We start from the raw sequence: 72,089 nt of genomic DNA, 5'->3' as shown, positions 1-72,089 counted from the left end.
ATTGTCTCCCGCCTGTCTGTTGGTGGTGACCGCCGCGCTGTTTGTTTGTACCGCCGTGGCGGTCAGAGTGTTAAAGTGGCTGTCTATGTTGGCGGTTTCCGCCACTGTTGTAATTGCAAATTTTTTACCGCCGGCCTGTTGGCGGTCTTACTGCCGCTTTTACACCGACCGCCAGGGTTGTAATGACCACCTTAGTGTGGAGTAAAAGATTTCCAGCACAAAATCAGATATGTGGAGAATGATGTGTGAAAGGGCACTTTGCTAAAGTTTGTAGAATAGGCAAAATTGTGGATCGGATGGTGAGGGATCCTCCCAGGGGTATGATTCAGTGTTAGGGGTTACAGGTAATGAAACCTTTAACAGAACAGTTGTTATCCACATAAATAAATATTCAGGGAATAAGCCAGTTTGCAACATAAATCTGAGGAGAGAGAGGGGCAGTTGAGACACTCATAGTGGTGGATTCTTCATCACTGTATACCGTAACTGATAAAAAAAAATTGTGGGAAGTAAATTTCACTAAAGGACTAGAGACAATGTTAACACCCTTAGATGTAGCACCTGAAAGTTTCACTGAAGAATCAATTCCTATGGTTGGTTACAGAGAATTGCAATTTGAATTCAAGGGAAGAAAGGCTATGGACAAACTATACGTTGCAGAGGAGGGGACGTCTGTATTAGGATGGATTGATTAAGGTAACTTGACATAATTTTGGACCCCAACAGTGAAAAACAAGTTTTAGTTATGAATGATAGTGAGCGATACGGAAATCAATTTAAAAAAGAATATCCTGAAGTATTTTCAGGGAGGATGGATACTTTAGAAGAATATTCTCAGAAAATCATTCTGAAGAAAAATGCCCAACCAAAAGGACACAAATCGGGGGAGATTCTGTGGATATTAATGGACGAAGTAAATAAGGAACTAGACACCCTACTTAAAGGTGTTATTATTGAAGAAGTGGAGTCATTGGAGTGGATAGCACCCATAGTAGTAGCACATAAAGCTGAAGGCAAGATCGCCTTGTGTGTGGTTTTAAAGGACTTAAATAGTGAAGGTGTGATTGAGAAATTCACATTACCTAAAAATACTGAATGCTTACCTTAACTAAGGGGATGATATGGTTTTCATGTATTGATTTATTGTCAGCATACCACCAGGTAAAACTACATGAAGACAGTAAAATTTTCATCACCTTTATGACTCCACAAGGATTTTACTGGTATGTCAGAATGCCATTTGGACTAGCATCGGCAGCTGCCATGTTCCAAAAACTAATGCATAAATTGTTTAAAAACATGCAAGGCTTTTTTGTATTCTTCCAGGACGATATACTGATAATGGGAGACTTAAATTCTCAACATGAAGTCAGGGTAAGAGAAGTATTAAAGAAATTGAGGGACTGTGGGTTAACAGCTGAATATTCAAAGGGTAAGTTTGCAATGTGTTCCTTGGATTTCTTGAGGCATGAAGTAACAGCAGAACAAATAAAATCAAAGAAGGAGGTATTAAAAGCTGTAAAAAATGCTTCAGTACCTAAAGTTAAAAAAATAACCAAGATCTTTTCTAGGATTAGTTGAATTCTATGTGAAATTCGTAGCAAATTTTTCAGAGGAAACATTCAATTTGAGACAATTGCAGAAAAATAGCTGTAAGTATGCATGGAATGAAAATTTACAAAATGAATTTGAAAATGTAAAATGTGAGATTTGTGAAGCCAAACACTTGTATGGATTTGATTGAAAACTTGCATGCATAATAACCACTGATGCAAGTAATACAGGGTTAGGAGCTGTACTGATTCAAAGAGATAAAGATGGAAAAGAACATACAGTGGCATATGCTCCCAGGGCATTATCTCCAGCAGAAGAACACTATTCTGTAATTGAAAAAGAGATCCGTACCATAGTCTTGGGATTAGAACACTTTAGAATTTTTTATTTGGGGCTTCCATGTTGAAGTGAGATGTGACCACAAACTCCTAATAAAGATATTATCTACCGAGGGTTTATTGAAGGCTACTCCCAGAATAGCAAGGGTGTCGATTAGGCTGTTTGATTATATATAACATAGTGTACTTACCAGGAGCTAAAAACAGAGTGGCATACTTTTTAAGAAGGCTACCATTGCCACTAGAAGAAAATCCTGATTTGAGAGAAGAACTCAATGTAGTCTGGACTGAAGAGAAAATGAGGAGTGTGGCCATTAGCAATGAGGAATTGAACATATGCAAAGGAATCTCTCCACTTTGAAACTGATAATGTAGAAAATCTGTCACAGGGTGATGGGGAAGAAAATTCAACAGGAAATTATTTGGGAACATTTGTGCACACTAAGGCCCTCATTACGACCCTGGCGGTATAGAACCGCCAGGGCCGCGGGACGCGGTGGCACCGCCGACAGGCCGGCGGTGCCCCGCGGGGCATTCTGACCGCGGCGGCTTAGCCGCGGTCAGTAAAGGGAAACCGGCGGTCTCCCGCCGGTTTCCCGCTGCCCCCAGGAATCCTCCAAGCCGGCGCAGCTTGCTGCGCCGGCTTGGGGATTCCGACTCCCCCTCCCGCCATCCAGTTCCTGGCGGTTCTCCCGCCGGGAACCGGATGGCGGGAGGGGGAGTCTCGGGGCCCCTGGGGGCCCCTGCAGTGCCCATGCCAATGGCATGGGCACTGCAGGGGCCCCCGTAAGAGGGCCCCTACAAGTATTTCACTGTCTGCTTGGCAGACAGTGAAATACGCGACGGGTGCAAATGCACCCGTCGCACCTTCCCACTCCGCCGGCTCGATTACGAGCCGGCATCCTCGTGGGAAGGTCGTTTTCCCCTGGGCTGGCGGGCGGCCTTTTGGCGGCCGCCCGCCAGCCCAGGGGAAAACTTGAAATACCCGCCGCGGTCTTTTGACCGCGGCGCGGTATTTTGGATGGCGGAATTCTGGCGGGCGGCCTCCGCCGCCCGCCAGAATCAGAATGAGGGCCTAAATCTGGAAGAGCAATCAAACGTCTTATGTATATGCAAGACTACTACTGCCTGAAGCAAATGTGAATTCAATAGATGTAAATGTTTAGTCACTATAGTGTTATTAGTTCAGTATTTTTCTTTACTGTAATACATGAAAATGGTGTCATGTTAAGGGAGGAGATGTGTTGTGTTTTACCTTATGCCAATTGCAGCAGAGCAGCACAGCAGTCCTTCTTCTTAGACTTCCACATGTTTAGATGTGTACTGAAGAGTTGGGACAAAGTGTCCGCTGTTTTAGATGCGTACTGAAGAGTTGGGACTGAGGGTCCACCATTTTATCTTAATGCCAGCTTTGAAGTAACAGTTTCCAGATGGTTCCGCACCCAAAGGTCTTTAGAATTTCCTTCCTACTGTCCTACCTGCCCTAGCCCCAGCTTGTCTGGGGGCACAAAAGAGTGGTGAGGTAGAGCCTTTGTGATGTGCCAGTGTGGTAGGTGACAGCTCCACCCTCCTCTAAAATCCATCCTCCTACCAAGTTAGAGTGGCCCATCATGCCAACACCTATTTACCCTTTGTCTCACATTGTCTGGGAACAATACAAAAAGACAAAGGGGGTCATTCTGACCCCGGCGGGCGGCAAGCGCCGCCCGCCTGGCCGGAACCGCCATTTGACCGCCCCGCGGTCAAAAGACCGCTGGAGGCATTCCGACCTTCCTGCTGGGCCGGCGGGCGCTAACAATGTTAGCGCCCGCCAGCCCAGCGGGAAGGGGGCCTGCAACATTGAAGCCGGCTCCGAATGGAGCCAGCGGTGTTGCAGGTGTGCGACGGGTGCAGTTGCACCCATCGCGCTTTTCACTGTCTGCTAGGCAGACAGTGAAAAGCAGGCTGGGGCCCTGTTAGGGGGCCCCTGCACTGCCCATGCCATTGGCATGGGCAGTGCAGGGGCCCCCAGGGGCCCCAGGACAACCGTTCCCACCAGCCTCTTCCTGACAGGCTGGCGGGAAGGGGGTCAGAATCCCCTGGGCAGCGCTGCTTGCAGCGCTGCCCTGGCGGATTTGCCCAGCCGGGGGAAATCCGGCGGGAAACTGCCGGACCCGGTTTTCTGACCGCGGCTTTACCGCCGTGGTCAGAATGGGCAGGAAAGCACCGCCAGCCTGTTGGCGGTGCTTCCTCCATTCGCGGCCCTGGCGGTCTTTGACCGTCAGGGTCGGAATGACCCCCTAACTGCCAGTTACATCTAATCATGTGAACCAGGATACAGGCTGCAAGCACCATATGGATGGGACAAGAAAATGGCAACTTCCTAAAAGTGGTGTTTTCAGAACTGTGATTTCAAATTCAACTTTATCATTAAGGAGTGTTTAAAATAACAATTCTTTAAAGACCAAACCTCATATTTCTACTTGCTCCCCACTAAAAGTTATCCCTTATTAAAGATAATAGGTAACCCAGTGTTATCTGATGGGAGAGGCACACCTGGCAGTAGTAAAAACAACACTTAACAGATTTTCACTACCAGGACATGTAAAAGTTAAAAGTATATGTCCAACTTTCCAAGTATACCGCACGCTGCCCTATGGGCTATTTATGCCTCGGCTTTGTAATATATATTACAAAGGGGGGTTTAGGCCTGGCAAAAGGTTTATTTTGCATGGTCAAAATGGTAGTTTAAAATAAAACACATAGGCTGTGTTGGCTGGGCTGAGACATGTTTGACAGGCCACTTAAGTGGGTGACAATTAGTGTTGCAGAGGTACTAGTAACATTTAATTTACATGCTCTGAGGACATCTAGTGTAACTTTACTAGAGACTTACAAGTAAATTAAGTGTGGCACTTGGGTGCAAACCAATATTACTACATTTTAGAGAGTGAGAATACACATCAGCACTGGTCAGTAGTGGTATACAGGTGCATGTGTCCTAAGGCCACCAAAAACAAAATCAGCAAAGAATAGAGGTATAAAGCAATGACCACCCCGAGGCTAACAGGTCTAACAGTTGGATTGCTTGTAAAAGCCACAGCCTTGATGGATGGATGAATCACCAAGCTGGAACAGGCAGCGAGAGACAGGGATGTAACACAGTCCAATGCAGCCTCTGGGGGACAAGGGAGGCCTCCAATGCTTCAGGGTGCCACATGCAGCCTAAAGCCCAGGAATATTCATGAGATATTTGTGAGTCGGGCCCCTTACCACATTCTGCAGAGAACCACTTCATTTTGTGTTAAACTACTGGGCAGAGACTACTCATCAAGGTCACTGAAAATTTTGAACATAAGTGTGAGATGCTGGAAAACTGATCTTGCATAGGAACTATTACAATTTTGGACATAGTGCAGAGGTCTGAAACTCTATATAAGGAAAACAAAGATGAAAGGCCATTATCATTTAGATTGCAGAACTTCTAGAAGAAATTCAACATGATGTCATCAATGATGTCATTTGAGATGCCATCACTGATGCCATAAATGTTGTCATAGAACATATCATGCATGATGTAATATGTGAGGTCATAAGCAATGCATGACAGGGGCACCAGTTATAGTTAGCTCTGCTAAATTATAAGTGGTGAATTCTGTGATTTTTTTTTTAGTTTAACCCCTTTAATGCGGGCGGCGGCCACTGGCCGACACCCGCACTACCTCCCTGGTGCGGGTCACGACCAGTGGCCAACACCAGAGAGGGGGTTCGAAAATCCTCGGGTGCGTTGCAACCGAGGATTGTCTTTTTTTTTTTTTTTAGCCCTGGGAGACACGGAAGAGCTTCTGTGTCTCCTCTCCACCCCCCACCCGCCCCTTTGTGATGTCAGCGCGCCACGAGGTGCGCTGACGTCACAGTGTTGTTTTCCCCATCGGAGCAGGAAGCGGCCGTAGGCACGTTCGGGAAGGCCTCCTATGAAAGGGGAGACTCTCCCCTTTCATACGAGGCCTTCCTGAACGCGTTTCCTGGCCCTCTATCGCTGCACAGCCACTAGACACCAGGGATTTCACTTGGGGGGGTCGGCCCCCCTAGGAAAACGCCCCCCCCGGGCCAGATTTTTTAATTTAAATGCTGTGGTCCCCAGGGGCTAATTCTTTTTTTTTCTTTTTTTAAACGAAATTGACAGGGGGTCGCCTGTGGGCAGGGCGACCCCCTGTGGGTCCATATTTTTACATTTCAATGTTGGGGCCCCCTGGGGGGCGCGATCGCGTGCGATCGCGCAAACCCCAGGAGCTAATTTAAAAAAAACAAAAAAAACGAAATTGACTGGGGGTCGTCTGTAGGCAGTTTTTTTAGGAGTTGTATGGTTCCCCTGGTCGCCATTTTGGCAACTACAAAAAAAAATACTGATCTCTCTCTCTATATCCATGTAGATAGATATATCTATATAGAGATCTATATATATATATATATATATAGATATATATATATCACTTTTGTCAGTGCATGTGTGGTTTCCCTGGGGGCTGCAATCGGCCTCCAGGAAAACCAGACCCACATATAAAAGTGATCTATATATACATCTTATATATATATATATATATATATATATATATATATATATATATCATATATATGTATATATATTTGCCACCAGTTGTCTTGCAGTTGCAGCTTGCGTCTTCAACGCAGTGCACATACTTCAACTGACGCATTTCAACTGTAGCTTTTAGGCAGCAATAAAGAAGTCAAGTAAGTCTTGTGATTATGTTTCTGCTACAAAAGGATCAGACTTTTGTCTAGTGGCAGTTTAAGTGCCATAAAGAAGCGCAGAAGTTTTATATGACTATTGCAAAGAGCAAATCTGTATTTTATGTAAATAGCTGAGCACATTAGTAAAGTCAGCCACTACCTGCGCTATAATACAAATGAAATGTATGGCCGAGGTGGGGGGTGGCTATGGAGAGATGAAGAGCACGTTTGCTGGGTGGCAATGAGGGAATCCGAGAAGGAGGACATGGGAGTGGGAGCACCAATAATGATTGTTGGACTGGGCGCAGGAGGTGCTAAAGATTGTGATGAATGGTATGTGACAAGGTGTTTGAGTGTCTTGAAAGAACGTGCTGATTGAGGGAAGAAGCGCAGGTAAGATGGCCTCTACTGTTGCAGACACACCATCAATTTTGTGACTGTCTATGTAGGCTAGTGTTTTAGAGCAACAGTTTAGCCAACAGCAGAGATGGCATCTTGATGGATGACTGCTGTTGATGTCACTCTGGTTATAGAGGACATCTCTGACATAGGATCAGAGACTGAGACAGCAGTTACTGAGACAGCTTCTGAGGGATAGGACAATGGCGCAGACTCTGGGAGGTACCATTTTTATCGGGAGACTTGGGGGAACGCTGGGTGGAAGGAAATTTGTGGCTCCTCTCAAATTCCAGAACTTTCTGTCACCGAAATGTGAGGAAAAAAGTGTTTTTTTGGCCACATTTTGAGGTTTTGCAAAGGATTCTGGGTAACAGAACCTGATCAGAGCCCCACAAGTCACCCCATCTTGGATTCCCCTAGGTGTCTAGTTTTCAAAATCGTGCAGGTTTGCTAGGTTTCCCTAGGTGCTAGCTGAGCTAGAGGGCAAAATCCACAGCTAGGCACTTTGCAAAAAACAGCTATGTTTTCTTTGTGAAAATGTGATATGTCCATGTTGTGTTTTGGGGCATTTCCTGTCGCGGGCACTAGGCCTACCCCCACAAGTGAGGTATCATTTTTATCGGGAGACTTGCGGAAACACTGGGCGGAAGGAAATTTGTGGCTCCTCTCAGATTCCAGAACTTTCTGTCACCGAAATGTGAGGAAAAAGTGTTTTTTCTTTCCACATTTTGAGGTTTGCAAAGGATTCTGGGTAACAGAACCTGATCAGAGCCCCACAAGTCACCACATCATGGGTTCCCCTACATGTCTAGTTTTCAAAACTGTGCAGGCTTGCTAGGTTTGCCTAGGTGCCAGCTGAGCTAGAGGACAAAATCCTCAGCTAGGCACTTTGCAAAAAACAGCTATGTTTTCTTTGTGAAAATGTGATATGTCCACGTTGTGTTTTGGGGCATTTCCTGTCGCGGGCACAAGGCCTACCCCCACAAGTGAGGTATCATTTTTATCGGGAGACTTGGGGGAACGCTGGGTGGAAGGAAATTTGTGGCTCCTCTCAGATTCCAGAACTTTCTGTCACCGAAATGTGAGGAAAAAGTGTTTTTTCTTTCCACATTTTGAGGTTTGCAAAGGATTCTGGGTAACAGAACCTGATCAGAGCCCCACAAGTCACCACATCATGGATTCCCCTACATGTCTAGTTTTCAAAACTGTGCAGGCTTGCTAGGTTTCCCTAGGTGCCAGCTGAGCTAGAGGACAAAATCCTCAGCTAGGCACTTTGCAAAAAACAGCTATGTTTTCTTTGTGAAAATGTGATATGTCCACGTTGTGTTTTGGGGCATTTCCTGTCGCGGGCACAAGGCCTACCCCCACAAGTGAGGTATCATTTTTATCGGGAGACTTGGGGGAACGCTGGGTGGAAGGAAATTTGTTGCTCCTCTCAGATTCCAGAACTTTCTGTCACCGAAATGTGAGGAAAAAGTGTTTTTTCTTGGCCACATTTTGAGGTTTGCAAAGGATTCTGGGTAACAGAACCTGATCAGAGCCCCACACGTCAGCCCATCCTGGATTCCCCTAGGTATCTAGTTTTCAAAAATGTGCAGGTTTGATAGGTTTCCCTAGGTGCCGGCTGAGCTAGAGGCCAAAATCCACTGCTAGGCACTGTGCAAAAAACACATCAGATTTCAATGTAAAAATGTTATGTGTCCATACTGCCTTTCCTGTCACGAGCATTAGGCCTACCCACGCAGGTGAGGTACCATTTGTATCGGGAGACTTGGGGGAACACAGAATAGCATAACAAGTGTTATTGCCCCTTGTCTTTCTCTACATTTTTTCCTTCCAAATGTAAGACAGTGTGTAAAAAAGACGTCTATTTGAGAAAATGGCCTGTAATTCACATGCTAGTATGGGCCCCCCGGAATTCAGAGATGGGCAAATAACCACTGCTGCTCAATACCTTATCTTATGCCCATTTTGGAAATATAAAGGTTTTCTTGATACCTATTTTTCACTCTTTATATTTCAGCAAATTAATTGCTGAATGCCCGGTATAGAATGAAAACCCATTGCAAGGTGCAGCTCATTTATTGGCTCTGGGTACCTACGGAACTTGATGAACCCACAAGCCCTATATGTCCCTGCAACCAGAAGAGTCCAGCACACGTAACGGTATATTGCTTTAAAAAATCTGACATTGCAGGAAAAAGTTACAGAGTAAAACACTGAGAAAAATTGCTGTTTTTTTCAGCTCGATTTCAATAAAAAAAATTCAGCTGTTATTTTCTGTAGGAAAACCTTGTAGGATCTACACAAATGACCCCTTGCTGAATTCAAAATGTTGTCTACTTTTCAGAAACACTTAGCTTTCCGGGATCCAGTGTTGGTTTCACACCCATTCCTGTCATGAACTGGAAGGAGGATGAAAGCACCAAAAATAGTAAAAATGAAGTATGTCCCAGTAAAATGCCAAAATTGTGTTGAAAAATGTGGTTTTCTTATTCAACTCTGCCTGTTCCTGAAAGCTGGGAAGATGGTGATTTAGCACCGCAAACCCTTTGTTGATGCCATTTTCAGGGTAAAAACCACAAGCCTTCTTCGGTAGCCCTTTTTCCCATTTAAAAAAATAAATAAAAATTTTTAGGTGTATTTTGGCTAATTTTTTGGTCTCCTCCAGGGGAACCCAGAAACTCTGAGATGTTGGAAAAAAAGGACGCAAATTTGGCGTGGATAGCTTATGTTGACAAAAAGTTATGAAGGCCTAAGCGCAATCTACCCCAAATAGCCAAAAAAGGGCTCAGCATGGGGGGTTGGGGGGGGGGGGGGGGGAAGGCACAGCATGCTAAGAGGTTAAAACATTTTTTTTTTATAAACAAAAACAGATCTTTTTTATCAAGCCTAACTACAACGTTACTGTAACTGTTGTTTTTTCAGTGTATTTCTAGGGTTTTTTAGCATAAGGTAATATTTTATTACCACACGTAAAGCCAACACCCGCAGCACACATTTTAATGGGGTGGGGCCACATGGCCCTTCTCCCAGAATCTTATTAAACCCTAGGAAATCCATGTCCCAGGACCATTTCTTTTTTAAAGATGAGGGGGCCACATTTCCACACCATCCTCATGACTCAAGACCAAATGCTCTACCTCCCAAGCTGCACCCACATCACACAGCACCTCAGGAAGCTTCACTGGCTCCCCATTCATAGGCACAGTCAAGTCAAACTTTTCATGCACATACAAAGCCCGACACAACTCAGGACCAGAATACCTGAACAACTGCATCCACTTTCATCAACCCACCAGACACCTATGCTCTGCCTGACTCTCAATAACACACAGTTCCCGCGTCTGCAAAATTAAAACTGGAGGTCACTCATTCTTTTACACTGCACCCAAAACATGTAACAACCTCCCTCTACACATCAGAGCCTCCAACTCACTTCTTAAGATCCACAAGAAGCTGAAGACTTAGCTCTTCATAAAAACGCCTTGGGGGACCACAAAACTACTCACATGCCCAAGCACCTACATACCCTCTTGTGTGAATAGTGCACTATTCTAATTTATATAACATACCATTAAAAGACCCGGGGTACCACATCCCCCAGAACCATGTTTTTTCAAAGGTCAGCGTGCTACATCGCCCCCACTGCCTGAGCCTCATTGGGCCCTTGGGTCCTCATCCCCCAGAGCAATATGTATTATAAAAAGGGAGGAGGGCCATGTGGTCTCTTCCTTGAGTCTTAGTGCTTAGGGACCCCATTCCCCAGGACCATTTTTATTTTTATTTTAAAGGTGAAGGGGAGCCCCTTCCTCAAGCTTTTTATGGCCCTTAGGAACCCATCCCCAGGGACGTATATGAAAAGGGGAGGGGTGCACATCCCCCAAGCCTATTATGGCCCTGGGGACCCCATCCCTCAAGACCATGTATTTTGTAAAGAAGTGGGGCTGCATTATCCTTCTTCCCAAGCATCTTTAGACCCTGGGGCACCCCACACCCCTAGAATTTTTTTTTCTAAAGGGGATGGTGGTGTGCCCAATATAGGACCCGTGGGACCCCAGCCCCTGGGTGAAATTCATTATAAAGGGGGAGGGGTGCGTCCGGCCCTCTTCCCTGAGCCTTGAAAAGTGCCTTGGGACCCCATCCACCAAGGGCACGCAGCTTTCTAAAAAGGGAGATGAGGGCTAAGGGGCCCCCATCCCTGAGACATTATTAGCCCAGAAAACCCCATCCCCCTGGCCGACTCACTAGCTGTGACCCAGGGAGCCCACCCCCAGGACACAGCAGTTTCCCTGCCTACACTGGGGCAAAAGGGGAAACCGGTATTTGCTCCCACCTGGCAGGAGTATTTTTAATCTCCTGCCACACAGGAGCAAACACGAAGTCTGCTCCCAGCCGGCGGGAGCTTTGAAAATTTGTGTGAACATACATTGCTCTGGAGGGAACAGCTGTTTATGCACGTCCCTCCAGGTGGAAGCAAATACAAAGTTTGAGATATTGCTCCAGAGGAAACAGCTGTTTTTGCAACTCTCTCTAGGTGGGAGCATTCTCAATGCTCCTGCCTGCTAGAAGCAGACCTTGCATTTGCTTGGTGGGGTTTTAATAATGCTCCTGCCAGATGGAAGAAAACACAAGTTTCCCTGCCCATGCCGGTGTGGGCAGGGAGACCATTGTATCCCGGGGCTGGGCTCCACAGGACAAAGCTAGTGAGCCAGCCATGTGAAATGGGGTCCCTGCGCCGTAGAAGGCTAAAAGAGGGGGGTCAAATACCCCCACCCCATTTTAAATAATTTTTTGCCCCAGGGGTGGGCTCTTGGGCTCCTCAGGGCCTATGATAGCTCATAGAGGGGGTCCATGTGGTCCCCCTCCCCTTGCTGAATTATTTTGGCCTCTAGGGTGGGCTCCCAAGGCTTGTGATTGCTTGGGAAGGGAGCCATGCACCCCCAACCCCTTAATGAATGCAGCCTCAGGGGTAGGCTCCTTGGGGCCTGTATTGGTTTGGGGAGGGAGGCCACATGGTCTCCTTCCCTTATTGAATATGGCCCCACAGGGGGCTCACCAGGGCCTATAACTGTATGCGGCCCCAGCCACCATTCTGTTTTTTTAGTTTTCCCCAATCCTGCAGGAGTCTTTTGGGTTTGTGGCAGAAATTACAGATTTATTTTTTGTTTTGGTCCCATGGGGGATCCCTCTTGGTGCCCCCTATGGGGCCTTAGGGGGCAGGGTATTCCTACCCTGCCCCTTTATAGTTGTCATTTACTCATGCAGGACAAGGGACTAAGAGCCTGATGTAGATGTTGGCGGTAACGGTCCCACCATCATATTTCTGACAGGAAACCCGCCCACCGCCGTGACTGTCCTCCTGCTGTACTTAGGTGTCAGTGGGAGCATAGGCAAAAGACCCCTGATGGTCTGTCATCACCGCCAAGAAACTTTGCCCACATCGATGGTGCCATAGGTTAAAGCAGCTGGCGGTGGGACCACAGCCCCTTTCACTGCTGAGCCTTCTCAGTGTGTGCAGTCTGGGACGCAGGGGCAGAGGAGCCTGCAGCAAAGATGATGCTGCCCCTGGGCAGGGAGCAAGAGGGAGGGTGGAGATTTGAATAGGGGAGCAGATAAAGACAAAGGTGTCACAGTCTGTATAAGGGTCTTCATTGGAGGCTTCGAGAAGGATGTGGAGTCACTTGTGGCCTCGGTGCCAGTCCCCTCATTCTCAATGCCACCGGGTCTCTCAGTGTCTGTGGTGTCCACACCCAATCCTCAGTGGCCAGCTTAATCCCTGATGATGTGACCGCTGTCACCTTTGCCTTGCCCAGTTGATGCTGAAGAAAAAGATACAACAGTTTTAGGGTATCTGTGAGACTACAACTGGACATCAATGAACATCACACAACATTTGAAACAAGTTCAGTAATTCCCCATCTCAGCTCCCATATTGTGTATGCCTATGTCACTTATACACTTATAGTTCAGTCCATAGCAAAGGGTTTCAGCAGCACGAGTAAGGACATAGGCATGTCTAACAACCCACTGCAGTACAGAGCTAAAATTGATTCACTTCTCCCAAGGGGTAAGATTTTTTGATGGAAAGTGACTGCTCAAGATGGGACACCACAACATCTATGTGATGTTACCTTCCATATGCAAAGGTCCTCTTCAGTATTACAGTGCTCTCTGTCATCACTTCTTCTCTGGGCAGGACTAAGGACAACAAAATATTGTCTGTAGACACATTCCTGTCTGTTGCAAACAATATAGTTTGGCATACAAATTCACATTGGCAAACACAGACTGGCTTACATGCACATTTGTGAAGGACCCAGGTCCAACTGCTACTGTCCACATTAACTTACTAGGAGTTTGCTGGACAAACTGATTTCAATCATGTGTCAGATAAGCAATGACGTCACTGTACAAGAATACCAATACTTTTGGTGCAGATGCACATTCTCATATTGTCATAGCACCAACTTACCAATGTCAAGTTTGATATATCAGCTGCATCATAATTATGCAGCATACCACAGTTAGCAGTAATGAAGCCTACATTCACTACACACATTTGTGACGTATCATCCCACCTGATCCAATCATGACATGGGACATGTTTTGTGAAACTGTCCCTCATGTCATTGTGAAAATGCTAACAATCCCTTTGTTTGCATGCAGCCATGTGTCTGTCAACAACAGTCCTTCCCTTGTGAGGAGGAATCTTGATGTACCCTTCAATACAATGCAATACCACACAGCATTAGACAGTTTCTGATCAACTTACATCTCCAGAAATCCTCATGGGCTTTGGATGTGTGCCAACCTCAGTGTTGAGGGCATGCTACATAGCTGGAAAGTAAAGAGGTCAAAACACAACAATATCTGTAGACAATGGCTTACTGCCTTGTTGCTGCTGTTGGGCCCTCAACTGCTCATCAAGCTCCAGGTAGGTCACGTCAAGAATGCAGGTCATTAGTGGGGGTCAGGGTGCAGTACACTGCCTGGATTGCTGGGAGGACTTACCGACTTGGCTCTCAGCTGGCTTCCTTGTTATCTAATGCAGATCCTCCCACCTCTTCCAACAGTGCAGGCTATGCTGCTTGGGACACCCAGGGTCCGTGCATTCTTTGCACTGGTCTTCCAGATTTCCTGCTTCTGATGCGGGTTGACTTGTATAGATGACATAAAACAAGAAAAGAAAATTCAGTGTTACTGTTTGTCAGTACTACTGTGACATTACATTTTGTATATTCACACATACATTCACCAAGCAGTTACTAGTTTTTTTTAACCAGCAAATTGTTGCAGGTATAGCGGAAATACTGATTTGCAGTGATCTCACGTACACCATCAATACATGCTAGCTTCTCATGTTACCTAACCAGGTCTACAACATCATCTTGTCTAAAGCTATGCAACCTATCCTGTTGTGAGAGCCACCCCAGATTACTCACAATCATTGTGAGCTAGTAAAACACAAACCACCTGTACAATCCTTGTACATAATCATACTCACACCGACATTGGCTCCCTGCCTAAACTCCCAAGGGTAAGAACCCATGGTCTGCATCACATACAGTGACTAAGATGGATAGCTAGATAGATATTAGATATTTGTAGAGCGCATGGCTACCCGGAGGCCTTCCTGCACTAATGCGGGACCATTAAACAGATAAAGCTGACAAACTATAAAGGAAAAAGAAAGGTCTTGAGCTTTTTACAAAACTGAAGTTCTGAGTTTGCTGATTGAAGCGCCAGTGGTAAAGAATTCCATAGGGGACCCGGTTTGAAGGCAAAAGACCTGCCTCCCCATCTTACTTTATTAAACCAAAGTGTATTGATCAAAGAAGCGGAGGAGGATCTAAGTGATCTCTGGGGGATGTAGGGAGTTATAATATGCGTAAGAAAGGCTGGACCCCTATTGTGGAGTGCATGATGCCCGTAACAGGCGGCTTTCAAGTTAATGCACTGTTCAATTGGGAGCCAGTGCAGGGAACCCAGAGCAGATTTAGCCGAGTGGTGTCTCGGGGTGCCCGTTAGAAGGCAGGCAGCAGCATTCTGCACCACCTGTAGTCTCTTTAGCACATAGGAAGGAGAACTGAAGAACAATCTTCCCATAGTCCAGACGAGACAGTATCAGAGCCTGGACATCTTGGCCAAAGCTATGCAACCTATCCTGTTGTGAGAGCCTCCCCAGATTACTTACAATCATTGTGAGCTACTAAAGGACAAACCACCTGTACTATCCTTGTACATAATCATACTCACATCAACATTGGCTCCCTGCCTAAACTCCCAAGGGTAAGAACCCATGGTCTGCATCACATACAGTGACTGAGATGGATAGCTAGATAGATATTAGATATTTGTAGAGCGCATGACTACCCGGAGGCCTTCCTGCACTAATGCAGGACCATTAAACAGATAAAGCTGACAAACTATAAAGGAAAAAGAAAGGTCTTGAGCTTTTTACAAAACTGAAGTTCTGAGTTTGCTGATTGAAGCGCCAGTGGTAAAGAATTCCATAGGGGACCCGGTTTGAAGGCAAAAGACCTGCCTCCCCATCTTACTTTATTAAACCAAAGTGTATTGATCAAAGAAGCGGAGGAGGATCTAAGTGATCTCTGGGGTATGTAGGGAGTTATAATATGCGTAAGAAAGGCCGGACCCCTATTGTGGAGTGCATGATGCACGTAACAGGCGGCTTTAAAGTTAATGCGCTGTTCAATTGGGAGCCAGTGAAGGGAACCCAGAGCAGATTTAGCCGAGTGGTGTCTCGGGTGCCCGTTAGAAAGCGGGCAGCAGCATTCTGCACCACTTGTAGTCTCTTTAGCACATAGGAAAGAGAACTGAAGAACAAACATTCCCATAGTCCAGGGGAGACAGTATCAGAGCCTGGACAATGAGCCTTTTGGTTACAAAGGGAAGAAATGTGAAAATCTTCCTACATGTCCTCAGTAAGTAAAAACAAGTAGCCGCCAATTTCTTCGAGTGGCATTCCATTGTGAGGCGAGAGGTCAGCCAAAAACCCAGACTCTTTATATTATCTTTGGGCAAGGGAAGGTCACTTAGTCCAACTGAGACTAAGGCAGGGGGCTTCATACATGAAAAATTTCCTACCAACATAACCTTAGTTTTTTCCTCATTTAGCTTGAGTTTGCTGTTCGCAATCCATTTAGGAACATCGGATAGGCATGAAGAGAGAGTGGCAAAATCTGAGTTGGTCCCAGTAGAAAAGGAAAAAAAGCAATTGAGTGTCATCAGCATAAGACACAAGAGACAATCCATGGGGTTCCACGATCTTTGCCAGAGGGGCCATATAAATATTGAAGAGCGTGGGGCTTAATGAAGAAGCCTGTGGAACCCCACAGATCAGCGGGAAAATGTCAGAATAATAGGATTGATTCAAGACTTGAAAAGTTCTTTGACTCAAATATGAAAAGCCAATTGAGGCAGGTACCTTCAATTCCTATTTGAGAGGCTCTGCAAAATAGAACTTTATGATCTTCCATGTCAAAAGCGGCACTTAGATCCAATAAAATGATTGATGCATATCCGCCAGCATCCACACGTCGTCTAGTGTCTTCAAAGCTGTGTCAAGATTGTATCTTTTTAGTAGAGGCTTAACTACCACATGTTTCCAATGTTGTGGGACATGCCCATGTAACAATGAGTCATTCAGAATGTTCATTAGCACCCATGACATACTTTCGGATCCTAGAGCTACAATAGGAGAGGAAGGGTCCAGAGGAGACCCCGATTTTATGACGCAAGATAATAGTCTGCTAGATCTTTAGTCAGAGACTGGAAAACTGAGAGTGAGGCACAAGGGGGCTGATCGTCAGGATGAAGGACAAACTCATCCTCAGTGCAAGAGTTACTAGGAAGAGTTGCTTGGATGTCAGCAATTTTCTTTTGAAGAAAACAGGCTAATTCATCACTATGTGCCTGGGAGCCCTCTACTGTGTTATTGACCGGGGAAAGCTTAGTCATTTCCTCAAAGATAGAGAAAATCTCTCTAAGAGAGTGTGAGGAGCGTTCGATCCTGGAGGTATAATAGGAGGCTTGTGCCGCCTTAATTAACAAGTGGAAAGAATAAGTCATATTCCTATAATCTCTTTTGAGGCCAGGGTCGTATGATTTCCTCCACTTTCTCTCCATCCGCTTACATTCTTTTTTTAGATCCAGCAAATAGGGAGTAAACCAAGATGAGTTCTTTTTCTGAAAGATCTTAACCATAGTTTTAGTGGGTAGAAGAAGGATTTCAGAATCCATTTGTCAAAGCCCTCAGCTGTGTAGTGTTGGGGAAGAGAAGAGGAGACACACTGTGTCATTAATGTGTCCATCCAATCGTTCTTCTTCACCACTGATGTATTGTTAATTTAGCACAAGGCTGATGATTTACAGGAATTTGGGTGGGGAGTGTGATTGCAATAAAAAAATGGTCCGACCAAACCAAAGGAAGAGGGGCCTGGGCTAATAGTTAAGGGAGATTACTAAAAGCTAGGTCGATTGTATGACCATGAAGATGAGTGGGGCCAGATGTCAGTTGTGTTAAATCCAAGGCTGCTAAATCTGTGAATAGGGCTTTGGCAGGAGCGTTGTGAGGTTCCTCTACCTGAATATTAAAATCACCTAAAATGGTACAATTTGAATATTTACAAGCAAACTCTGTCACACAATCAGGCAGTGCCTGCAAAAAACTACCATGGGGGCCCGGAGGACAGTAAATTAAGATACCAGAGAAGGTGAAGGTGGCATCAATTGTCAAAAAGAAGGCAAGGCTTTCACAGTCTGGAACACAGAGGGGGTGGGAACAACAATGAATAGAATTTTTATAAATTATTCCAATCCCTCCTCCTCTTCTCTGATGTCTACCTAGGTGCTGTAAGGAGTAGTTTGAGGGAAGGGACATAATTATATCAGGAGTGGAGTCCTCAGAGAGCCACGTTTCTGTCAAAAACAGAGACTCTGAGTTATAGTCATTTAACAATGAATGTATATAAAGTTTGTGTGCAGGTAAGGAACGACAGTTAAGCAGCAATAGTCTGTTCTTTCTCCAGTCTTATATTCACAGGGAATATAGACTGAGGAATCAATTGACAAGAATCACCAATTGAAGGAAAATGGGATAGAAGGGGATAGGGGTTAGGCCGGTATTGACCGGGAATCACTGTGTTGTTATTGAGGGCCATAAGAGATTGCCTGGAGTAGCTTAATCTCTCAGGAGCTAAGCTTATAGCCTTTCCTGGCCCTGTGCCCGGACAGGCACGGACGGACGCAGACGGGCTTGCCGCAGGCGCACCCGCTGCGTGCGTCCGCTTCATGGGCTCTTTTAGGGGCCCAGGAAGCAGGAAACAACAACTAGACTGCACACAAATATGGCGGTTCTAGTTGGAACAATGAACTGGTTAGAAAATGCCCACCAGAATGAACAGGCAGTAAACAATGAACACGCCGAAGAATAGAATTCCCTGAAGGCCGAGGTGTGTCTGAACACGGGCACCGGGTCCTCTGGGAGATATGCGTGTTCTAACATATTTAAAAACTAAATTTTATGATGTGCAGAACTTTTAAAAATATGAATATTTTAAAAGCAAATGCAAGGGGGCTATCTAAAAAAAGCAGAGCTTTACCTACTAAGGATGCCAAGCAGCTATGCCTGTTAATCAGGGCAAGATAGAAGGGCTACTATTTGTCAGTGAGAGGAGGGATTTGTGGGTTGTTTGAACAAGTGTGTTTTTGAATGGGACGGACAGGGATGGACGATTGTGAGCCAGTGTCATCTGAACTTGACACACCAAAACTAACTTTACCTATATGTGACTCCATGACACGTCTAAACTATACAGAGCAACCTAAAACACATTACGTGCTGGAATCCCATGTGACAGTGCAGCATCAGACAACTCAAGGCCCTCTACATTTTAACTCAACATCAATCCAACATTGGCTGTATGTAGTCAGTCATACGCTGGGTAGTGGCCTGCTGTTTGTGTGATGAAATGGTATTTGTATGTTACATGGACACACATTACAGCTTCGACCTTCAAGCACAGACATTTTAGACATTGGTCAAGAACACTCTGTCCCAGTCACATCATTCTTCCGACTCCATTCACAACACTACCCACATTACCAAAAATGAACCAAATAGTACTACCTCTATTGATGGTATTAAAAAAAATTGAAATATAAATGTGCAAATAATACAGTTCATATGTATTATTTGCACATAATGACAAAAAATATAAGTAGGAATTTTTTAATTTTTTGAAGTCCAAATATTTGATGTCAATGTGTGTACACGTATTACCCAATGACATTTCTACTGTTATCAAGAAGTCAAATGTGTTTAGACATTAAAAGTATGGTGTGACCATTTCATCTGATCTTTCTTTTCCAGACATACAGACGTCTGAGCCCAGCCATGGGGATGAGGCAACCGCCTCAGGTGTTTCGGCCCTTTCCAGATCTTGCTACCATGGTGGAAAGGGATGTCATCAAGCAATATTGTCTAAATAGGCAACCTATCCTAGATTTGTGTCAGCAGTTGGAACCTGATCCCCTGCCTCGCAATATGAATCCAACAGCCATAACACCAATGGTAAAACTCATTGCAGCGCTGCATTTTGTAGCCACTGGCACCTTTCAGTACACTGTGGCGGTATCTGGGGGCATGTCCCAGCCACCTTTCAATGGTGTGCTACTGTTCAGTGCAAGCCACTCACCTGAATTCCAGGTGTTCTGATGGGTAATGACAATTCCCCAATCCCGGTGAGAACTAATGTGACCGTGATGAAGAGTAAATTGCTCCCTCGCAAGTCCTCTAAGGGTAGGGGGTTTTGGGAAGAGAAACCATGCAAATACCAGCTTCTGCTTCGTGGACTGCAGAACTGGGCTGCTGGACTGCGTGTCGTGTTGGGAGTCAGGACTTCTGATTTGTCAAAATGTCAGGTTCTTTGTTTTTTTAGGATTCTGGGCTGCAAAATAATTACTTCATTAATACATTGAAATTGCATACACTATTGGACATTGCATAATATCAGTTATTGTTGTCACATTGTGCATGCTTTTCTATAAGACTGAACAAATCTCTTCCTCTTTTTACAATACTTTCAGAGTCTCTGAAGCAATGTCCAAACAACCAACTTGACTAAAGTTTTTGTGTTCTGGCGTAATCTATTGCCAATAATAGTTCTGATAAACTTGCTCTGTTTCCAATTTCCTAATTCTCAGTGGACCTCTTGTTACAGGAAATACGTCTCTCCTCAGTGTCTGTATCTTGGATTCCCACCCAAACCATGAATCACACTAATTCTCATTGTCATAAATTATTTAAAAGACAGAGTTCTGTTTCATTTAAGTGATTAACATTTCTTTACCTTGAAATTAAGTTACTCCATTGAAAATTTCAGAAGAACCCAAACTTTTTTTTTCACCTTTCTTGTTTTCTCTCTTTTATAGGAAATATGGGATTGTCAGCCGAATGACAAAAGATGAGAGTCGGGACTCTGCAGGAGGCCGACCGGAGGGCGAGGATCGCTGGAACTCGACGCTGTCTCGAGGATGAAAAATGCTGGAACTTGATCACCACTGAATGATTGATGAATGAGTCATTGCATCAGATACTTCCACAGTGTCCTGTACTGGTGATGTGGCCTCAAATGTTGCTACTGCCATGATGCAGACCACTGGTGTTAGTGATCTAGGATTCCTATTGTGAGGACGGGTGTATGCATGCAGAGCCCATGCAAGAGATGATCCATGGGGAACTACACACAATCTGACAATACACATGGCATTATGTTAGAAGGAGAGCTACAACCATGCTGCTAGTAGTTTGAATGACATAACATATTTTGTTTAGTCAAAATAGCTATATCTGTGTTGCTAAGGCTGTTGCAGCATTCTAAACGTCTGACTTAAAGGCAAGACTCCATTAGTGATTATAGAGACATACATAGATCTAATTTATCATTCTGTACTCTGCCTTCAAGCCTTCAAGTTGGAAGATTTGCAAGACCTTCAACTACCAGGAAAAGACTTGTAATCATGGGGAGAGGAGGACCACCACCCATCCTCTGGACTGCAGGTGATGAGGCCAGAGAACGACCTCTTCCTAATCTCCTCCTCTGTACGCAGATTTTTAGCTTCAGCATTCACTCTGTCAACTATTCTGACCCACATTTGCCTTTTCTGGCAAATGGTAGCACTTTGGACTTGTGTTCCAAACAATTGTGGCTCTACTCTAATGATTTCATCCACCATGACAGACAATTCTTCCTCTGTGAACTGAGGAATTCTCCCTTCTGCCATTGTGAATTTTGGCTAAACAAACCTAGTGTTCAAACAACGAAGGGTACTGAATTAAGGTCAATTTAACAAAAAACTCAGAGAGAGAGGAAAACAGAAAAAACCTGTCTCCTGTGTGGTGAATTCTGGTGCCTGTCCGGAATGCTGCAGTGTGATGGAAAAAGATCATGGTCTGAAATAGAGTGTGTTTTATAGTATGTTTTTCAGGTGTTCACAATTGTCCAATTTACAACAGGTGTGGGCTACTAGCATCCATCCAATGGCCACAGCCATAGTACTGTACTGAATGAGTCCCGCAACGGACTCCCGCCATCATGGGCCAACCATTGACACACTGCAAGCTCAACTGTGTGATCTAAATAGGCATGTGAGATGCCCCCATCAAGATGGATGACGGAGTGGTAATCAATGGTAATCATTGGGATTGGAGTCTGCAGGGTCACATATCGGATGCAGCTGGTGCGAGGAAGTACTCTGATGTGGTGGTCTTTGACTTAGCTGCAATACATCTTAATACAGTGAATGGGAGACATCCAATGTGATGGTCTTTTCGGGCCCACCGCCAGTGTGGCTTGGCAGTAATACCGCTGAGATCTAAATCGGGCCCTAAGTCCCTGAGTCCTGTAATGGCTGTCAGCAGCATTTTTCTAATGTTGCTGGCAGCCAATCAGAGCTCATGCTAGTGAGGGAGTCTGACTCCCACATGGGCAAATTGGCTGAAGGAGAAAAAAAGCTCCCTAGGCCAATCAGAACGCTCCATTTTTAAACTGGGGTTCCCGCTTGAGGACCCAATTGTCCAGAAATGTATATATATATATTAACCTCAGATCTAGCTTCCTGGCAAATTTGGTGTGATTCTGCTCAGCAATTTTTGCTGAAGTCCTGTCTACAATGTCTATGGAAAATGCATGGGGATTTTGCATTTTGGGACCTCCCCTTGTTTCTCAGCCTCTGCTTGATGGATCACTCTAAAACATCCCATGCATTTATATATGTATGTTTTACCTAGTGGTGGTCGCCACTAGGTAGTTATAGTTAGGATCTAGTTTCTACATAAAAAGCTTTTATTTACCTGCCTATACCTATAGTGCCACTTGACAAATCTTCACAAACCTTTCCCCAAACGTTTGCCAGTTACGTCAGCTGCTGTTTGGAAAGCAATAGCACAGAAACTACTGGACGGAAGTACACCAAATTTGGCAGAAAGGTAGGTCCTGGTCCAGAAAGCGACCTTTTTTATTTTGGTGTAAACTTGTTTAGTAGTTTATGAGATATTAAGGGGAAAATAGATTTTTGTATAAAGGGACTTGAAGGATTCACAACCCCTCCCGATCTTGTGATGAGATCTGACTGGCTGACAACACTTTAACAAGGAAGGCGTTAAAGTGTTGTCAGCTATGATGGCATTTGGCTTCAGCCGAGTCCCAGAAAAAAGGTAAAAAATAAAGAGAAGAGGCCAGGTATGAACACCCTGACCCCCTAGGCCTGGGGCCCCAAAGTGAACCCTCCAGGGCTAAAACAATCATTGTTTTTACAAAGTCATGACGGGGTTGGGAATCTGTGCTAAATGTTTTTTCAAAAGTGATGCACGGGCTCCCGCACTTCGTCATTTTAAAGCCCCCAGGTGGGCCAAGTACCACGGGCATTTGCAGAATAATGCTGTGGGGTCCTCCGTCCCCTCCCTCTGCCCCTGGGACCACCACCTGCCCGGAGCTTATAAATAATATGCAGGGAGTCCACAAGCCCCCCTCTGTCCTGGGTAACACCACCTCCCGGAGCTATAAATAAATATAATATGGGGGGTGCACTCCCCCCTGCTGCCCAGGGGATCACCACCTCCCCAGGGCCATTGATAAATATATTGTGGGGGGCTGCACACTCTCTGCTGCCCTGGGGATCACCACCTCCACGGGGCTGTTAAGAGTTATGGGGGGCATGCCCTCCCTCCCTACAGCCCATGAGACCGCCACATCCCCGGGGTTAATAATAAATATAATACCGGGGGGCCACACACCCCCACTGCCCTAGGGATCACCACTTCTCTGGGGCAAATAGTTAAGAAAAGAAAGGGGTTCCCTTTGGTACCCACAAACCCCAGGGATCACCACCTCCCTAGGGCTTCTAACACGTTGGATGGGGGCTGCGCGGCACCCCTCATGGAGTCTACGATGTCCCTGGGGACCGCCACCCTCCAGGGCCGGCTCCTGCTCTGTCCCTGGATGCACACCTTTTAAACATACGAAACCATGGAAATTCATCAGTTATAGTTACCTCAAGTAATTATAACTCATGCCCTAAGGTAACTATAACTCGCGCCCCCCCATGCACAGTTTTTCATCAATATTTTTCCCGCAAATGTTACAGTGATCTTGTTAATGATGTCATAGAAAATGTCATGAACTATGTATCTCGGGTAATTAGCAGTGCATGGTGAGGGCGCACATTATAGTTACCTTAGGGCAGGAGTTATGGATACTTGAAATAACTCTGAATTTCTATGGTTTTGTGCCTGTAAAATCTGAACCTAACTATAATGTCCCTATAATCTTTGGTTTTTAAGTGACTTTCTGAGGTTTTTTTCTTTCTGTTACCTAAATGTAACATCTCTATAACCTTTGTTTTTTCAGTGAATTTCTAGAGCTTTTTTAGTGTTAAGTAAGATGCCCACTGCAATGCCCATGGAGGGATGGATGCTGTGCCTGGCTCCCTAATTTCCTTATTTACTGTAGTATCCTCCGTAGAAAATCCTTTCAGTTTTCCACTTCGATTCCATCAAGATGGCATTCTAATGTGGGATACTTTTGGCATAAAATTCAGAACATTCGCACTCTAGTTGCTCATTAGAACAGTGCAAGCTGCTGATCTCCAGGGAGTTAACTGGCAGTCTGCTCCTGGTGTTGGAAGTGCATGCTTCAGGCCACATGTCAGATTGTTTTAATGAAATAAAAGAGAAAAAGGCATAGTGCATTACACATTTTCAGGTCTAGCAGCCCTTTTAAATATCATTTAACTGTTGAGTCAGTGACACAAGGGTGCAGTGCCGCAGGTCGTTACTAGATGTCCCTGTAGTGTCAAGAGCAGAAGTTGCAGAACCACTGAACGTGGATAGATGTCCTTGTAGAGTCAACATCAGAAGGTGCAGTACAACTGGCTGTGGCTAGATGTCCCTGTAGAGTCTACAGCACTGGATGAAGTATCACTGGTTGTGGCTAGATGTCCCTCTGGAGCCAAAAGCACTCAGAGTACAGTGTCTCAGAACACTGCCAGAACTTCTTCTGACGTCACACGCTCAGAATGTCCCCCAAACCCAGAAACGGCTGGAGAAGTACCAGGTCCTCAGTGAAATGGCTGAAATATTTAGCCATGCTGTAGATGAAATGTTTATCTGAGATAAACTGTGTTTGTACATACATTAAACTTTTATCAGAAATAAACTGTGTTTGCATTAGCAGAAGCTGCAATGCCACCAGCTGTGGCTAGATGTCCCCGTGGAGCCTTGAGCAATTATTTTGCTTCAGCCCTTGGAGACCTTTGTGCATTGCACATTTGCAGGCCGAGAAATGCTGTCAGAATATTATGACAAACAAGTCCCTTATAACACAAACTCCTTTGAGCTATAAAAAAAAGGTGCCAGCTATAAGAGAGTTTAAATATGGATTGAATGGTGGAAGAGGTTATGATTTTTGCTACTGTAGAGAAAAACGTATTGCACCTATTCCGAAAATTTATAGGAGAAAGTGTCTCTCCACCTTGACCTATGACACTGAAGTCTGGGGTTATAGAGATGTAAGCAGAATACAAATGGAGGAAAATAGAGTTTGCAGGCGTGGCTGGGGGTTCCTCCATCTACTTCATATTTGATATCTCACCAAGAGTTAGGACTAGAATATGTGGAAGACTGAATAATCATCTCGCTGTTGCTGTTATGGTGCTCAATTTGGATAAATGAATACACTGATTTATATCAGGCAATTATTTTACATTCTCTTCTGCTTACATGGGCCTAATATCCTTTGTCTAAAATATATTAGGGAGACAGCCCTTGCCCTAGGCTGCTCTTATCTATATGAGAAGCCAGAGAGTATTATGAAGAAGGACAGAGGCTGGGTTAGGGACTGCTTTTTCTCCCACAGATAGGTTCAGAGGGAGGGCATGGAAGTAATGAAACTAGCCGTTAGAAAATACTGCCTTTTGCAGACGGCTCTAGGGGTAGCTTCTTATTTGAACCTTGGCCAGGGCAGATGGGAAAGAATGTTATTGACCGGATTCAGATTAGGGTCCAATAGGTGGCTTTTATGCATTCTGCAAGGTCATCTTGCTCCCTCAGGTATGTGTATTTGCCCATGTGATGAGCTGTTACCTCGGATCTTTTTGCTCTTTGTCTTTTTTTCACAGGTATTATCTTCCCCTCACAGTTCCTCCCACTGCAGCTGGAGCAAGGTAACTGAGACACAATGGACACAGACCCTCAGCACCACCCAACGCAAAGCACCATCAGATCTTGATCAAAATGTCCAGAACTTCTCCTAATGGATCACCAACTGCGCTGACAAAGTCACCCCATTGAAACCAGCAAAAAACAGCAAAACCTCAAAACACATCAGCAGGGACACCCCAGAGTTCAGAACCATCAAGCCCTACTGCTACAAACGTAAGAAACACAAGGAGCCCCTCCTACTGAGCCACCCATAAGGCAGCCCTCAGTCACTACTACCTAGCATCAAGGAAGCCAAGAAAGCAGCCATCACAGCCTGCATCAAACTACATGAAGGAACTCTTCAAAATAGTCAAGGAATTCTCCAAACCAACAACCACAGAACACTCCATCCACCCCTCCCAAGAGCTCTGCATTTCCCTCTTGGAATACTTCTGCCTCCATCGACAACAAATTCGCCTCAATACTCAACCCACAATTCTCAGCCTCAAACAACCAACCAACGCACACCAGCCAAATTATCACCAACTGGTCTTTGCTCACCACTAAGACCACCGCGGCCATCATGCCTTTCATCCAGTCTGGCGGGCCCACCGACTCCTGCCCCCACTGACTTTTCAACCTCAGAACATCCAATCAGCACTGAACTCACCAGCATCATCAACTCCTCCATCTCCAAAGAGGCCTTTGCAGACAGCTGGAAACATGCAGAGGTCAGACCACTTCTAAAGAAACTCTCTGCCGACCACAGAGATCTAAAAAAATACAGCTCAATCTCCCTGCTCCCCTACCTGGCCAAAGTTCTTGAGAAAGCCACCAACCAACAACTCAGTGAACACCTGGAACAAAATAACCTACTTGATACCTCACAATTAGGTTTCCGAGCCAACCACAACACTGAGACCGTGCTGATCGCCGCCACAGACGACATCAGATCCCTCCTTGACCATGGAGAAACTATGGCCCTGATCCTGCTCTACCTCTCTGCTGCATTCAACACTGTTTCCCACCACACCCTCATCAACAGACTCTACAACATCTGCATACATCAAAACCCCCTCAAATTGATCGCCTCTTTCCTTACAGGTCACACTCAGAGCATCCGGCTGCCTTCCTACACCTCCAAACCCAAGGACATCATATGCAGCATACCCCAAGCATCTTCCCTCAGCCCCACCCTGCTTAACGCCTATATGACCCTCCCCTCACAGACATGCATGGACTCAACATAATCTCCTATGCTGATGATCCTCAACTAATCCTATCGCTCACTGAGGACTCCTCCAACACCAAAAACAATTTCTGCGTTGCCATGAACAACGTAGCCAACTGAATGAGAGATAACTGCTTCAAAATCAACTCCAGCAAGACAGAACTACTGATCTTCGGGAAGAGCACCTCCACTTGGGACCATAGCTGGTAGCCAGCAGAATTTGCACCAACCCCACTCCCACAGACCATGAACGCAACCTAGGCATCACTCCTGACAACAAAATGACCATGAAACCACAAGTCAACACAGTTTCTTCTTTGTGCTTCCACACCCTGCGCATTCTCCACAGGATCTTCAGATGGATCCCAGTCAACATCAGAAAAACCATCACCCAGGCTCTTGTCACCAGCCGCCTCGACTACGGCAGAGCTCTCTATGCAGGAATTTCCTCCCAGCTCCTCAAAAGACTCCAGACCATACAAAATGCAACAGCCAGGTTCATTGTGGACCTCCCCGATTGGACCCACATCACCCCCATCGACTGAACTTCCATCTCCCCTCAAGACACCTGCTCTCCTCATCTCTTGCCCTCACACACCCTCCCCCCTCCATTCGTCGTAGCCATGACGGGCCGCTCCTTCTCCTACATCTCCAGCAAGACCTGGAAGTACTTCCCCCCCACCTCCAAACAGAACTCTCCCTGGCAGACTTCAGAAAGAACCTCAAACCTGGCTATTCGATGGAAACTATGTACCCTCAGCACCCAGATACCCCAAGGGTGACAGTGCTGCACTTTACAATTGCTGTTTGATTGATTGAGTAGATGCTTTTTACTGCCTCTGCTACAGTAAAATAAGTGTAACCACTGTAGAGTGGCTCTGATTCTTTTACAGGTATACGGTCATGATACATGCAATGGATTTGGTTCCTTTTCAAAAAGTGCACTTTTCCTGTGTAAATCATTGATGTTTTAATGTGAATACCTGTAGGATCTTTTGGTTTACATATAATCTTAGTGGAGCAGAATTTTTCCTATAATACCTAGACAGCCCATTATGCACAATACTGTAGTCTCCCTCTGAAAAATATACTTGTAAAACTTTATGAGTTTTTATGATGACGTCTGTATTGTTTTAACACCAATAACGTGCTATCGGTCCCCCTTTCCTTTCTTGTATCATGACTTTCATGTTACCATTGTATTTTTTTATAATTAATTATTTTTATCCGATTTCGTTTATAATCTTTATCTATGAATTCACGGTTTTTAAGATTTTTACACTGCCTTTTTATGTTGTTTCTTTTATAATCTTGTTTTATGACATCGAATAAAAACGTGAATCTTAATTTTATAATTTATAATTTGTGTTATTTAGCAATATGTGAACAAAAAATACAATTCACAACCTGCAGCCTCGGTTCTGCGAACGTCTAGCAATATATAGCTTATACATGGATTTGGAATGTTCTCGCTCCTGTTGCTCCCAAAACATCAAGGGCCATATTTATACTCCGTTTGCGCCGAAATTGCGTCGTTTTTTTTGACGCAATTTCGACGCAAAACTAACGCCAACTAACGCCATATTTATACTATGGCGTTAGAGGCGAATAGCGCCAAAGTTCCTGGAATGTGCGTCATTTTTTAGCGTGAACCCCTTCCTTGCGTTAATGATATGCAAGGGAGGCGTTCCCGTCTAAAAAATGACTCCCAGGCCTTTACGTGGTATTTATACTCCCGGGCAAAAGAGACGCCCGGGAGTTGGCGTGGCAAAAAACGGCGCATTTGCGCCACTTTTTAACGCCTGCTCAGGGCAGGCGTTAAGGGGCCTGTGGGCTCAAAATGAGCCCACAGGTGCCCTCCCATGCCCCCAGGGACCCCCCCTGCCACCCTTGCCCACCCCAGGAGGACCCCCAAGGATGGAGGGACCCACCCCAGGGACATTCAGGTAAGTTCAGGTAAGTATAATTTTTTATTTTTTATATTTGTTTTTGGTGGCATAGGGGGGCCTTATTTGTGCCCCCCTACATGCCACTATGCCCAATGACCATGCCCAGGGGACAGAAGTCCCCTGGGCATGGCCATTGGGCAAGGGGGCATGACTCCTATCTTTACAATGATAGGAGTCATGTTGATGGGGGATGGGCGTCGTTAAAAAATGGCGCAAGTCGGGTTAAGACGATTTTTTCGACGTAACCTGACTTGCCCCATTTTAAGACGCCCATGCGCCATTTTCCCCCTACGCCGGCGCTGTCTGGTCTACGTGGTTTTTTCTCACGCAAACCAGGCAGCGCCGGTCTGATTGCGCCGTCTAACGCCATTCCATAAATACGGCGCCCGCATGGCGCTTCAGAATGGCGTTAGACGGCGCAAAACTTTTTGACACTAAACTGCGTTAGCGCAGTTTAGCGTCAAAAAGTATAAATATGGGCCCAAATCTGTGAGCACAGCCTTCGGATATAAAAATAGCTGCATGAGAAGAAGCCTTTCAGCGAAACGCATTAGACTTTAATGAAAGTAGGTTCCAACATTGGATGTTGACATCTATCAATTCACACATTTAGTTCAGTTTCTTATGGGCACATCCTCCAGCCTGCAAACCTTGCTTTGCAAAGGGGGCACTTTCCCTTTCCTACAAAATGTGTTTAGAGGCCTTTGTGACTCACAGCATCCATTGTATCTCTAATCAACCATAAGCATATGAAAACATTGCTCAGTATTATTGGCTGTAGCGCTAAGGCCGTCTTTCAGTTTTGGGCACTTAATTGTAATCAAGTTGGGTTGCAGCTCACTGCTAGTATCTGCAGCTTAAAAATTGTTTAATTACAATCGCACTGGCTTGCTGTTCTCATCGGGGAGTTCAGTGGCTATTATGACAGTGGGATTCAAGACTTTGGTTAGTATGCGGGTCTCATTTTCAATGAAACAATGAAGAGTTGTATTTAAGGCTAATGGGGAGGATCCACAAAGTTTTGGATTTTATCTATACTTATACAATTTCAGTCTACACTTGGAGCTGAAAGCTATTCCCCAGCATCCCAATATTGTTTTGAAATAAATAATACTATTTGATTATCCATTCAAAGCCTTTCCTCCTCACTTAATAATCAACTGCGCAATGAGGCTTCTCAGCCTTTCTCTCTTGACATCTTTTGTAAACTGACTTTGGATTACACATTTTTATTGATCAGGAATTGTAAACCTCCTCTCCTCATTTTTCATAACATAATCCGTCTTGAACCAGACATTACTTACGCTATCCATCAAATTGTCAATATTTTATTTAGGTTTCGGTAGCATTGTAGCACTGTTACCATGGGGGTAAGACTGCTTGTTTTCTGGCAGCAGCACCATCGCATGTGGGTGTGTAGGAGGCTGGCCCTCTATGTAGTGTACAAAACTAGGCACACTGTGTAGGGAGTCCAGGCAACCATACGCTGGTTTCCAGAGGCAAAAACTAGATCACCTAATGCTCTCATTTTTTAGGTATCTTGGTCGTGCAGTTAGGCTAATCTTGGAGAGATGCAAAGCATTTGTTGTACTCACACTATCAATCATGCATCTCACACATTCGGGAGGAAAAACTCAAGACCAATTTATACAAATACTTCAGATTTTTATATACATTTTAAAACCAAGATTATTAAAATTGGTTATGTACTTTTAATTAATTTTTGAAGTTTTACTAAATGCAGTCTTTCTGTGTGTAATTACGCACCATAGGAATCAATAGGCTGTCATTTTAAAAATGCATTAAAAATGGTACAGTTAAGTTACCAGGTTCTGCTTTTGCAGGTTGGTTGAGGTGATTGGTGGGCACACTGTGCCAGCTGGAGAGGCTTGGACGGCTCCCAGTTCCGGCGGGAGCAGCGTTGGAATGTCCCTTGGAGCAGGTACAGGGCCACTCAGGGTGACCACTTGGAAAAGGTTGGTTCTTGTAGATTGAAAGGTGGTGTCTTGGGGTCCCTTTGGGGTGTCGAGGTCACGAGCGGTGTGGGACCATGGGAGTACAGCTGGTTCCTCGTTGCAGGGTGCTGGACAATCAGGTGCAGGGCGAGTTGTTGATCTAGGAGCTGGGCGCAATGGAGTTCCCTGGAGCTGGAGGTGAGTCTCTTGAAGGACGACTTACAGGACAACAAGGGCACTCTGGCGGGAGGTTCAGGGTCTGCCTGAAGTCCCTTGACTGGGGCTTCCTCCTGATCCTTTTTCAGCTCTGGGGGAGCTGTTTTTCTGGGTGTCCGATGTCCACTGACCAGTACCTAGGGTATTGGTCCAGTCCGGCCACCAAACATGGCACACTTGCAATGTTTGTCCTGGTGGTCATCGGTGTCTTGTTGGGTCTGGCTGTGACTTCTGGTTCAGGAGATATCAGCTAGTCAGTAAAGTGACCCTCACTAGGTTGCTGGTTCTTGCTTGGTTGTAGAGTGGTACCTCCACTCTGGAGGGAGGTCTCTGGCTAGTGACGAAGACTGTAGGTCATAAGGGTTTGTCGAGGTCTGTCCAGTGGTCAGCTCCTTCGTAGCTCCCAGGTGCAGCAGGCAGAGCTTGGCGCCTTTTTTGCGCAGCAGGTCCACAGTTCTCAGGCTTTGGTTATTCTTGGTGCTGTCTTCTCTTCTTCCTTTTGAATCTAATTTCTTGGTCTAGGGATGCTGTTGGAAATGGGGTCTCTATTTGGCAGAGGTATACACCCTTGTTCAAATAGGGACCACAATCCTAGTCAGGATAAGTCACACACAATCCAAATTATCCTGTGCCCACCCTGATCTGTGACCTGGGGTGAATGTTTGATTTGCTCTGCATTCCGTCCATCATCTGTTGTTTTTGCATTTGTCACCCCAAGTGGGAAGGAGATGCCCAGATGTGGTTCCCTCGCTTGCTATGCCACCAGATTCAAGCTAGCCTGGCTGATACTCTGAAACCAGTCCCAGGATGCTTGTTTCTGTTCCAGGGAGGACCTGGCCTAGCAGTTCGGGCTGGACTGTTTCCATGGGGAACAGGGTCAAGACTGATTTGCATATGGCTGGGTACAAACTTGAATGGCATGGCAAGCAAAAAAACTGATGGATTAAACCCAGACCTTTTACTGGGGGTGAATGTTTGATTTGTTCTCCATTCCATCCTTCATCTGTTGTTTTTTCCCATTGGTAGCTTGGCACTGAGCAGTCAGGCTTAACTTAGGTGACAATGTATACAGTAGTTGTGCAATAAATCACACAGCAACACAGTGTAAACAGCACACAGGTTTAGAAGAATATACAATATTTATCTGGTTAAATTGAGGTTAAAACAATAAATATTCAATAAGCACAAGTTGAGAAATCACTTTTGCAGGATTAAAAAGAGTCTTAAATCTTAGAAATTAGCAGTTGTCCCTTGTTTGCACAAAGTACCTGGTTTGCGTCAAAAATAACACGCACAGAGACTGCAGAGGAGGAGATGTGTGGCAAAATAGGGTGTGCGTCGGATTTTCCTGTGCGGCACAGATGATGCGTTGTTTCTTTCCACGCTGCAAGTGGCTTTGCGTTGATTTCCACCGCAAAATCTTGGTTCCTCATTGCGATGCAGGAATCTTTTTGACGCCCAGGGATGATGGGGGGAAAAACTGGTAATGTGGGACGAAATCACAGGCGTTGTGTCGATCGGGTATGGTGATGCGTCAGATTTTCTGTTGCACAGCAGGCGCTGCGTCGATTCTTCACTCAGGAAGTCAGGCTGTGTCATTCTGGTTCGGCTGTGCAGCGATTTTTCGGTTGCACCACTGCTGTGCATTATTTTCCGGCAGGCTGTATGTCATTTTTTGGCGCACAAGTAGTTTCCTGAAGAGGTGAAGTCTTTTTGACCCTAAGACTTCAGAAAACAGGAGGCAAGCTCAATTCAAGCCCTTGGAGAGCACTTCTCAGCAAAGTCAGAGGGAAGCAAGGCAGCAGGGCAACAGAAGGGCAGCATGCCTTCTCAGCAAAGCAGACTAAATGAGTCCCTTGGGCAACCAGGCAGTTCCTCTTGACAGGTTGCACATTCAGGTCCAGAAGTGTCCAGTTTGTGGGTGTCAGGCACTCAATTTATATACCCAAACGTGCCTTTGAAGTGGGGGAGACTTCAAAAAGTGGTTTTGAAGTGCACAAGGTCCCCTTTCAGTACAGGTCTGTCTGCCAGGGTCCCAGTAGGGGGTTTGGCAGCCCATTGTGTGAGGGAAGGCCACTAGCCTTTGAAATGTAAGTGTCAGGCCCTCCACCATTCCAGCCCAGGAAGACCCATTCAGTATGCAGATGAGTGCAGGTGTGACTAAGTGTCCTGTGTTTGTGGTTGTTTGGGTGAAATGCACAAGGGAGCTGTCAACCAGCCAAGCCCAGACATTGACTGGAGACAGGCTATAAGGCACAGAGGGATTTTAAGTGCAGAGAAATGCTCACTTTCTAAAATAGTAATATAAAATCCAACGTCACCAATCAGCAGGATATTCTATTTCCATTCTGGCCTTCCTAAAGATGACCTGGTTGCTCCTTTCTGATCAGAATCTGCCACTCAAACCGTATATGAGGATAGCCCTAATGCTATCCTATGAAAGGAGAAGGCCTCACAGTAGTGGAAAACTCATTTAGGACTTTTCTATTACCAGGACGTACAAAACACACAAGTACATGCCCTGCCTTTTACCTACATAAGACCCTGCCCTATGGGTTACCTAGGGCCTACCTTAGGGGTGACATATATGTAGACAAGCATTTTCAATGCAACTGGGCTCGCATTTGCTCGAGTTGGAGCTATTTGCGTTGCAAACTCCTAACCTAACTTTTCTTGCCACACAAATTAAAAGAAAAAAAACACAGCGCGATCGCGCTATGTAAACCCCTGCGCAATCGCGCTGCGGGGAAAATGAACAGATAAAGTAGTCCGGAAACCAGGCTCAAAATATCGAGCCTCGTATGTTTCTAGTAGTTTACCGGTGCTGTGTAGGTGGGCTAAACACCGGAACAGGCATGACGTATGCATGCCTTTCACAAATGAAAGCAAGCAGATTTTAAAGTGCAAACCCAGGAACCAATGAAAGAGACTGACGTGACCTGGGCGTTGTTTGAAGCCCAAAGAGAGATTACTTTATGGACAAAGTGCTTTGCGCTCGCACATAAAAAAGGGGAGTTTAAGGCTCGGCAAGTACTTTTAAATGCCAAGTTAAACTGGCAGTGAAACTGCACACACAGGCCTGGGAATGCAGACCTAAGTCATGGTTAAGGGGCTACTTATGTTGGTGGCACAACCAGTGTGCAGGCCCACTAGTAGCATTCAATTTACATGCCCTGGGCACATGTAGTGCACTTTACTAGGGACTTACAAGTACATCAAATATGCCAATTGGGAATTGTTACCGTGTTTAAGGGAGCGAGCATATACACTTTAGCACTGGTTAGCAGTGGTAAAGAGGGCAGAGTCCTAAAACCAGCGAAAGCAGTGTCAGAAAAGTGGAGGTAGGCGGGCAAAAACTTGGGGATGACCACCCTAAGGCTGTCAGGTCTAACAGATCTCCACTAAATACTGAATTTAGTGAACGTTTAGGGGAAACCTGGTAGTGTCCAATGGGACATTTACCTTTGGGTGGCTCCACCCACTTTAGTAACCACCTCCTGTGGGAAGGGTCACTTCCCTAAACCTGACTGGCTATTTTCCTTCCATCCAAGATGAAGGAAAATGAAATAAAGGGTCCATCTCGCAGACAACACCTTAGGGGTGGTGCATGCCTGGTAAGACCACTCCCTCTACCCTTTGTGGTTTCCCGCCTTTGCTCCTGCCAAAAGTAGGGGTTTGCAAAGAGGGAGGCCATCTGCTGCTAGCAGCAGGCCTGGGGGTTAAGTTTCAAGGGTGGCGGCCCTTTGAAGCTCACTGCCAAGGGAGTGCACATTCCTTAGCCCCTCCAGCCAGGAAGGGCATTGTTTTACAAACTAGAGAGACAGGGCTTTCCCCCAAGGTTTGTATATTGGCTGTCTGGAGGTGGCAGGCTGGCTGGAACCAGTCAGGAACCATGCCAGGTTAGATGGCTTTTGCGGGGGGACCTCTAAGGTGACCCCTGGGTACATTATATAATAAATCCAGTACTGGTACCAGGATTGGATTCATCATTCTGAGTTGTTTGATACAAAACAACCCAGGGTTCAGAGTAGCCATTATTCAGCTGGGAAACTCTGTTGACCAGTGTCCAGCACATATATTAAGATGGCTGCTCTGTTCACTCACTATGTCCCAGGTTTGGCAAGGACACAGTGGGGGCCTAATGCTCATGCAGCTATGCCTTCACATACAACATAGTGTCCCCTGCCTTAGGGCTGAAAGGCCTGCCAGAAAAGTGACTTACCTATATGGTATGCAGTGTATAGTGGACATGGCACACAGGCAGTGTGCCATGTTGAGTTTTTATTTTACGTTTGCACCAGGACACTCCGCCTGCAATGACATTGCATGGCATGGCACTAGAGGGAGGCACAGTCAGTGCTGCTGCCCTCAGGGGCCTACCCTTAGTACCTCAAGCCCTGGGTACCTACTAGGTACCCATTTACTAGGGACTGATAGTGGTAGTTAAGGGTGGATCCAATTACCTTTGCAATTTTAGGGAGAGAACATAGGCACTGGGAACCTGGTTGCATTCAGAAACTAGGCAAAAAGTGGGGGGAGGTACTGCAACAAGGTGTCAGTTTCCCACAGGGTGACTGAGTCACTCTCACACCAACTGAAAGCTGTCAGCCTGATCTCGTTGGCTAACTAGCAGAACCTCACCCAAACCTAGAAAGTAAAGGTGATTTGTGGCAGCCTAAAAACATGACACTCTGACTCCTGAGGGAAGTTGAGGTGGAACAGATCTTAACCCTTTCTTTCATTTGCACAAAGTCCCATACATGCAATGCAGAATAGGTTTCAATGCGTTTATAAAAGCAATTGCATTCTATGATAAAATGCATGAGTTGCAATTATTAGGAAGATGAAACATAATACAGTGATGATTGTCACTATTAGAGTATAACATATAAATAGTCCCAGCATCCTGACATAATCATTAGTCTAAGAATTCCTACCCAGACTCTAGCATCTAACATGAGAGCATAGCAGTGTTAGCTCTTCTGCCTGTAATAGTTAATAGAAGGAGCCCCCGACTCCATACCTGGAAAAAGAAGGGTCTGCCTTTTAGTCTGCTGGCAGTTTTTCCAATTGGCTGGAGAGACAAAGCCAAAATCAGAGAAACTGCTGACATAGTGGTGTACATCATAAAATGGCTGGATTGAATGTCCCTTCTTCAGCCTGTGTGGTGTTTATATAACAAACTTTATTGTGTTCTGGGAACAGGCCTGCTGTGATAATATGTCACACCAAAAAGAAAGGGTCCAAAACAAAATAACTTCCTGTATTAAATGCCAGTTCATACCACATGTGTGGGAGCTTAAACCGGAGGACATGGACCCTAGTCCTCCATTTGAAAGGTACACTACTGGATTACGGTAAGGTCCCACTGTAAGAGCATATCTTTTCAAGCATCCAATTGCAGTAGGTGATACTGTCCATAAATAAGGGCTGCGAGAAGGGATATTGAGTTCCCAATTCAAGATTTATTGTTGAATGATAGACAACTCAGAGTGAAAATTCACAAAACTGGACACAGAATAAAGCAGAAGCTCAGCCAACACGTGTTTCGCCCCACATGGCGTATATGCCAGGGCTTTCTCAAGGCTGTAAAAGAGAAGCAACATGAGGCTAAGGATTGTACTCATTGCCATGGTAGAAGAAAAAGAACACCGAAAAGTGAAAACCTAAGGTAAGTGAGGAAGACCATGCACCTCATTCACTGTGCTTAGTTTCAAGAGGGATGATATCCCAAGTGACTCGTGATCTGTCAAAATAAGATTGATAACATCTAATGGTGAGACATAGGTCCATCCAATTGTAGTGTTATGTATTGAGACGGAATTGAACTAAAAAATATGAAAAGTGCTCCATGCTAAGAGAAAGTCACAACAAACACAGTCTGGAAGGTGCTGTGAATTCCAGAACCAACAGTCTTTAAAAAATGTACAATCCCAGTGGTGTTGGACGCATTAAAAATGCAACTTATTAATTCACTAAAATGTTTTGGAAAGTTGGTATTTAAAAGGGACTGTATCTCTGCAGACAAACTTACTACTTGAAGGGCTGATGTGAGAGCCATGTGTTTTTGAACAAAAGTGCTTTCAGTCTTCTCAGATTGTGAAAATGTTCATTATAAGTAGCAATGTGAGGCCACAATTATGCTACTTTTATCTCATGCATGGGGGGGAGTACATTCCAGCAACAAGTCACAATTTTAGAGACCGAAAATGCATAAGGAACACCTGGCCTCATTCCGCAGCAGCCTTGATCACTCAGCATTGAGGGCCTCATTTGAGTTCGGCGGACTGGAAGACCCGTTCACTGAACCTCCAACAGGGAGGTTGCCGCCACACTGACTACCTCCTCGTCGGACCCATTACGAGTTTCCTTCTAGGCTGATGGGTGGAAACCAAGGTTACCGCCAGTCAGCCTAGCGGGAAAGTGGCGGCAGCAGTGTCTCCGTCTTGAAATAGAGCCAGCGGATATGTTGTCACCTGCAGGGTTGACCAGCGGGCTCACAATGTTCACTGTCTGCACAGCATTGCGAGGTTGCTGGGCAGGGGGACCCCTGCACTGCCCGTGCCAAGTGCATGGGCAGTTCAGGGTCCCCCTGTGGCCCCCTGCACCTGTTTTTCGTTAGCATTTTCATGGGTGTAAAGCTGCCATGAAGAGGCTAGCGGAGAACCAGGTCATAATCAGCAGAGCGGCGCGGCCTGCAGTGCTGCCCTGGCTGACTGCAACCTGCACCCACCATCAAACTGTCGGGATCACCGATCCTGGTGGCAATGGCGGAACACACAGCAGTGCGGTCCTGACCACCACCAGGAAGCTGGCGGTCTTAAGACTGCCAGCCTCGTAATCAGTAACTCCCATTTGAAAGCAACTGAAACAACGGGCGAATCAAAGGGATAGGAATACCCTTCAGGTAACAAGCAGAATCTGCAAAGGAAGCATTTCATGCTCAATGCAAGGACACCTGATTACAAATCAAAGAATGACTTACAGACGTCTTGCATTTGCTACTGCTAAGAAAGACCTCTTTCTCACTGTTAAAACATGTGTAATCAAAATGTAGCTCCCACATCTCATGGATGTAACTATCTCCTAGCTGTTCGGACCTGCCTACAGGAAAATGTTTTAAACACAAAGTGAACTGGAATGTCAAAATGGGCAGATGAATCACTCCATGTATTAACCATATTAAAATGGTATTCCTGCCACAGTAAAAAGCAACTTTTCTACCTTGTTGATGTTAAGCATGATGTAACTAGCTTCTTTCTTAGCCATTATCTGCTGTTTCTTTGTCATATTAAAAGTGGCAGATAATACTTTAAAGTTAACATGCTTCCAAGGCACGCACCCATTTAAAAAAAACTTGTAGTGTCCAACTCAACTGCATACAGGAACTAAGTTGACTTTGACCATGATATAAAAGTGACGTTTCACTTTGAATAATGTCAATTGCAGATGACGCAGTGTTGTTTAATGTGTAAATGTGGTTGGGTAGCTTCCATTCGCAAAAGCTTCCATGTTTCATTCTATATTTTATATAAGAACCATTTTGAGCGTGTGTATACTGGGCACATTAATTTCATTTATTTTTGACAATTCTAAAAAAGTTGTTTGTTGTATGGCGTCATTAAGAAATATAATCTATAACAGACTGAAACCAGCTCTAAATAAAGTTTCCCTTGCCAATCTTTTGTTTCCCACACACTTTTTAAGTCAAAGGACTTCTTCCAATACTCATAGCCCTGTATAGCCAACTGGAAACAAAAGAATCTGAATAGCTCAACTTAGTGTCTGTTGGTAGAAGTTTCCTTGCATTTGAAGGTGGTAATTTAAAGTAATAGGACTCTGCATCTTTAACACCATGCCCATTAAATTAGGAAAACTATTCCACATATATTTTATAAGCTCCTTGCTGGTGGAGTTAAGCAATGTTCCCATTGTACATAATAATAAACTATTTTTGGGGTTCCAGCTTGGTGTAGAAAATGGTGTCCATAATGGCAATGACAGAACATTTCCCCATCCTCGCTTTCAAATATAGTGTAATATTCAAGCTCAGAAAGCATAGCATCAACTATTTTACATCCCAGTCATCAGAAACAACCACCTGTGCAATAATATCATTCATTGATACCTTAAAAACATATGGAAATTGAATGCTTTCTGTAGGGCTGAACATACCAAACAGTACTTTATCCCAAGCAATCCGATCAGGAACTGGAACAGCTGAAATGGTCAAGGGACAAGACTCTTCAGACCTTATGTGTGGATGAGTAAGATATTAAAACCCCATCCACCAGTTCAACAGCAGAGCGTTCAGGATGATAATGACCATGTATCTGTAGAAAGAAAACAATGACAAAACCATTCCAAAGAAGAAAGGCAAGCAAAGTCAGAAGTATTCACAGATAATACCATGGACAAACCAAATATTTATGCTTAAGCCAACTGTAGAGTTTACCTGCTTTTGATACAGATACTGTAGATGATGCTGAAGAATTTGAAGAAAAGTCGTCAATGTTGTCAAAGTAACCAGAAGCAGTCTGTGCAAAAACTGAAGCTGATGGAGCTAAAAGGGAACTGATAGATATATCCATTGATGGCTCATAATAAACAGTTCCATCCATTTGTGATGCATTTGAAGAGTACAGATTTTAATTTAGGATATTTCTTGTTGATGATGTAGTGACACAAATCAACAAAAGTTCATTCTCCGCCCTCCCCAAACTCGGGCAAATAATTTTAGCATTGTTCAGTGCTTGAAGAGGTAACTCCTGGATGGCAGTGAGAGGGGCATGGGAACTACTCAGGAGTCCTTGTGGTCTATTGTAAAGTATCCACCACATGGTGCAAATTGACATTGTGAATTGAAAGAAAGCGGTTTTCTTTAGAACCAGGCAATGGTGGTAGAATGACAATTCTGGTACTGTGTATTCCCAGTACTGGAACCGGTGCTCGGTAGAATGGGTCAAACTCCTTCTTCACAGGTATCTTTTCATAAACTAGATCCACAGCTGTAGGAATCCAGCCTGTGTTTGGTGGCAAATCCCTCATTCCCAAGGAGGTGGCATGTGTAGATGAATTATCATCACAGAACTGTTGTAATTCCTGCAAGACAGTGACATGTTCATTGATGTCAAAAGGTGTTTCTGTTGCCACAATGCCAGGGCTATCAAGATCTGGGACATACATAGTTATCCCAAACAGGTCTTCATAGGGTTCGTCCTCCCAAAGACCTTCTGGGAAGGTTATTTAGTGCTCTCTGGACTCCATACATTTGATGTAGCCAACTACAACCTGAACCTAATACTGTTAAGGATTGCTTTAAGTCTGTTTTTCTCTGCTCCACAATTGAATTTCTCTCTGGATGATAAGGAGGCGAGAAATGCAAGCCAACACTCATTGTTGGCATGGTGTCCCTGAATGCGCTGGAGGCAAAGGCAGGGCCCTGGTCCAAGTGGAATGCTGCAACTGCAGATGTCCCAATGAAGACTTGCAAATCTTTAATAACAGTCTGAGCATCAGCCAGTTCAGAAATCTAGAGCATGAATAAACAGCGACTAGAACATATTTGTATACACCATCTGGTTGTAAGGGACCACAATGTTCCAGGGACACAAATTGTAACCGTTTGTTGGAAACTAAGGCCCAGATTTAAGCGGGCCTGGAGCCTCCTTCTGCCACATTAGAGTCATTTTTTGTGACGCTAATGTGGCCCAATGAGGCCAAATTTGCTGTGACATATTTACAAACACTGGTGACACAATGCATGTTCTACATGAGCCTGTGGCAGTTTATTCTTAAGATCTGCTTTCTTCCCCAACAAGAATTTGTGTTTTAGGTGTTTCCTTTGGAGTCTCTGAACCCATTTTAGTGCCAGTCGTATAAGTATTTATGACATGACTGGACACAGAAGTAGAAATCACACACAATCGAGGTTGAAAGTTCAAGCTCTGGGTGTTCCAATGCCAGGATTAGTGCCTTAAACTCTGCAGGTTGTGCTGTGCAGTCCCCCAGAGTCTGCTTGTAGGTTTGTTGAGGGTTGGATTGACCATCCCTCATTACTCCGCAAACAGCTGCACAAGCGGCATAGTATTGATGTGTGGTACCTACAGCTGCTTGAACTAAAACATTGGTGTAAATAATGATTTGATATTGCTCAAGAGGCAAAGCGTTAGTGGACATGGGGTACTCTAGTTCATACTAGAGTAATTCTTGGATCTGGAGTTTTGGATCAAAACCGTAATCAACATCAGTGGTGGTCAGAGAGGTAGCCCATTGAATCTATTGTGGATGTAATGCTTTTGCGTTCTGGATGGTTGCTTTGGTGATGGCCTCAAGGGCTGGTAGTGGGGAAACGGCAATAAAATGATTCCCTTGGGCTAGTGGTCTCTCTTTGATGACAGCCGTTTGGACAACAGTCAGATTTTTCTGTTGGTGCAAAATGCTGTTCGACATTGGAGTACAAGTGTGATTTGCATGCAATAGGTAAAGTGTCACCTTCATTGAATGTGACCTAGGTGAACCCGATTGCACCAGGGATTATCCGGATTAGCAAATTTGTTTTGTTCTCATGTGTGTGCAAGTGTTTTGCTTCAAGCATGTTTAGTTATAATGGTCTGAGAATTAGTTTGTGTTCTGGTGTCCAATGTTTGCTTGAAAAGTCTGGGCATATTAAGTCATAGGGTGGATTTATGCATTGTGCATGCTCTAGAATGCGAGTTCTGCCAAAGTTACTTCAGCTTCTAGATGGTATTTGGTGGTTGTAATTGTGCACATTTCTCTAGGAATTGTGGTGCCTGGCTCTTTCCATCACTTGATAGTTTGTATCCTTAGAACAGGACACTCAGAAAAGCAATTTTAGTTTTTTTGAAATCATATTTGTAGACCTATGCGGAAAATCCCAAAACAATGCAATCCACCTTGGCTAAATGTGTGTTCACATCGTCATCTGTGAGATAGATGTCATCAACATAAGACAATGCCTCAGGATCAATATCTTGTAAAATTGATGTCACATAGGCTGAGAACAATCTAGGACTGCTCTTATACCCTTGAGGGAGATGACAAAATCTTCTTTGAAAGCTGAGTGCGGCGAAGGCACTTAAATCCCTGCTTTCAGGTGCTAGATTTTGGCAGAAAAGACCATTGGAGATATCCAAGGTTGTTTTGCATTTTCTTACACACTATGGCCCTCATTATGACATTGGCGGTAAATCCCACTTACCGCCATGCCGACTGCCCCCAACATGCCGCCGCAGATATCCGCCAACCATATTATGACACACACATACCAATCCATCACTTTACAGCCACACACACAAGTCCGCCAGCCCAAAGGTCAGTGATAAACTGGAGGTAGCAAAACCCACACTGTTACGCCAACAGAACAACGCCCACACCATTATGACCCACGAATTACTACTGCGAACATTCAATGGCGGTAAACCGTTGGCGGTGCATACCACCACACTCAAAATACACACACACACACATACAAAACAACACCACATTGGACAATTCAAACTACACACACCTGACAGAAATACGCACACCACACCCACACACCCACACCACTATAAAACACCCACCCACACTACCCACAACCCTTTACGACTACTAACCATTGCCAACAGAGAGAGACAGCAAGACCACTCACACAACCAGAGCTACATATCACCATTACCTGTACACCACCCAGGCACCTCACATCGCACACCCCAACACATCATGCTACATACCCTTACCCACACCACTCACACCATACTCATGGCACCACAACGACACCCCAGGTTCTCTGAGGAGGAGCTAATGGTCATGGTGGAGGAAATCATCTGGGTAGAGCCACAGCTATTTGGATCACAGGTGCAGCAGATATCCATAGCTAGGAAGATGGAGCTATGGCGGAGAATCGTGGACAGGGTCAACGCCGTGGGACAGTACCCCAGAACAAGGGATGACATCAGAAAGAGGTGGAACAACCTACGGGGGAAGGTGCGTTCCATAGCAGCAAGACACCAACTCGCTGTACAGAGGACTAGCGGTGGACCCCCACCTCCTCCCCCAAAACTAACAACATAGGAGGAGCAAGTCTTGGCAATCATGCATCCTGAGGCCCTGGCAGGAGTAGGAGGAGGACTGGACTCTGGTAAGTCAATTCCCTATTACTATCACCCCCCTACCTGCATGCCATCACATACCCCACCCTCACCCCCACACCCATCACTCCACCACCTCCAACACACCCCACCATCACAACCTACTCATCCCAATGCCAAGCCCTGCATGCAACACCAATGCATGGACACCACCCACAGACCTGCAGGGACACCTATCACCACAGCATGCACACTTGAGAGAATCACCTAGCCCACCAAATAACAACTCACACAAGGCAAATCTGCCAGGGCAATAACAACCATAGAGGGCAACACATCCATGCACAATATGTCACACACAGAAACAATGACCCTGCATTTACATCCCCACAGTTATCCCAGCCAGTGTCACCGGAGAAGAGATGCCAACAACATCCAGTACCCCCCCACAAGAGGTCCACAGTGATGACAGCAGCTCTGGTCACCTGGATCTGGATGACCAACCTGGCCCATCAGGGACCTCCGGACAGTCGGTTACCCAGACACAGTCACACACCACCACAGAGCCTCCCCCCTCAGGGAACACCACCACTGCACCCACCCAGTGGGCCCATACCTCTGTCCCCAGGACACGTCAATCAGCAGTGTGTCCACCACTACAGGGACCCCAGGCCACCCCACGAACACAGGACAATCAGGGACCTGGGGTCAGTGGCAGTGGGCACACGGTTCAGGGGACAGAGGCACAGGACAACAGGGAAGCTGGAAGGACTGCTGTGCGACAGGGGGAGGACAGGCCCAGGGAACCGACCCTCCAGGAGGCACTCAACGTGATCCTGGGAGCATACCAACATTCCCAGGATATTCTGGGCCAGATCCTGGACAAGTTGCAGGAGAACAGGCGGCTGCAGGAGGGACAGTACCTGGGCATCAGGGAGGACTTGAAGGCCATCAACACCACCCTGGTCTCCATTGCAGGGGTGCTGGCAGACATGGCCAACAGTATGAGGGAGGCAGTGGCACACCACTGGGCCCTTGACACTAGTCAGACATCTGAACAGCCCTCCACCTCCGCTGCCGCTAGTGGACAGGAGGCCCTGCCACAGGACCAACAGGCCACCAGCACCCCTCCCCCTGCAGAAGGATAACCACCCTGCAAACGTTCCCTGTGATCCAGGCAGAAGCCAGAGACTATTGCCAAGACCACGGCCAGGAAATAAGAACCTTGTGTCCCACTCTGTCACCCTGTCCAACTTGAACTGCCATTGCTCCCCTTCCTATGTCCCCTTGGACAATGCACCTGGGATACAAATAGACTGGACTCTAACCTGGTCTTTCCTCCATCTTCACCCCAGCCCATTGCACTACCCCATCTTCTTCAGAGCACTGCAATAAAAACACTTTGATAAAATACAAGTATGGTGTATTTCAAATGTTTTCACAATGTATTCGTTTAACCAGGTTCAAACATTGCAATTCAACTGTACTGTAATATTTACATAGGAAAGACCTGTGGTTGGCTCCACTAAACACACCAGGAACAATAGTAGGGCACCAACATCTGCAAAAAGAGATGCCAAAGGGTACAGTGAGTGGGCATAGAAGTAGGAATTCACAGCCTGCCAGTGACAATGTCACACATCAAACTGTCAAATATATGTGAACTAACACTGTCTTACCTGTGTCTCATTGGAAGTATTGACAAATAATTGCACTTCTGTTCTCCTCATCCTCATCCTCTGCCTCCTCATCTTCACTGTCCACAGGATCCACTGCTGCCACACGGCCATCTTCAGCCTCCTCCTCCTGCAGAAAAGGCACATGGCGTCGCAAGGCAAAGTTGTGCAACATACAGCATGCCACGATGATCTGGCAGACCTTCTTGGGTGAGAAGCACAAAGATCCACCTGTTAGATGGAGGCACAGAAACCTGGCCTTCAGGAGGCCTTTCTATAATCCTTCTTCGCCCATGTGCCTCATTGTAACATTCCTCTGCCCTTGTCCTAGGATTCCTCACAGGGGTCAGTAGCCATGAGAGGTTGGAGTAACCAGAGTCACCTGCAAATATCGAGGGACAACTGTTAGCCACACCCTCACCCTTAGGGCCCACACCATACCCAGCCACACCCTGTGCCTCTGGAGTTGCACCATCACATTTGGGATGCTGCTATTCCTCAGGATAAAGGCATCATGCACAGACTGAGGATACTTTGCATTGACATAGGAGATGTACTGGTCCGCCAGGCACACCATCTGGACATTCATGGAGTGAAAACCCTTTTGATTTCTGAACACCTGCTCATTTCGCCGGAGGGGGGGACACATGCAATATGTGTTCCATCTATTGCCCCAATGAAGTTGGCGATATGTCCCATTGCATAGAAGTCAGCTTTCACTGTGGCCAAATCCTCCACCGGGGGAAAACGATGCAGCTGCACATGTGTTGTTCAGGGCAGACAACACTCTGGTCAGCACTACTGAGAACATTGGCTGTGACATTCCTGCTGCCAAGCCCACTGTCACTTGGAAAAAAACAGTTGCCAGGAAATGGAGCACTGATAGCACTTGCACAAGAGGGGGGATCCTGGTGGGCTGGGGGATAACAAATATTAGGTCAGGCTCCAATTGGGCACACAGCTCTGTGATTGTGGCCCTGTCAGGTCTATAGTTGAGGATAATGTGCCTATCCTCCATTGCTGCAAAAGTCCACCAGGGGTCTGTACACAGGGGTATGTCTCCATCTCCTATTCATCCACAATATCTGTACATTCCAACCACTACAGTACAATGCATATTGTGATTGTAACATTATTTTGGTGGGATATGCCCAAATAGTGAATTTGTGTACTGTGACGCAATTAGGATCTATGGCATGCCCCCCCCCCTGAAATGGCGTCCACCTGTCCTGTATGGAGAGACAGGTGGAAATGAGGTAATTCCGTTGACGTTGTGCGCTGTTACAGGAGGCGGTCGAGAACCGCTGTGTAACTCCTCATTGGTTATCATTGGGCCCTACAGTGGCCAATGGTGATGTACGCCGGTGGTGACGCTACGCACCACTGCGGATGTGACCGGCATTTTTTATCTGTTCACTCACTTACTACCTGACCTTCAACAGGAGAGGACCTACACTGCTGTGACCTGTGTCTGGAACCGACCATGGCTCGTGTTACTGGAGAAAGGGCCCCTCCCTTCACCTCGGCAGAGTTGGAGCGACTGGTGGATGGGGTCCTACCCCAGCACTGACTGCTGTATGTGCCTCCAGACCAACAGGTGAGTACACCGTAAGTATGATGCATGGGGCGTGAATGCATGGAGTGCTGTGTTTGAAGGCCTCTTGTGGGGGGGGGTTGGTGGATGGGCTCTGGGCAGCATGCAGCATGCAGCATATATGCTGGGCCATTTCCATGCTAATGGGGATGGGAAGGGGCATGGTGGGCCATAAGTGTAACAGGCAGAATGGTCGGACTAATACCTTTCCCTGTGTCTATTTCCCTGCAGGTCAGTGCCCATCAAAAGAAAAGTATATGGTGTGCCATCGCCATGAACTTGCAGACCCTGGGGGTCTATGGCATGCGGACCACCCACTGTTGGAAACGGTGGGAGGACCTGAGACACTGGGCATGGAGGACATCAGAGGCCCAGACGGGGATGGCCTTCCAATGAGGAAGGGGTGCCCGTCGAACCCTGACCCCTCTGATGGCCCGCATACTGGAGGTGGCCTATCCGGAGCTAGATGGGCGCTTGGGGCCATCACAGCAGCCACAAGGGGGTGAGTACAGTGCCCTAATTTACAAATTACGCCGGGTGGGGTGGTATTAGGGTGGGGGTGTGGGCCCTGTGGGTGACCCTAGGCCAGGCCTGGCATTGCAAAGCAGGTCCCATGTTGGGCAGGGTTCTGATGTGAAGTCCTCCAACCAAGCTAGTAGGCATCCACTACTGGGAAGGGGTCTGTGGGTCTCAGGTGTGCTGCAATTTGCGTTAGGTGTCCCTATCCATGGGCTGGTGACTAGCATTGTAACTGGTAGTGCATTGCTTTATGCTTATGGCTGTTCCCTTTGTGTGAGTGTGTTGTGTACTCCAATGGTGGTGTTGTTGCCGCCATTGACCTAGTATATCCTTTGTCTCTTCCGCCCCCTTTTTGTTTTTTCACCCTGTCCTCATGTGCATTAACATCATCTGGCGGAGGAGCAGAGGCACCGGTGACAGAGGGAGCTGCATCCCACAGGACCCAGGAGGCCAAATCCACCGACGGTGAGGGCACCAGTGGGATGGAGGGGGAGGGGAGCACCACGGCGGAGACTGGAGGGGAAAGTTCAGACACGGATACCTCCTCCAATGGAAGCTCCCTTGTGGTGGCAAACACCTCTGTGCCCACCCCAGCTTCAGGTACACCCTCCACCCCGTACCATCACCGCCCTCGCAGCAGCCCCTCAGCGAGTTTCCCGTGCCCGCTCACCCAGGAGGGTGGGCATCTCCTTTGCCCCAGGCACCTCAGGCCCTGTCCCAATGAGCCCTGCTGCCCTGAGTGAGGAGGCTCTTGACCTCCTGCAATCCATCTCTGTTGGACAGTCAGCCATTGTGAATGCCATCCAGGGGCTGGCAGGCCAAATGCAACACTCCAATGCATTTCTGAAGGGCATTCACACTGGCCTGGCGGCCCAACAGAGATTAATCCAGGCTCTGGCCTTCTCTGTGGTGGCAGCCATTGTCCCTGGTTCCACCCTCCCCCCTCCAACTTCCTCTTCCCAATTCCATTCCCCTCAACCCCAACCTATCCCAAGCACACAGTCAAATGAGCAGGCACCCAGGACAACACACAAGAGTGGACATGGCAAACACAAGCACCACACTTCATCCCACAGGCACTCACACAAACACCATCTAGAAGCAGACATAACAATATCCACTGCCTCCACTGTGGCCCCTTCTTCCTCATCATCCAACTAACTCTCTGTAGCGTCTCCACTCACACCTGCATGCACTGCATCCTCATCCACTACCACCATCACCAGCACACCTATCAGTACACACCTGTCACTGGTAGTCACCACCCCCACATCCATGCACACGAACCCTGTGTCCTCTCCCACTGTGTCTGTGCCCCCTCCTACAAAGTACACAAATGCAAGTACTTAGACACCCAACAGTCATCCACCTCGCAACAGCATCCAGCACAGGCACCTGCACCCAATCACAGCAGACTGACACCTCCTACCACCACTCTCTCTTCCTCCCACTCCCAAACCATCTCCCTCTTCCCTCCCCAATGTCCTTAAGAAGATTTTCCTCGCCACCCTTGACCTTTACCCTATCCCTCCCCCCAATCCCTCATGGCAGGCCAGGGTGGTCAAAACCCAGGCAAGCACCTCAGCCACCCAGTCCACGGGCACAGTAGTGTCCCCAGCAACTCCAGGGGGTAAAGGATCCCGACCACCAGCCAGACGGAAAGGGTGTCTGCCCCAAGTGCTTCAAGGAATGGCAAGGAGCCAGCCCCAGCTGCAGCAAGGAAGGGCAAGGAGCCAGCCCCCACTGCAGGAAGGAAGGGCAAGGAGCCAGTCCCAGCTGCAGGAAGAAAGGTCAACGAGCCAGCCAGCCCCAGCTGCAGGAAGGAAGGGCAAGGAACCAGCCCCAGATGCAGGAAGGAAGGGCAAGGGGCCTGCAAAAGCAGGCAGTAGAGACAAGGGGCCTAGTGCTGGGACTCAGTCGGAGCCCCCACCACCAACCATGGTGGTGCAGCCGTCCGAGGCTGCAGGGGATGGGCTGGAACCTCCCCCCACCACTGCCAGCTCCACAAGCACACCGCCACCAGCACCGCCACCTGCCCCAGTGGGAAGCTGTCCGAGGCTACAGGGGATGGGCTGGAGCCTCCCCCCACCACTGCCAGCTCCACAAGCTGCACCACCACTGCCACCACTGAGGAGCGGTCACCGCCAGCAGACAGTGTGTAGAACTGCATCCATGGGCTGTTGTGCGGCCTGGCCCCTGCAAATCCTGTGGGTCTGATGCCCAGCTGAGAGACTGTGACCTTGCACTCCCCAAGATCAGCGTCACAGGGCACAATGCCCCCTCCCCAACCAGTGGAGAAGACATCCACTCACCCTAGCCTCCCCAGGATGAAGCTCAATGGGTGCAATGCCCCCTCCAGAACCAGTGGAGAAGACATCCACTCACCCCATCCTCCTCAGGATAAAGCTCACTGGGCACGTTGCCCCCTCCACACCAGTGGAGAAGACATCCACTCACCCCATCCTGCCCAGGATGAAGCTCACTGGGCATGATGCCCCCTCCAGAGCATGTGGGAAATTCACCCACTTGAGAGACTGTGGCCGTGCACTCCCCAGGATCAAACACAGGGCATGTTGCCCACTCCAGAGCATGTGGGCTAGTCACCCACTTGAGAGACTGTGGCCTTGCACTCCCCAGGACAGAGCACAGGGCATGTTGCCCCCTCCAGAGCATGTGGGCAAGTCACCCATTTGAGAGACTGTGGCCTTGCACTCCCCAGGATCAAGCACAGGGCATGTTGCCCCCTCCAGAGCATGTTGACAAGTCACCCATTTGAGAGACTGTGGCCTTGCACTCCCCAGGAGAGAACACAGGGCATGTTGCCCCCTCCAGGACCAGTGGCGTTGTACCATCTGCCGGCTGAGGTGCCCCCCATTCCCTGTCCCCCTGAGGTGCCTGGCTATTTTTGACCTGATGCCCCTGCAGTATTCTCTCTGTGTTGTTGCAGGAGTGAGGTGGGGCCTTGGACTTTGTGATGTGGTCCTGTGGCCCATGAACATTGAGGACTGGGCAGTGTCCCTTGATTTGTGAATATGTATATACTTTTTAATTTGGATTCACGTATTGCTACTATTTTATCTTATTACACTCACTTTTATCTATTGGTGTTATCCTTGCATTATTCCTGAGGGGTATGGGGTAAATATGTTATGTTACTGCATCTGCTTGTGTGTATGGTGTTGGGGGTTGGGATGTTGCGTTTTGCGTGTGTGTATCACTCTCTTTCCCCCCCGCTGTGTGCTAGGCAGCGCTACTCACTGTGGTCGTCTTCGCCGTCGTTGGTGTTCGTAGTGGAGCAGCACGTAGAAGAGCATGGAGAAAACATGCAACTCGGGCTCCATGGCGCCGTGGTTGTTCCCTGAGTCTCCACAGATGAGTCCTTTTCCTTCTGTGCAGTGTTTCCGCCCGGCTTTTGATGTTGTTGGTACCGCTGTGGAAAAGGTGGTGGATTGGTGTGTCATAATACAGTGGGTGGAACATTGTCTTCCGCCTGGCTGTAGGTGGTTACTGCCGTGGTACCTGTTGATTCCGCCCTGGTGGTCGGTGTGTTAAAGTGAGCGGTTTCTGCCGTGGTCAGATGTTTCCAGTTATTACCACTGGCCTGTTGGCGGTATTACCGCCACTTTATCACCGACTGCCAGGGTTGTGATGAGGGCCTATATTTTTCATTAGTGTTGTTCCAAGTGAATTTGGTATTACAAATGTGCGTGTATAACTGTTTAATTGCTTGTTTGGTATCATCCTTACTGAACAGACCTTGCAATTGTGGTTTGCCTGGTTTGGCTTCCAGACTATCCCGATCTATACTTGTACAAGTCTTGGTGATAATCTTGCTGATAGTCTTGGTGATCCTGTTCATGCAGAGGAACTTCCTGGAGCTGGTGGTGTACTGCCAATGCTACTCCTTCCCCCTTAAGATTACTTAATATAATTGAGGAAACTGCAGCAAAAGTGTTAAGTAATTGAATCCCCAAATCCAGGGCAAAGGCTGCCTCATACTCATCTTGAATTTGTTTTAACACTTCCGGAAGATTCACAAGTGAAATATAATGAAATGAATGAACAAATCAAATGTGTATATAGATAAAAGGGCACAGGCCATAGACCTGAAGCTAAAATAAAGGAGCCCAATTTAGGCACTAAAAAGGATCTCACAACAGTAGATCACCATTGAATTCAAACAGGATTGTTTCAGGCCTATCCTAGAAAATCACAAGCTAAATACAGAACATCCTTCTGACTGCTGAACAATCTCTCCATTACAAACTGTTACTAAAATTCTAGAAAGTGCTGTGGCCAACCAACTGTCAACCATTTATTTTTTGAACCCAACAAATTACTCACTGATTCCAAAGTTGTCTTTTTCCCTAGGAGAAGTACTGAATCCACGTTTGTGTCTGTCCTTGAAGTTATATTGACAGCAGCCAATTGCCTCACCATTTCCGTGTTCATTTTATTACACTTTTTGTCATTGTTTGACACCGTGGACCATAGTAAAATGCTTTCTAGATTATAAGTGTCAGTTCAATAGATGCCTGAAAGGGTAGTGCCTGAAATGGAAATGAGTCTAGCACAGGCAGCATCTTAAACAAACATTTATTATCAGTAGGCTTTGCCGGAGAGGTGCGACCGCAGTCTGCTTTGCAAGGCACTCTCAGATAACGCCTCTCAGCGCTTCATATTTATACAGTTATGCCTCAATGGCATTACATGGAAACAGTTGACCACATATATTTTCCAGTCTCAGGTTGTCAATGATTGCTTTCTTTGAGATGAAGCATGATTAACATTGTCTATTTGCACATTTCCTTATATGGTACTACAGCGTACAAAGCTAAGCTGACCACAGATGATTTCCATATATATAGCCATCTTATTCAAGCAATCTAGAGACAGACCATCCTGTATGATTAATACCTTCTTGCACAATGTTGTCAACAGATACTCATTTTCTGCAGTGTTGGCAACAGTAAGTGTTCATAACAGGGGAAAATGACCTCTCTCTCCCATACTTCTGACGCACTTGGCACATGAACAATACATTTAAGTAACACCAGCTGTGTCAACAGCCTGGACAATGGTTGACCTTTTTTCATTGCACGCTCTAAACCACAAATAGTTATATGGGCCTTGAAAGGCAAGTAATTATTAAGCTTGATGCAAAATGGAAGGACTCATAAAATGGCAGAACTGAGGCTCACATATATATTCACTGGTATTGGTAACAAACATTTTTGTCCAACCTTTTATTGGCATATACACTGGCATTGTTCTATCATCAACTATGCTGGTATAATGATGTTCATTAACATAATAAGCATCATTTTGTATGTTGGTCACATTTTCAGAGTCATCTATTTGCAATAGTTGTTCTAATACTACGTCTTGCATTATTAGGGCATTAGTAAGAGTCACAGGAGGCATGGGAGGAAGTTTTAGTATTTGACCTATGAACTGACAACACACATGCAGACAATTAATAAAGAGACAACAACCTAACACTATCAGGAACACTGTCATGAAGAACATCCCTATCTTCCATTCCCATGTGCTCAGGACATTTCAGAAGGAGCCTGTTGGGTCCCATGTGCCAGTGTCACTGTGGGCCTGCGTACCAATGTCATGTAGCCTTTCAATTGTATTCTTGACTTGACTGATGATGTATCTGGGATGTAGGTGCAGCAAGCTACGCCCACAACTTGCAGACTCCTCCCCTTCCTGCTAACATCATGTTTAGGACCATTCTATTTTGTAAGGTCACCAACCTTACAGCCTGTAATTCTACCATTATATTTTCAATGATTCTTGTTGTTTCATTCACAGTAGCTTCCAGTAACCGGGCCAGTCTGCATATAGCTTGCAAATTGATGCCCTGACCGTACCAAGGTATAATCCCTTTTAATATAATAGAAAACAGAAAATGGGTAGTAGTGGAATAAGAAACTGCAACTCCCATGAGAAGTACAAAACAGTAGTGGGAAATTAACATCAATAAGAACAACAATCAGTATAGAAATGCTGCTGGTTAGGTGATAACCGCCCTACTACCAAAGCTTTTGTAATATTTATCTCCAAGAGACCAATATAGATCAATAAACAACATACACCTCCTTCAAAATAGCTAATTTTAAATTATCTTGTTGTACTAAGGATGCATAGAAGACTTAAATGAAATTGGTCCTTTCATTGACTTTTCACATAGATCCACAATAACTAAAATGTGTTTCATCACTGAGTATGACTTTTTTAAGGCTGTAAGAAGACTTAAGAAAATTCTAGTTGTCATACATAATGAAGATGACAGGGATAAAAGACCATTAAAAGATTATCTAAAATTCAATACTACACTTGTATACCTGTTAGAAATGGGGTCTCTAGTTGGCAGTCGGTTTGCACTCTGTCCAAGTAGGGACCCTCACTCTAGTCAGGAAAAGGGAGATACCCACTCAGATAACCCCTGCTCACCCCCTTGGCAATTTGGCATGAGCAGTCAGGCTTATCTCAGAAGCCATGTGTAAAGCATTTGTACATAACACACAGTAACACAGTGTAAACACTACAAAAGGACAGAACAACAGCTTTAGGAAAATAGCCAATATTTATCTGTGTAAAACAAGACCAAAATGATAAAAATCTGACATACAGTAATAAAGATATGAATTTTGCAAGATTTAACTTAAAAATACAGTTCCTTGAAGTCGATAGCTCCACCTGGAGCTATCACAGCATTTTAAACCAACTGTTCAGGCCAGCCACAGCATTGCAGGCCAGCTACGGTGTCGGGAAGACCCATAAACAGTACCTTTGTATTTGCAGGGCATCGTAATCCTCGCTGTGAGCTCTGAAGAGCAGCGTTACTGGTGTTGCGGTGTCTGTTCTGGAATCGGTGCTGGGGTCATCGGGCCTTTGAAGTCACACACATTGCGGAATGAACTCCGTGCTGATGGAGTCAGGAGCGCTGGCGTGGATGGCGTTGGGGCTGCGTTGCGAAGCTGGACGATGCGACGTGCGGTGCTCACAGGCCATGGTGTAGGCAGCGGTTCGGTGACGGCGTCCAGCTGCGTCGTTGAGGCCAGGGCTGCGGTGTGAATTGGGGGGGTTTGATTTGTGGTGTCAGGCAGCGTTGTCGTCTTTGCTGAAGCGCTGTCATTGGTATTCCCAAGTCTGCGGTGTGGTGCAGGACGGACTCCGTGCGGCATCCGCGGGTCGCGGCTTGGTGACGGCATTGGTATGACCAGCGTTGCGGTACAAAGTGGGGCAGTGCAGCCCCGTGCAGCATCGGTAGGTCACGGTGCAGACCAGCGGTGTCGTTGATGGTGTCGCAGTGGCTTTTCTCCTTGAACAGCACAAAACACTCAGGGCCATATTTATACTCTGTTTGGGCCGAATGTGTGTCAAACATTTGGACGCACATTCGCTGCAAACCGTGCACCATATTTAAACTTTGATGCCTGAGCCTGCGAACGCCAAAATTCCACTGTGTGCGTCATTTTCTGGATGCGGGAAACTCCCTTGCGTTAATGACATGCAACGTAGGTGTTCTCGTCCCAAAAATTACTTAAACACCTGTGTGCCTTATTTATCCAATCGCGCAAAAACCCTGCACCGTGGGGAGGTGGAGTCGGAAAATGACGCACAGCCCGATTTGTGTAAAAAAATAACGCCTGGGTCAGGGCAGGCGTTAAAATGGGGCAAACGCACCAGTACTTAATGAAAACACACAGAAGCAACAGCAGAGCTCCAAAAGTAAGACATGGGGGTGCTTTTCATCCAGCATGCACGTAGACGCAGAGCACAGGACCAACAACAGCAGCTTCCACCACACCAGCAGGGACATCAAAGGCAACGCAGAAGGCAGGAGAGGATATTCCGCAACAGGACAACCCTTCTGGGATTCCGCCAACAAGACATCATCCAGAGGTACAGGCTCAACTGGCAAGCCATTCAGCAGCTGCTGCGCAACATCGAACATATTGTCCAAAATTTCTTTTAACTCTATTTATCCATCACCACTGTCTTACCATATGTTAATAAACACCTATTCTAATCACTATATTATGGTCTGGATAATCAGTTTTGCATAACATTATCCCTAACTATCAGAATCAGAATGTAGCCTCATGGAGCATTGCAGAAATACAGATTAGGATACAGAAAAATCCACATCAAATTTGATGCGTATGAATGTACGGCCAAATTCACACACACTGTAAATAACATATATCCTGTACATTTCACATTTGAAGGGCAATAGCAGAGGACCACAGCTATTTCACACATACATGTTGGCAACATGGTTCATCGCAGTATATGGCACACAACTAAGACACCATCAGTCAATAAGGGAAACAAATGCCTCATGCAGTGGATGTGCTATTGCATTGGTGACAAGAAGGTATGACCAGACCCTTTACATCAGTAAGTGTTACATGGACTATGTGTGACAAGAATTCCATATAAGCAGCAAATGGATAGCACATTTGCCCCAGGTATGACTAGCATTGCTCACAAGACATCCCCTGCACATGGCAGCCCAGGTCTTAAGTCCTGCCTCACCCATGTTCCCTGTCTCAGCCCACCCTTCTTCAGAGGTCCCTGGAAAGGGAATATGTGTACCCAATAATCCCTCCTCTACACACACCCAGACTCACATTGTGAATCCAGTGTGCTTCCCTCTTTACTATAGTATGCCATAGTCATTGTACTTCTGTCTGCATGGACTTCTGGTTAAATAATGCACTGACTTGTAGTCTGTACGACCTGTAATCACCTGTACATTGCTTCCCATGTGAAAGGTACTGTTGGCCCTTTGAACTTGATTCTCACCTACAGGACTTGTGAGAGACTGAAGCTGCACACACCTGTGAGCACCTCCATGCAGACCAGCCATTTGAACATGCACTGCCCTTGCAGCTGCCTGGAACAGCATAGAAGCTGCCATTTTATGTATAACACTGTTATGCATTGCCGTATAAATCACTTGTGTAACACAGCCCTTGAGTTATTGTGTTACGTTCCAACACACAGGACAAACACAGTTTTCATTTTCCACAGTGTTGTTCCACTTTTGACCAGTCTCAGTCTGCTCACTGTGTATTTGCCTTGTTAAATGTTTTGATCCTGATTGACCCTGCATCCTGTTAGCCTGACTGGTTCCTGTCGTTGCGTTACCATAAAGGTTCCCTGTGGCTACATTTGTATCATAGTTGATTTCCCAGCCCTCACTTTCCTCCTGGGGTATTGTGTCAGGTGGGTCTACAATGAATACTCAAATACATTGTATAGCATAATCAGTTTATTTATCGTACCATGGGGTGGAACTTGTCTCCAAATAGCCTAATCATGGCCCATCCCTTCTCTGGGTTTCATGTATGCATGAGTGACAAATAGTGACAGTGTACCATGGCTGTATGCATGGATTGGGTATGGTGCCTCCAGCACAACAAACAATGTCAGATAATGTACATGAAATGTCAACACATGTTAGGACCCTGACAGTCCACACGCTGATTCACATTGCCCCCAACATATTGATGGGGCTTGCGTGGTGAATAGCTGTGAGATTAATCAGCACAGAGGCACTGATGTTCCCGGATGCAGTGGGAATTTTAGAGGCCAATCTGTGTACAAATGTGAGGAAACCTGCTGGTTTAAAATTCCTGACCCATTAACTTTGTCAGCACACCACGGCTGCCCTGTTGTCAGTCTCATAACGCGTCTGCAGTGCCATAGCTGGACTATCCCCATGTGTGTTCTCAGTTCCTCATTGGTTTTCCTTCAATTCAGCTGTGAAGGATACTTTGTAGATGCAGGAAATGGCTCCACAGCCTCATGACTAGACCTGCACGTAACTATGACAACATGGACCCCAATAATGATACAGGCTAAACATTGTCCCACACACTTGAACCGGACACCTTTGTGCATTTTACCACTGGAAATATGTGAACATGTGCTGCTTGGTCTGCTGGTCCTCCAACGCCACAGGAGAGACATGGCTCATTTATATGACTCCAACTGTGGCGTGACATGACATTTGTGGATTGTATTTGGGACTCGGTGTCACAAACACCGTACCCACATAGCATTATCTCATATCTGACTCATGGGTAGTAAACAAACAAGTGCCTAGGAAGTTGTATCCAACAGTACAGGACATGTGATGGCTTAGTTTTGGAACAGTGCCATGATCAACCATCTGCTATCTATCCTGTGCATGCTTTGTCATTGGTGGTGCCTATGTTCCAAAAACCTAGGAAGTGCACACAGCATTTGTTGCTAAGTGTATGACAAACACATTTCCTCTCTCATTTCCACACTGAATAGCATCTGATGGTTGGACACATTGACTCCACATGCATACAAGCAGATTTGCAAAAATGTGTCTTGTGATGTTCACACAGTGGGACAACTACAATAGTAAGTGCCAAATCACACACATTGACACATAGGCATTGAGTTACTGTATTGAGTTGCATAGCCTTGCTATCCTCTCTTGACGCAAAACATGCCCAAAATGGGTAATACCTAATTGTTTTCCACACGTTTGGACATCTATTGTGTCAGTGAAGAGTGCAAATCCGGTACAACAAGTAGAGGATCATGGCCCGCAGCAGTATGATCTGTCACATGTGCCCATACACCGGAATGCACAATGTTGGTGCAATCAGCCTCTCTCCTTATTGTCACACCTGTCATGTACTATTACAAATGAGAAATGACCCAGACCCAGTCAAAGACAGAAATATTGACGGATACGCGTCAAAAAAGATGCACATGCGTCAAAAAATGACGCATATGCGTCAAAAAATGACGCTCATTGCCATGAAACATACATTGGCCCTGAGCGGTAATTCCCACACTGTACCCCTCTGAAATTGGTTAAGTATGAAACATGTTTAAAAATAGAGATGCAGGGTTATTTCTAAGCATGTGTTTAAAAAAAAATGACGTGCAGACTGTAAGCGTTATAATATTTTGACGCATAAGATTAAAAACTCACCACATTTGAGGCAGAAAGTGATGTAATAGGATATCCTGTTTACAGAATTGGTACAGTGGGTGTACTTTCACTTTCACTTTGCAGTCTGTGATATTTCCTGACGGTGTGGCTGTGTTTTGACTTGTCTCTCAGTGCATGTTGTGAATTTGTCTCCTGTGTAGTCTTTAAATTGTCTTTTTGTGTTTCCTAAGTGTCTGGGGTATCCTGTGTTAGTGTTTTTTTGGTCATTTCTGGTGTCTAAATTTGTCTTTGTACTGTTGGGAGTCTGTTGTGGGTAGTGTTAGTTTGGGTATAGTTGGGCTGTGTTCTGTTAATTTTTTTGCATTTCCTTCTACTTTCCCTCCATTCTCCTCTGTACCCCTTTAGTCCCTTTTTTGGTGCAAGCATGTTGGGTAGGCCTCACCTTGGCAGGATGGGAGAGGAGGAGCTGGGTTGCTTTATTTGGCTGGTGTGCCACTTCCTACCCTTAATGATCAAAGCAGGTGGGCGTGTGATACAGGGGTATCACAGAGGCAAGGAGGCTCCGGTGGGCAAAGTTTCTGTACCATCTAAGGCGAATTTACAACACACCGCGCAACGTCCACCAGCTGAAACACCATTGGGCTGACCTGGTTGCCCGGGAGAAAGACCTGCTGGGCCACCAGGGGATTGTGATTGGTGGCCCTGTTGGTGAGTACAAATCAGAGTAATGTGCACATTTAAATGCTCCGTTGTGACAGTAGCAGATTTGTTCATATGCTGCAGCCAATGTTTTTGAACATGTGGAATGCAAGTTAAACATACAGTTGCATGTGAGATATACAATAATTCCTACACAGTACCGTCATTTGTTGACGGAACAGCTAGATAAACTTACAAAACACAACAGGAGCCTGTAAATTAGTGCCTTCAAGTCAATAGATGATGCAAATGTGGCTCTAACATAGGTTTCATGCATGGTCTGTGAGTGTACCAGGAAACACATGTTTTAAATCCAGAATTTTTCAAGAAATATTGTGTCCCTCAATATTTCCAGATACATGTCTGAACTGGATTCTGACACATATGTAACAAGTTATAGCTGACCTCAGGTAACATCTTAAACTGATATTTGGACTTTGTAGTGCCACAATTAAATTAGGGATGGAGGCCAAAAGTTATGCACACGGGTTCATATCTTGATGGTTGGTGCAACTCACCATAGCTGTGGCACATAAAATTAAGAAAATGATACAAATTGAGAGCTAACAACTGTCACTGGCCATCTGTACATTGTACCTGTGTGTTTTAAATTGGTCTTAGTCACAATAGCTGGGTGACTGGTATTGCAGTCCTCCAGGAAAGTGGCTTTGCAAGTCTCTCATGGATACACATTATGAGAGGAATATACTCCATGAATTAGTCTGCTAACTAATGATGGAGCATGTTTACCACCACATGATAGTTAGCGCCATTCCATGTGTGCAGATATGTGTGTATCACTCACTGGAGTCCCCCGGGTCTGTACATATTTGCAGTGGTATGTCGGATGCATGTCTGGGGGGCTTGACTTTCTAATTGAATATTACACATAGTATTTGTATTTGGAAGTGTTGTACAGTGCACAGACATTGAACACATTTCTCCCTTCCATGCCTTACAGGTGGACCTGCCCCCTACACTGTCGGAGAGGTGGCTCGATTTGCGGACCCAGACATCTCCAGTAAGTGTTGATATTTCTGTTCTGTGTTGTGTTTGCTGCTGTTGTGTGATTGACTCCTGTGTCTTGGACAAATAGCAAGGTGAAATGCCCTTGTCAATGATCGAATATGTTCCTTGAGTGGAGTATCATTTTTTCCCCTCTTTGAGTTGGCCAATCATTAGCGTATTGTCATAATTTGGGATTGTAGGTCAGTCCTGTAGGCATAGCCATGGAATAGGGATGAGTTTTGTGGATAAAACTTAAAATCAGAAAATGTAGCAGAGGACCACATTTGTGATTTAGTCAGGAAGTCAGACCCTGATTCTCACAGAATAGGGATGCCAAAGTCTTACCCACAGACTTCAGCTTCCCTATTCACTAATGAACATGTTTGACTGTATGTTTGACTTCCTAGAAGCATGTAGCTCCACATGTTGTGCTACGAGAATGAGGCACTTGAGTACAATGGCCTAGGTGTGTATGCAGCGCATGGCCAGATGTGTGCTTGCATCTATCTGCTTGTTGTAAGTCATGTGTTACTGGTAGGAAATGATGTTGACAATTGTCTGCATTTCCAAACATAAGTGTGGATGGGATTGTCCAAGGTTTGGCTGTATCCTTACCTGTGGTGGGCTGCCGAAACCCATGTACAGCTGTCCAAGGCTTCCTGGGTGTCCTTGTTGTTTGAAAGTATTTGTTGCCTCCCCAACACCCTCTCCCCCACCCCCCAAGGCACAGGCATAAGGTTGTGAAAAGTGTACCTAGGACTGATGATCCAAGTTTAGTACACAGACATGTAAACTGTAAGTGACTTGTCCAAACCTGGGATACACACTCATGATTAGCAACTGCATTCTATCCTGGCAATTCCATTTACAACTCGCAGATCTTGTGACCCTTGATTGTCATCAAGAAGATAGTCATTAGTTGGCCTGTCAGTGGTGGAGGACTTGCAGCATTTTTTTACCTGACAAATGGCTGAACAATGATGCATAAGTCATTCAAGTTGTTACCCATCTTTTAGAGTATTGCTGTGCTGTTTGATGGGACATGTGTAGGCTGCATTGGTATGTACTTCCTCAGGGACAATCAGTGATCTGAATGATGATATGGCCTGTTTCTGGTACATTAGATGTATTGTCTGATTTACTTCTGGAGCAATATCACACAATGGAGAACCTAATGTTTGGTTTTCTATTTGTTTCAATAGCTGCCAATATGAATCCCATCCAGACTCAGGAGTTTCAGTGCAGGGCAATGCGTTACTGCCACATTCTGGATGTGGAGTCGGGTTCCGCAACATGGCAAGGTCTTATCAGCATGAAAGAGCCTCCGAAGTGTGGAGGGCATTTATCCAAGGGGGCCCTTCCGTGTCCACCGCAGCCACCACCACCATCACCACTACTACCACCCAGGTGGCACCAACCTTAGCAGACACCTTTGCTGGACCGTCAACCTCCACTGCTCCAGGACCTGTCACAGCACCACCTGCACCTCCTCCTACAGGCATGGCACCGACAAGGGCACATATTCCTCAACTGGCACCCAGATCACCCCTGCTGTAGTCATAGACCCACTAGCTTTTCAACAGATGCAACGGAACTTGGACCGTATGTTGCAGAAAATGACCAGGCTGAAGGAGGAGGTGGCACAAGTAAATCGGAGGGTACGTGCCATAAAAAAGTCCCTGCGGAGGGCAAACTTGTAGACAATATACCCTCATCCATGATTCCTTCCCCTCCCTCCTCTTTCCTGGTTATTTTAATTAGTAGGTTTAGGGGGCGTTGTTAGGTTAGTATAGGCTGTTAATTTAGTTAGTAGTAGTGGGTGGGCGGTGGGTGTATGATACTTTTAATATCTGTTTTTTATTATGTGTGTGGGTGGGTGGGTGTTTGGGGGATGATTTTGGGGTTTTGGTGTTTAAAATAAATAAATATATATATATATATTTGTTTAGTATAAGATAGTATGTGTTTAGGTTAGTATATGTTGTCCTCCATGTGTCCCGTCTTATAAGGGGGGTGAGGGGTTGATGTTTAGATCGTTTCGTTAAATGTGATAAGTAAGTTTAGCTTAGGTTAGTTAGGGCCAGTTGTGGGTAATGTGTAGTTAGGATAGGTTAGGTTAAGTAAGGTGTTTCCCCTGCTTTTAGCTTCTGTTTTTACTTTTTAATAAATATTTAGGTAACCCTTTAGAGTATGTGCCACATGCTTGGAGATCAGGGCCTTGGCATGAGTGAACAGTGTCTCTTGCGTATTAGCTTTTTTGTCCCATGCTGTAAGCAAATCCCAACTGAGCTGTTACATTTGCAGCTACACCAATGCTACTTTGCTAAGATTCTGCCATCCATTGCACCCACCACTCACGGTTACTATGGGTCCCAAAGTGTGGTTAATTTTTGATGTATGTTTTCAATGTCACATACTTTGCTAACAGTATTGGTATTGAGGACACTATGTTAAGTCTGCCTGCAGCCTGATGTCCAAGTGAATCCTTATAAGATGAGTGGTAGTATGCTCTCATGTAGTATGGTATACATAACTCACTCCTATCATTTGTTCCAATGTTCAGCCCAGTGACATATTTGTATGTAAACTCATACACATCCATTCATGCAGTATGATGTGTGTTAGGTAAAATTTGGGTCAAATGTCACATACGTAAGTTTTGGCTTGAAGAAAAATTTGAAGGCAATAATTTTTGGCTTAGACATCCCTTGAGGAAGCGTTATTCTGTCCAACACAGCATTATGGTGTATAGTTTCTATTTTCCTCAGAAATAACCCTCAGGAAGGGCAGATGATGGTACAATCCAGGTAGTACAACTGGGGTGGTGCGTGGGTCCTCTGTGATGGCTGCTAGTTCTGTGCTCCTCCTTGTGACTGAAGGTGGGGTCTGGAGGGTTCCAAAGACATCTTGGAGGGTCTGCTGGCTGATGTTTGTCAGCTCGTCATCCATGTCATCAGGGTATTACTGGACAGGCAGAACCGCAGGAGAGCCATCATCCTCTGCAATGAGATATGGTACAATTAGTGTGTCTGTGTTGTGGGATTTGTAATGTGACGTGCCTGCCTTCCTATGATTTTCACATTGTGATCTTGGTTCCTGTTCATTGTTCCTGTCTTTCATATTAGCATTCTTCCAGGCCTATGCCCCACCTGCATATCACATGTATTGTGGTCAGTTTGTGGACTTGTCAGCATCACATCCTCTAGGTGTTGGTTCTGGCCAAATTGTGAATTGCCACCTTCTTGTCCTACTCAACCCTCTGTCTACTTCCATTCTCATGGTGAGGCCTTTCACTGGCCGTGGGTGTTCTGAAGGCACTAGCACCACACTTAACATTCTGGAACTGCCCCAGTCTCTGATATTTCACATCCACCTATATGTTGCTGAGATCTAGCATATACTATGTATTGCATTGGTATGGCACAATACGGATGTCAGCATTGGTAGTGTGTACTGCTGATGTAGGGAAATGTGTGCTACATTGGATTGCACTGATGGTCCTAGCAGTGTTCCATTTCCTCCTCTGACTGTGCGGGTGTATTTCTGTAACCAGTTACATATGTCCTCCGCCTCAATGCTGTTGTCTGAGCAGTATGACATTTGGGATGTTGCATTGTGACCCAGGCACAGGGTGGACCCTGACATATGCAGCATGGGTATGACATTAGTGCTGTGTACCTCATAATGTTTATGACAATGGCTGATGTTTGTAGCAACTATGGACAATAACATTTGACAGGATTGGAACATTTGTATTGATTTCAGGGGATTGATAATGTTGTCATCCTGAACCCTATAATTTGGGTGTGCTTGATCCATGGGATGTTACTGCCATTATCTACTTGACCTGCACACACAGCAGAGGTGGTAATGGCAACTGTTGTCAATGTTAAATTCCACTTGCAGATATGGCCAGAGGTTGTTAATTGGGCCCTAGTTCATGTAGGAAGAATACTGGCTGACGTGTAACAGCATCCCAGTTTTACGTGGTACCCTACCCTCCTGGCCTGGCTTTACCTTTCCAACATCCTTGGCATGGTGGCATACCCCCATGCAAAGGTTGTTGGTGTAGGGTAGTACTGTGCCCCAGGTTTCCTCTAACGGGGCATGCCCTCATACCGTGCTCCTTTAACCATGCCACTCCCTGAATCTCATGACTTCCATCCATTGTGTAGTGGGTATGTCCACACCCCCCCCCCCGGTTGCAGTTAACAGTTAGGCATTTTAGTTCCCCATGCGACTTACCCTGCATCTGTGTTGTCTCCTGGTAGTCTGCGCTGTCCTGTCCTTGTATCCCTGTGACGATCTCCTCATGGATGACGGCTGCCACCATCTCCTCCATGTGGTCCAGGGCCTCCTGCGGTGCTGGACTCCCACCTCCAGTCTGCAGTGCTGCCTTCCTGTTCCTGGCCATCTTTTCCTTGGTCCTGCACTTGCGGTCATGCCAGCGTTTCTTGCACTCAATGACTGTTCTCCGTACTTCTGCCACACTGTTGATCTTGTCAACAATTTGTTGCCGTATTGCCTCTCTCCTACTAATTGGCAACTTTGAGGTGACAAACAGTTGGTGCTGGTGTTCCGTCACCTCTTTCACCAGAATTTCCTGCTCTTCTGCACTGAAGCAACACTTTCTTTTCTTCTTCTCCCTGTCTTGGGTCTTGTGTGGGTCCTCCTGGCTGGTTCCTGGTCTGTTGTCATCTTCCTGGGGTCTGTGCAAGCATCTGGGATCCATTTTGGCTCTCCTTGGCACATTTTGCTGTGTTTGCGCTGCTTTTTGATGCTATTGCGTCAAAAACTGTTGCGTTTCCGGTTTGTGACGTCGTAAACCAGCTCACAGTCATTTTCGTCACATTTTTTTCTTTACAACGTGACGCATTGGTTTGAGTAAAAACAAATGACCTGTGGTTTATGCCGCCGGGCATCAAAGTATAAATTTGACGCCCGCACGGCGCAAAGAAATGGCGTTAGCCGGTGGTAACATATTTGACGCAAAACTGCGTCAGCGCAGTTTTGCGTCAAAAAGTATAAATATGGCCAACAGTTCCTAGTGTTGTAGGAAGTCGAAACTGAAGTCTTTGATATCCCTGAGTCTGAACAGGAGGCAAGCTCTACTCCAAGCCCTTGGAGAACTTTCTCAAGCAGGATACACAGCAAAGTTCACCCTTTGCTCTCTTTTAAGGCAGAAGCAGCAACTGCATGCCAATCCAGCAAAGCAACACAGCAAAGGGACAGTACTTCTCCTCCAGCTCTTCAGCTCTTCTCCTTGGCAGAGGTTCCTCTTGATTCCAGAAAGATTTTAAAAGTCTGGTGTTTTGGGCCCAATACTTATACCCCTTTCTGCCTTTGAAGCTGGCAAACTTCAAAGGAAAGTCTCAGTTGTTTGCAAGATCCTTCCTTGTCCAGGCTAGGGCCCAGGCACACACCAGGGGGTTGGAGACTCCATTGTGTGAGGGCAGGCACAGTCCTTTCAGGTGTAAGTGGCCACTCCTTCCTCCACTCTAGCTGAGATGGCTCTTCAGAATATACAAACTACACTCCAGCTCCCTTTGTGTCACTGTCTAGAGGCGAGGTGTAAACAGCCCAACTGTCAAACTGACCGAGACAGGGAATCCACAGACAGGCAGAGTCACAGAATGGTTTCAGCAAGAAAATGCCTAATTTCTAAAAGTGGCACTTTCAAACTGACAATCTAAAAACCAGCTTCTCTAAAATATGTATTTTTAAATTGTGAGTTCAGAGACCCCAAACTCCACATTTCTATCTGCTCTGAAAGGGAAACTGCACGTTAAAGTTATTTAAAGGCAGCCCCCATGTTAACCTATGAGAGAGATTGGCCTTGCAACTGTGAAGACTGAATTTAGCAGTATTTCATTGTTAGGACATGTAACACACATCAGTACATGTCTCACCTTTAACATATACTGCACCTTGCCCCCAGGGCTACCTAGGTTCTACCTTAGGGGTGCCTTACATGTAGTATAAGGGAAAGTTTAGGCCTGGCAAGTGGGTACACTTATCAGGTCGAATTGGCAGTTTAGAACTGCACACACAGACACGGCAGTGACAGATCTGAGACATGTTCACAGGGCTACTTATGTGGGTGGTAAAATCAGTGCTGCAGGCCCATCAGTAGCATTTGATACAGGCCCTGGGCACTTCTAGTGCACTTTACTAGGGACTTACTAGTAAATCCAATATGCCAATCATGGATGAACCGATCAATAGTACAATTTACATAGGAAGCACTTGCACTTTAGCACTGATTAGCAGTGGTAAAGTACGCAGAGACAATAAACCATCAAAACAGAGTCCAGTTTACCATAAAAACAGGAGGACAGAAGACAAAAAGGCAGGGGAGACATGTCAAAAAGCTGCCAGTTCTAACAATACCCAACTTGCTTCAAAAGAAGAAAGAGAGTGAAAAATTTGAAAATGCAGAGTAAATATTAAAAATTCAAATGGGCCAGTGAAGTACTCAGTCCGTGTTTAAACTACATAAAGACCATAAAGTGAAGATCGCCAATGTGAGTCCAGCAATTAAAAACAATAGTTAGGATAATTTCATTGTTTCACAACATCCTTAGGGGAATCCAGCATGCCCTGTGTCAACAAAAATAATGTGTGAATCCCTAAATGTGAAATGTGAACCATTCATCAAATGTCCAAGGCTATTTGAGTGTAATGGCCGTTATCGTAGAATAATAAAAAGGAACCAACTTAAACACAAGTATCTCGCAGAAGCCACAGTAGCCACAGTATTGATTGATATCCCTTAAACTGTGAAAAGGACGCAAGTCTTATGTGGTTTATGCTGATTTGTTACAACCTGTAATCACACAGGTCTTGCGTCCTTTTCTCAGTTTAAAGGTTTTTCACTCTTCTTTTGAAGCAAGTTGGATATACAAATGTATTATTGGATTTTAGATCATTTTTAATGGTCTTTTATCCCTGTCATGTTTCTTATGTATAACAACTATAATTTTCTTATGCACTACTTACGGCTTTGAAAAATTCACATTCTGTAACGAAACACCTTTCGGCCGTTGTGGATCTATAAGAAAAGTCAATGAAATGACCAATTTCATTTAAATCTTATATGTACCCTTTTAATATATCACCTGCTACTTCTGAGGTGGTATCACCTTGGTCAACACTTCTTTTCCCCCTTGGTATGGCAGATCCTCTCAGCCCCTTATTTATTTCTTTTGTAGATTTTATAGATATGGCAGGCATTATAAAACCTAGGTGACAACAACCTCCCCCATCCTACCGGAAGCAAAGAATAGCCTATATCCTCACAAATAAAATATTCTGAGGCACTTATATGAAGGAAAAATGTCACATCACTAGATGTTATTTTGAAAGTCATGTTACAATTTTCCCTATTACCTATCTGATAGGTACTATTACTTTTTATGCAAATACTCCCGGTCATATTGTGCCTTCTTAGTTTTAGAAATGGCACATTTAGATTATCCTGTTTTGGTAAGGTAATGGAGGCAGTTCTGTTGTTTCTACTCAGAAACAAAGGAGTAAAGACATTAGAAAGGGGAAACGTTGCATTGGGTTCTGTCACTAAGGTGCAGTTCCCCTTTTCCAGGATATCTGTATGATATTTTGTATATAAAGATGGGGTGGAGGTCCCGGTGCTAGAGCATGACATCACCAGACCCTTCAAAAGGGAGAGTAATTTAAAGTGGCACACCTTCATCTACAAAAACTGGGAATTACAGGCATATCCAGCATTCACGCTTACTTAGGATTTGATGAGCAGTAGGGAGACAAAGGAGTTATGGTGCATTTCCTCCCTAAGGACTATTTCTTTATGTGATCAGGTTTATGGGGACATGTGGGCAGAGGGTGTAGCAACAGTGTTTGTACTGGATAGAAAACATCTAAAACATACAATAGCAATTCCCTTACAAGCAGCAATACCCTAACAAAATACCTGGAAGGCACATTTTAGAGTGATACCACCTTTTCCTTTCTATCCTAACTGCTGCATACATCTCATCCATTGTCATTCAGTGGGATCAACTACTATATTCCAAAGGCTTCTATGGGAGAGTAGTATTACCAATTGCACTATATGTCCAATAATCACCGTATATGCATTCACAAATATAAACAGTACACAATAGGGCAAAGAACAAGCATATCAAAATTACACCACAATACATAGGATTGGAAAGACAGTGCTCCCCTGGGATTTCAGAGGGCCCTAGAGGTCCCCTAGGAGTCACTCCCTTTTCTCAAAAGAGACCTATATAACTGCACAGTCACATCAGGAAGAAGGAGCAAAACTAGTGGTTGAAATGTCGGAACTGTGAGGGGACGGCTTTGAATCAGCCAAAAATTAAATGAGTAAGGCACACATTTAGGAATGTCCAAGTATTTCACTCCAGAGATAGGCCTTTAAAGTTAGTGGTCTTGGCCACCTATGGGTTGCCCTTCTCCAGAAGGGGCGATCTTCACACTCTTTATTTCAGACGACGGGGTAAAAGTTGTACTGAGAAGTATCTCTCCCTGGGGCAATGTCCTTTGGTAGGTTGCAAGGGATTTCTCTACCAGTTCTCTTGTTCTTCAGAGTACAAGAAAGGACTCAGTGTTTAGTGGTACTTGCTGCTCCTCAATCATTTCTCCACTTCCAAACAATTTTTGTTTGGGAAAGCCTTCAGTTTCCCACCTTCCGAAATGTCCAAGCATGTGAGCATCATAAGACAAAGGAATTGTGGCAGGTTAAATGTGACTGGCGTGGATCCAGGTTCTGTGGCCGTCACACCGAACACCAGTCTGGATGGCTATAAAGACCTGCAAATGGCCCTTCCAGCGTGGCTGTAGTCCAGAAGTCCTTCGGATGTTTTTGGTTAGGACCCAGTCCTCGGGCCCGAGATTGTGTCCCAGCCCTTATAGAGGTTAGGGCAGGGATTCCTTGACCTGAATTTCTGTTAGTTCTTTACAGTAGTCTAGCAACATTGGGTATTAAATTTCAGACAGTTTTTACGGTCTGGGCACACTCCAAATGCTGGCAGGGTGACCTATTACTTCTTCATATGGTGACAACTTCATACCTGAATGTACAATTGTTCTCATGTTCGTAAGTGCAAGTGACAGTGCATCTACCCAGGTCAGGTCAGACATGGCACATATTTTAGAGAGTTTATTCTTGAGAGTGGCATTACAACGCTCCACTAAACCTGCTGCTTTGGGGTGGTATACAGAATGAAAGCTTTGTTTTACTCCCAGAGCGTGACATACAAAGTCCATGGTCTTATTCACAAAATGGACACCGTTGTCACTTCAAATTGTATGGGGTGATCCAAATTGGGAGAAATAATTGTGTGAATAGGGTTTTTGCAGTGCTCAATGCTGTGTTATCTTTGAGTGGCTATGCTTCTACCCATTTGCTAAACCTGCAGATTACAACTAGGACATATCTGAATTTATTAGAAGGTGTAAGCTCTATGAAGTCCATTTGCAGACATTCAAAAGACAATTCAGGTAGTGCAAAGTGGCCTTTTGGTGTCACCATTCCCTTTCCTTTATTATACTGAGCAAAAAGCATACATGACTTGCATATGGCAGTGGCCACTTTCCGTATTTTATCGTCTAGAGCATTAACAATGTCATCCACATTTATGTGAGCAGGACCATGGGCTAAAATAACTATTGCAAAGACAACTATCAGGCAATAGCCATCGCCTTTTGTCTGAGTCATCTACCCAACATCCACTTTCTACTTCATATTTTGATTCCCACAGTTTCCTTTCCTCCTCTGTAGCTTCACTCTATATGTTTTTCACAGCATCAATAATGTTATCAAAAAAAGATAAGCCACGGTGCTGAGACAGACACTAGACTAGTTTTATGCTGAACAGTATGTTTGGCAGTCTCATCTGTGAAAGCATTTTCTTGTCCAATATGGTCAACATTTTTATGGTGTAAATTACATTTCACAGTAGCCAATTTCTTTGGGAGAGACAGAGCTGTCAACAACCACACAACTAACATTCTATGCTGGATCTTATTGCCATGTGACATCAGAAAACCTTTCTCAACCCATAGGCTCCCAAAATCATGTGCGTAGCCAAATGCATATTCATTGCCTGTGTCGATGTAAATCCTAAGGACAATACTCAATTCACAAGCTCTTACAAGGGCTATTATTTCTACTACTTGAGTAGAATGTTGTGGAATTCAACAGCTTTCAACAACAGTCTTTAATGTAATGATCGCACAAGCCACAGTTGATGTTCCATCAAGCAACTAAAAGCATGAACCATCTACAAATAAATCTCTTTCCTGATAAGACACTGGAACATAGTTGAGTCTACCCTCCCTTTGGTTTCTTAATCTGTTATTAGTACACAGTCATGAAGGACAGTACAGTCACCGCAGGAAGGGTCAATAAGGTAGCAGGATTGAGGGTAATTTCATCTCTGAATGATTATATTAGAGGCAAGGAGTGTAAGCTTTGAATGAGACTGTTAGAAACGGGGGCTCTAGTTGGCAGTCAGTATGTACCCTGTCCAAGTAGGGACCCTCACTCTAGTCAGGGTAAGACAGTCACACTCCTGGTCACCCCCGTGGTAGCTTGGCACGAGCAGTCAGGCTTATCTCAAAGGCAATGTGTAAAGTATTTGTACCCCCACACACACATACACACACACACACACACACACAGTAACACAGTGAAAACACTGCAAATGGACACCAAACCAGTTGAGAAAAATAACCAACATTTATCTAAGTTAAACAAGACCAAATGACAAAAATCCATTATACACAAGCAAATATATGCATTTTTAAAGATTAAATCCCAATAAAGGGCTTAGAAACACAGCAGCTCCAACTGGGGCTATCACAACATTGATGACGGAGTTGTTCCCAACAGTCCAACGCTATTCATGAGGGAGTGCAGCACTGGTCACTGAGTCTCACGGATCCCAGGTACAGTACCTTTAAAAATGTTGAAACAAAGATGCTGCATGGAGTCGGAGAGATGAGGCGTCACTGAAGCCGGTTTGGCGTGGGTTCTGTGCTTCTATTAAGAGGTGAGGCATCGGTTCCTTACAGAGGTGAAGGCAGCGGGGGAGAGGCAGCATCGTGTTGAGGCATCAGTTCCTTACAAACCACCAGGGTTGATGAGTTCGACAGGTCAAGGTGCGATGAGGCAGTCTCTCAGGGTTGCGTTTATGCCACAGGCATCATGGCGGGGTCGGGTGTCATGGACGACAGTGACATGGCACCAAGGACTCACAAAGTCACAGGACTTCAGTGGTGCTGCCGCTGCATCGGGCCTGAAGTTGTTGCAGTTCAGTGGGGACTACAGCTTTGTGTGCCGGCAACGGCATGGAATCGCACAGTGGCACCGGTTCTAGAGTCATCCGGAATCAATGTGCCTGGTTCTTCTTGGTTTTAGACCAACTTTTTCTCCCAAGGGCCCAGGAACTGGGATGGGCATCACCTGGCGAGTCAGGGTCCTCAGCAAGTGAACCCAGAGGCTGATAGGTGAAGTCCTTGATATCCCTGAGACTTCTTAATAAGAGACAAGCTCAGTCCAAGCCCTTGAAGAAACTTCACAAGCAGGAGACACAGCAGTCCAGTCTTTGTCCTCTCCAAAGCTGATGCAGCAGTTGCAGGTCAACTCAGCAAATCACACACATTAAAGGGGCAGCATTCCTCCTCACATCTCTTCAGCTCTTTTCCTTGGCAGGGGCGCCTCTTGATCCAACAGTGTTCTACAGCTGTGGGGTCAGAAGTCCAATACTTATACTCATTTCCGCCTTTGAAGTAGGCAAACTTCAAAGGAAAGTCTCCCTGTCCTGGCTCCAGACACACACCAGGGTGTTGGAGAATGCTTTGTGTAAGGACAGGCACAACCCTATTTAGGTTCAGGTGTCAGCACCCCCTCCACTGGATCTCAGGCAGACCCATCAGTGTCAGGCCACTCACTCACCTGGAGAACTTGCCCGCAGAGACAATATTGGACCCTATTCTTTCCGATTACAACGCCCGACCAAGGAATGATAACCTCAAATAAGGCCCTGTTCTAGGAGAGAAGGGGGTCGTGAGAAAATAATAAAAGAGACAAAGACTCACACCCTCTGAGCGGTGTCTACCTCGATATCCTATTTGGGAATGCTCCAAGTGTCTTCTTCTTTCGGGGTGTGCAGAAGAGTAAACTAAAAGGAAGGAACACATACACTTTGGTATGAGTTAACATAGGTAGTTCAAATAACAATGGAGCAATAAAAATACATACAGTCAGAGATGCTTATAACAACAAAGAAAATATGTAGCCCTTTAGTTCTTGTGGGATAGAAATTCCTACTCCTTTCGTGAGGTCCTGATAACAGTTCAGTTATTTTTCCGGGCACCATATTACATCATATGCTCTTGTTATGTGACTGTTCTTTATTTTGAATTCAATTTTTCTCT

Source organism: Pleurodeles waltl, chromosome 3_1 (assembly GCF_031143425.1).
Source record: "Pleurodeles waltl isolate 20211129_DDA chromosome 3_1, aPleWal1.hap1.20221129, whole genome shotgun sequence".
NCBI lineage: Eukaryota > Metazoa > Chordata > Amphibia > Caudata > Salamandridae > Pleurodeles > Pleurodeles waltl.
The sequence above is the reverse complement of the archived record's forward strand: the minus strand, read 5'-3'. Positions refer to the sequence as shown.